This window comes from Helianthus annuus, chromosome 11 (genome assembly GCF_002127325.2).
Source record: "Helianthus annuus cultivar XRQ/B chromosome 11, HanXRQr2.0-SUNRISE, whole genome shotgun sequence".
Taxonomy (NCBI): domain Eukaryota; kingdom Viridiplantae; phylum Streptophyta; class Magnoliopsida; order Asterales; family Asteraceae; genus Helianthus; species Helianthus annuus.
Genome location: NC_035443.2, coordinates 4,368,651 through 4,440,739, shown reverse-complemented (window position 1 = coordinate 4,440,739; position 72,089 = coordinate 4,368,651). Strand labels below are relative to the sequence as shown.

At 36.1% G+C, this 72,089-nt stretch overlaps 2 protein-coding genes and 1 long non-coding RNA gene across 3 annotated transcripts; 2 read left to right on the top strand and 1 right to left on the bottom strand.

The window, feature by feature from the left end:
• The first annotated feature begins 17,160 nt into the window (after nt 1–17,160).
• On the top strand, nt 17,161–21,552 carry LOC110889227. The gene is made up of 2 exons (XM_022136732.2): nt 17,161–17,501; nt 19,851–21,552. Exons 1-2 carry the CDS (start codon nt 17,390–17,392, stop codon nt 21,392–21,394), a joined length of 1,656 nt encoding a protein of 551 aa, XP_021992424.1. The 5' UTR covers nt 17,161–17,389; the 3' UTR covers nt 21,395–21,552.
• Nucleotides 21,553–38,811: 17,259 nt separating this feature from the next.
• LOC110887565 lies at nt 38,812–39,295 on the top strand. The gene is made up of 2 exons (XM_022135144.1): nt 38,812–39,127; nt 39,189–39,295. The coding sequence occupies exons 1-2, from the start codon at nt 38,812–38,814 to the stop codon at nt 39,293–39,295; spliced, it is 423 nt and encodes a 140-aa protein (XP_021990836.1).
• Nucleotides 39,296–43,660: 4,365 nt separating this feature from the next.
• LOC110891635 lies at nt 43,661–44,854 on the bottom strand. Its single transcript, XR_002565437.2, has 2 exons — nt 44,807–44,854; nt 43,661–43,872 (listed from the first exon to the last, which is right to left on the bottom strand). It is a non-coding gene; the product is annotated as an uncharacterized LOC110891635 (long non-coding RNA).
• Between the last annotated feature and the right edge of the window lie 27,235 nt (nt 44,855–72,089).

Sequence of the window (72,089 nt, the reverse complement as noted above, 5' to 3'; positions counted from 1 at the left end):
GCCAATTTTTGGTCATCATATCTTTAAAATTTGACCAAAAATAAATGCTATATTGCAGGTTTGCAGCTGCTTTAAAAGACATCATCATTTATGGTGATGAACATTGTGGATAAGATTATCTTTTAGTAATGAGGGCATCGGGCTAGCTAATGAGATCGGCTTCCCTCTAATAATTAAGGTAAGCTTTAGTATAATATTATATAGATCATTAAGGCAAGCTGTAGTATAATATCATATTGATCACAGCATATCTTTTTTTAGAATGTCCTGCTAAATAATTATTTTTATTTCAAAGTTTCCAAGTTATCTACATACACACAGCGAAATATGGTCGTGGAATTTAGAGTCGTCCGGCCAATTTACTGTTAAAAGTTTAAGGTGACTGATGGAAAAAAGAAATTTTGCAGAGTTGCGCATAGACTTCGATTGGAACGGATGGGTACCACTAAAAGTTAAATTTTTGGCTTGAAGTTTTGTACAGAACCGGCTGCCAACGTCAACTGAACTGGTACGTCGGCATGTTTTTATCCCGGATGTTCGGTGTAAGATATGTTTGGGAGAGGATGAGTCGGCTGCTCATTTGTTCGTTGGCTGCATGTTTGCACAGAGGGTGTGAGATTATGTGGTAGGTTGGTGCAAAATAAAACCGTTGTATATCCTTGAATTAAAAGATCTGTTACAAGTGCCTAAAGTGATTCATGGGTTTCCAAAATGGAAAAGTTGCTTCTGTCAATTGTCCAGTATCCATTTGGGTTTTGTGGAAGACGCGTAATGAAGTCGTTTTAAGCAAACACAAGCAAATTTCAACATGACAGTAGAAGAAATTAAGGCGCATAGCTACCTTTGGATAAAAAATAGAGCGAAGTGTTTGGCTATTACGTGGGAGGATTCGTGTAATTTCAACGTAGCGTCTTTTGGCGTTTAGTTTTGTTTTCTTTGTATTGGCGGATTAATCATGTGGGTTTAACGGGAATGTAACGAGTAAAACAACAAATGTAGTCTACAAGGAAGTTTTTTCTGGCATTTGAATAGTTTTCTGTTTTTTTCTTCCAATGTATGTATTTGTACACAACATTTCATTTCAAAGTAAATAATATGGTTTTGGTAGAAGCCCGCGTATTACGCGGGCATTAACCTAGCATAAAGATAAATACATCTATACAAATCATTTTCATCAACACAAACTCGAGAAAAATAAATAGATCAAATGATTGTTCTTCTCATTCTTCCGGCCATATTTAAAAATAATAAATATTAACAAAATAAAATAAAATAAAAGATTACTGTTTTTTGTACAATACATCAATACACTCATTAAATAATCATATATACTATACAAAAAAAGATCATGAGTCATAGAAACAGTATATATTACCTTAATAAAATATTCGATGCCAAATTTAGTTCATTAATAATACTATATAAATACGCATACATCTATACAAACCCTTTTCATCAACACAAACTCAAGAAAAAATAAATAAATCAAATGAAGTTCTTCACCATTCTTCTCATTCTTACGGCAATTTTTGCATTTGCAACTAAAGGTATAAATTAGGATTGGAATTTCATAAATGTCCATCTTATTGATATCTTTGAATTTTCAGTTTGATCCATTATACGTACTAACAAAATAAATTTTTTTTCTTGTATTAATCGTTTCGGTTGTTTTTTTTTTCTTGTACTAATAAATATTGTATTAATCGGTTCGTTATTTTCTTTTATTTTATAATTTTTCCGGTCAAAGCTGAAAACCGAACCGGATCAGGAAGTTCAAAAGCGAACCAATGTGAATTCAAATCTGTTTTGTTTTTGACCAAGTAAACTGAATAATTTCTTTTATTATTTTCAATATTTTAAATGTTTTTACTTTTTACCATTATTACACTGGGTTGGGTTAAATAAAATTAGGCTAAAATTGTAATTGTATTGGGCTAGATAACCAATTTATAAAATCAGCCATGCTACAGTAGTTCTTCAAGGAAGATGTTAGATTTGTAATTATGAATAGATATGTAATACGGATATGTTAATATTGTTGGTCGTAGTCCATTTTTAGATGTTTCAAACCTTAAAAAATGTATAGTGATTTGTTATTTAATAAAATTTGGTATGTAAAATTTTCTAAAGATCACCCGTGTTTTTACATAGGTTTTACATTTAGTTAATATTATTAATTTGATATTCAGTTTATTTGCCTTATTTTGTTCGAACCGAATTTAGGTATTTGAAACCAAAAATCAAATTTATAATCCGGATTGATTTTAAAGAGTCTCGTGTCCGTTTCTTTTAATCGGTTTGAAACTGAATAATAAACACCCATATTTAGCAAAGATATTGTGTTTCAAATATTGTCCACGGCAACTTTTCGACCCCTCAGGGGCGAGACTTTGTTTTTAGTAGATTAGGGTTTTCTATTCAGAAGTGGATGGCGGCGCAGTTTGTCGCTCGTCTACCTGCTATCCTTATGTAATTTGCCCTGTTAATTAGAATGAATATGTTGCAAAAAAAAATTGTTAAATAGATGTTAATGAATAATGAAAGTTGGCATGCAGGTTTGGAGGGTAGTTGGGATGGGAGAAAATATTGCACAGAAGTGGTATGCAAAATAGGTCAAGATCAGAATGGGATTTGTAAAGATGCATGCAGGCCTCGTGGTTGGAGCGATGGTCAGTGTATTCAACTTCCACGTCAAACCGCTGATGATGGCTACTGTTGTTGTTGGACTCCATGAACCCCTAAAAGTCTCTGGTTTAGGTCTTGGAACTATACATGAGTGATTGAGTGAGAGTTCTTTGTTTTTGAATGATTAAATGAAGGCCAATTAGTTTTTCTTAAATAATTGTTTTCTTATAACTTGATTCTCATTTGACAATTTTATATGCTTAAATATTCACATATGAGGTAAAGTGATTTCGACACACGAAACAACATGTGCCACATCGCACGTGATACACAACTTATACAAATACAAAATAGTATTTAACGTATATATACTCACGCAAGATAACGTGTTGTTTTATACATCACTAGCCTAAGACCCCGCGAGCTTCGCAGGTGGCTAAACACATAAAAAATTTAAACGTAGAAGCGTTAAAGTGTGATTTATTAAGCCTAATATTTTGAGACAGTTGAGCACGTCCCAATAGCACATCTACATAATGTGCGTTACAAATTAAGTTTTTGTCAACTAAACCTTCATGATGTTTTCATGATGTCTTCTTTAACTCCACTATCGCATTCATCCTCTGACATTATCAATTCCAATCAGGACGACTTAGAATTTAAAGCACTATTGCTAGATTATTAAAAAGAATTAATTACTGTTTTCGTCCCTGTGGTTTGTCAAAAATCACTATTTCAGTCCATTAGTTTAAAAATTGCGATTTCAGTCCTTGTGGTTTCACTTTCGTAACCATTTCAGTCCACCTCGTAACCATTTCAGTCCCTGTACTTACAGAATAAATGGATTGAAATGGTTACGAAAGTGAAACCACAGGGACTGAAAATGGTCACGAAAGTGAAACCACACGGACTGAAATCGCAATTTTTAAACTAATGGACTAAAATAGTGATTTTTAACATACCACAGGACGAAACAATAATTAACTCAAAAGAGTTAATTACTGTTTTATATACATGAACTTAATTTGAAAAAAACAGATTCTTACTTAAGTGTAAGAACAACTCAAACGGGTTCTTAGAGATATCAACTGGTTGGCTACCCTCCAACACTTGATTTGCTATAAATCCCTTTTACTGTTATAGAAAAAAAATAAGGTTATAACCCGGAAATTTTCTTGGTAGGAAAACTTAATTTAAAACAAATAAAAGTATACAAATTACACTTTAACATCTAAAGTATCATCTTTTCCTTTTCTCCATGATAAATTTTTAATTGGTTTCTTAAACTTTTTCTTGTTGTTAAGAGCCATAAAAACATACAAAAGCAAGAATGTAAAGTAAACGTCTATATTTAGAGCATTTACATTGGAACCTCTATTCTATATTATATAGAGAAAATAATAGAGGAAACAACAAAAATACCATCACATTGGAATTTCTATAATTGAAAAAAATTAAATTAAACTACACCTCTATATTTATAGGGTCACATACATTCAACCCTCAATATTATTATTCTGAGTGTGTAATATCTAATATAATTTTGAAAAGCTTCATTTATACCACAGCCTCACCAATTTTGAAAAGACCCATTTAAAAAAAAAAAGACTCATTTCATCACAACCTGTTGTAATCGAGTTAATCACAGGTTATCCTCTAAATATCTTTTGACATCTATACATAAAATAAATACAAACAAACTAATCATAAGTTCGTCTTTAAACAATTTTTCAAAGTTTACCTACTTGAGCAATTAGAGATAAATATAAAGCAAATCACCCGTTAGGTAAAAACGGTTGAAATTGCGGGTTTTTTTTTCAGTAAACCAAACTTTATTAATCACCAAAAGAGGCATACAAACAACAATTAAGCTTCCAAAAAAACACACTAAGATATATCCAAAATATTCTTACCCCATTACACATCCAATCACTTTAAAAAAATTATCTATACACATACACTAACCAAAGTCTAAACCAGAGAAAGTGGACCAGATTGAGAGATTGACGCCTATCGATCTGTTAATCATCCACCAGAGAGTAGCCTCCTTAATGTCTTGCACTATTTTAGTTTCAAAAGCATCGACCCCTTTGAAGATCTTATCATTTATCCTTAACCATAGCCTTCATACTGTCATGAGAAATACAATATAAATCGGCATTTTTTTTTCGTGGGCGTATCCAGACTAATTCTACATACACAAACCTTCCAACATATTGATTTAGCGAAGATACGTGAAGCGAACAAAAGACAGGAAGAGCAACTTTTATATTTTTTTATCATACCTTTAATCATTTTATAAATAATGCTATACAAAATTACAAGAAGAGAAACTGTTATAGTTTTTTTTTTTATAATATCAATCATAATGTTATATACACCTTGTCGTAGCTTAAACACATTTATTCAGATTATGGCCCAATTTGATCAGATTCTAAAAAACGAAGAAAGATTATCATGAGATACTGTAAAACTGGAGTTTAGGATCTAAACCATAAAAATAACAAATAAATTTAGATGATTAGCCTTGCAGAAAACCCAAATCGGGAAAGTTTACCTGAATCGTTAACGAAAAAAATCAGACTCAGATTGGGTTACTCAAGCGGATATTAATCACTGGAATAAGATCGGGTATCAAACATAAGAGCACACATGAGTTGATTAATAGAACAAAATGGTGAGGATAAGAATATACATCAGTGAATCGAATAGAGATCAATTTCCCATAGGATCCCATTTAAGATATATAGATATATAGATATAGATAAACAACGGTGCAAGATATACCTTTCCTTCAACTTCTCATAGGATCCCATTCAAGAGTTCCTTGTAGGGGAAGGAGTCTGAAAGAAGCTCATCACCTAAAATTACAAAACACAATTTGAATTAGATATTCAACTCGAGTACAAAAACAATAGTCGAAGAAGACTCGAAGCATCCCTAAAATTACAAATAATATAGTCAAAGCATCGTATAAAAAAACATCAAGATTTCAAAGCGTTCAAAATTTAAAGTCAAACACAATAATGGTTTACTTCAAAATTTAAATTTAAAATAATGATTGACTTCAAAATTTAAAATTTTAATCTGAAAATCAAATCACTAATATCCAATCCCGTAAATCAAACAAACTTATTAGGAAAGTCTAACTTTTCAAATTTAAATTCAATTTACAGATTCGAAATTTAAAATCAAACACATTAATGACAAACTTTCAAATTTAAATTTAAAACAATAATTGACTTCGAAATTGAAAATTTAAAATCAAACACAATAATGGTTTACTTCAAAATTTAAATTTAAAATAATAATTGACTTCAAAATTTAAAATTTAAAATCTGAAAATCAAATCACTAATATCCAATCCCGTAATCAAGCAAACTTATTAGGAAAGTCTAACATTGCCAAGCAAAACCAACCGACATAGAAACAAACTCATAAGAGAGGGAAAAAATATAAAACAAACAAAAGGAGGGGTTTCAAAAAACATAAATGAATTTATATATAGAAACACTACAAATTTTCCGGAAATTAATACAATACCAAATTTATTAGTAACTAAAAATTACAGCCAAAATTAAATGAGCATAAAGTATGAAACCAAACATTATACCGGATAAAAAATAGGAAAAAAAACAATAAACCTAAAATTTTTGATTAACATGTCCGACGAAGTTTAATAGTCCGGCAATGACATAAAATTTAGGGTTAACCATGAAAAAATAAAAAAACAAAACAAAAGAATCATTAATACATATTAATACAATACAAAATTTATTAGTAAAAAAACAAAGATTTTCAAATTTCAAAAAATATCATAGTTTGATTTGCCAAATAAAAAAATTAACTTAAAAATTATAGAGATTAGCATAAATGATGAAAACTATTATTATACCGGATCAAAAAACACCAAAAAACGATAACATTAAACTTACCTCTTGTGTTCGAAGAAGATTCAGACTCGTGCAATTGCATAAAAATTAGGGTTTATCATGAAAAAACAAAAAATAAAATAAAAAAAATCAGTAAGAGCATCACTATTTCAAAGACATCAAGAATAGATCCATTAATAAGATTAGATTCAAAAAAATTTAAATCATCATCAGCAACACAAAAATACAGAAAAATGATTAAAAAAAAGTGTGATTAAGCATTTAAAATACATAACAATCTAATCTAGTTTACATACCTGCAGAATAAGTGTAATGATCTACAAAAAAAAAAAAAGAATAACAAATTCTGAGAAACTTGAAAATTAATGTGATTGTCTAAAATTATGGAAACTAACACAAAATTTGGAAGCAATTAAAACTTTAATATAGGTTATCTTGATAAATTTGGAAATACGTTACAATTTAGACAACTTTGATAAGTATCCATGATTGATATAAATTTCAAAAATTCAAATTTTGAAATAATCAGTCAAAACAATTTACCTAAATAGTTAAATATTATTCAAACTTAAATTCAAAACCAATGAGGTTAATATATTCATAATATAATCAATATCTAAATGATTGTGAAAAAAAAATCAATCACAAAAATACAGAAAAATGATTAAAAAAGTGCGATTAAGCATTTAAAATACATAACAATCTAATCTAGTTTACATACCTGCAGAATAAGTGGAATGATCTACAAAAAAAGAAGAAGAACAAATTCTGAGAAACTTGAAAATTAATGTGATTGTCGAAAATTATGGAAACTAACACAAAATTTGAAAGCAATTAAAATTTTAATATAAGTTATCTTGATAAATTTGGAAATACGTTACAATTTAGACAACTTTGATAAGTATCCATAATTGATATAAATTTCAAAAATTCAAATTTTGAAATAATCAGTCAAAACAATTTACCTAAATAGTTAAATATTATTCAAACTTAAATTCAAAACCAATAAGGTTAATATATTCATAATATAATCAATATCTAAATGATTGTGAAAAAAAATCAATCACAAAAAATACAGAAAAATGATTAAAAAAAGTGCGATTAAGCATTTAAAATACATAACAATCTAATCTAGTTTACATACCTGCAGAATAAGTGGAATGATCTACAAAAAAAAAGAAAAAGAACAAATTCTGAGAAATTTGAAAATTAATGTGATTGTCGAAAATTATGGAAACTAACACAAAATTTGGAAGCAATTAAAACTTTAATATAATTTATCTTGATAAATTTGGAAATACGTTTCAATTTAGACAACTTTGATAAGTATCCATAATTGATATAAATTTCAAAAATTCAAATTTTGAAATAATCAGTCAAAACAATTTACCTAAAGAACGATAAAGAAGACTCAAAATAACACCAAATCTATGGAAAATGAACCTGCTTGCAATCGATTGGAAGAATGATCAGCTCTCTAAAGGACCTGTTGTCAACAAAGACATCACAATTTTAAGGATTTAAATAGAGAATGATGGATGAAACATTGCTTAAGCTTAAACAATAATCTGTAGTATAACCTTCCTGGTATGCCAAATCATCACTCCCAATTGTTGAACTGTAATAGTGTCAGCAAACAACGTCACCTCTGACAATTGCTCAAAATCTACTTCAATACGTGAATTTAATCGGAAAACTTAAAGATGAACATATGATAGAGAACATCAAACAGGAAGCGACATTATCAAACATGAATCGATATTTGAAGAATTGTTACCTATTTGTTGAATCGTTTGGAGAAGACAGTGATGGATCCTATCTTTCAAAAAGCACCAAATCTTGAAAAATATCACAGAAGCACACAAGAAATGAATATAGGTATTGATGAATGCATAAGTTAGAAATCACTGAAACCCTAAGAAGAGGCGGCGGCTAGGTCTTCTAGACACCAACAACGCTGCAAAAAGAAAATTGAAAACATGGATACATACCTTATACGCTGCATAATAAGGACTGGTTGCTTCCACTCGCGATTGAAGATGAAGAAATCTAGGGTTCGGGAGATTGCAAATAACATATTAAAGATCGATAGATGATATCTAGGGTGTAAGGAAGAAATAGATAGTGTTTAACAATGACAAAGAAAAATCAAAGAGGGAAAAGAAAAATAACATACCTATGTTTTTCGAAGATCAATCGATGAAGAAGGAAGAACCGGATGCATGAGATGGGTATTAGGGTTTTGGAGTGAAGTGAAGCGTATTAAAGAAGCTAAGGATGATGGTTTTGGCGGAAAAAGCAAAAAAAAGTGGTCTAAGCAAATGCCACGTGACAAGTAATGGCTTAAGCTAATGCCATATGGCTTAAGCTTGTTTTGCTTTATTAGAAGTAGTAGATAACATAGTAACGCTTTAACATAACATATGTACATAATCGCGCAACCTTATGCATCTATCATGTAATATTGTGCGCACAACACAACCAGTGGCAAACCCATAAATTATTTGCTAGAGGTGCGGATGAGTGGTTCAAGCATCTTTTCAAGCAATACGGTCGAGTTTTTTTTTTTTTTTTTTTTTTGCCTAAAATACACTAAATTGTTTTTTTCAAGGACACAGTCCCTAAACACGACACCACAATAAGAATAAAATGACTGATTTGATTTGTGTATATATAACAAGTTGACGCAAACCCGCGCGTTGCGGCGGGAGGTTGATTATAAATGTCTTTAGTATTAACATATGAGATGCAATTATTAGTTTAATTCAAAACATATTTTTCTTTTTGCTTTATCCATGGTTACAACATCAAACTAAGACATTTATTTTATAAATTTCTGAAAACAGAAATTAAAAAATCGCATTATAATAAATTTAAATTTAATGTTATTAGAATTTAAATCCAACCATTAGTTTGGTGATAGTATAACAGGGCTATATGAAAAGTTGAAATGAGATTGAAGAAAATCAGTTTTTGTTTCCTCTCTTTCTCTGACGATTTGAAACGTAACCAATCATGCAACCCAACAATTAAATGGATCAAGGATTAACAAAAGCCTAACATTAAAATGGACCTGAGAAAGATTCTTCCCATCGTTAACCTTTCCATCTAATATTATCATCCCCCTTCTGTATTGCATCCCTGTATTACTTTTGATTCTTAATCAGTAGAAAACTTGCCGATTGTATCTTAAATTTGATTAACTCAACAATATGTAATATAATATATTTGAATAACTCAAGATGGTGTAATATCATATCACCTTAAACGCCCGACATTGATGCGAAACCATCAGATTGATGATTTTCTGGTCAATCTGATGTGTTTTGGATTAATGGTTATGGTATGTATTTATACTTTTAAAGGTTTTTCGTCCGTCCCTCTTCGAAAAGTGATGAAGATTCAAAAAGCAAAATTAATTAGACGTTCACATCGGTTCATCCTATTGTCTTACGTAATCTAAGTTAAAGACAATTGTTTATGATATAATAATGAATGCATATTAGAAATTCATTATTGAAAAATTGTGTGTTTTTATATTCTAGTTTAAATATGGTAAATCCAATTTAATTCGTGCTATTTCATGTCATGCATATTAGAATTCCACTGATTATTTCCAAAATTCCGTGTTATAAAATAGTTGTTATAATTATATTAGTTTAAAGATTTCTTGTAACCGGTTCAACGAATGTTTATATACGTAGAGTTGTGACTTTTTGTAAGGGTGTGAATGTGTGATATATTTAAAAGTAGTGTGAAGAGTTGTGACTTTTTAAAGGGGTGTGATATTTAAAAGTTGTGACTTTTTTATAAGGGGTGTGATATATTTAAAAGTAGTTTGAATGGTTATGACTTTTTTATGGGGTGTGACATATTTAAAAGTTGTGACTTTTTTTTTGTAAGGGGTATGTAAAATTTAAAAGTAATTTAAAGGGTTGTGACTCTTTGAAGGGGTGTGATCCAAACCATTGTGTCTTAAGTTACTTTTTATATAAAAGGTGTGAGTAAAATGAAATAAAGGGTACGACTTTTAAACAATTGAGACATAACCCAAGTTGCTAATTGTATAAGGGTATAATAGTTAATTAGTGGTCACTTTCTGTCTTCATCATTAGCAAACGAAGGAATCGATCTATTAAAAAAAAATATGTTTTACCTCAAAAAAGTGAAAACAAAAACTTCCAAACAAATGCACCTATAATCATTTTAACATTTACACCAAAATTCAAACCCTTCAAATCATCTCAGCACTATCATGACGTGGCGTATCAAAGAGCGGCAAAGCCTTGAAACACCTTAGGAGAGGGAGGTCTTGGGTTCAAGTCCCATAGACGATACAAATAAAAGAAATTTGCCGTTCAAAAAAAGACAATAAGGTATATCTCTTCATCTTATCAGTTAATTTAAGGTACTTGCTTATCCATATTACTTTGATGTATCTCCGTTATTGAAGGGGTATGCTCCAAAATGGTGTGCATAGCCATACGCGTACAAGACCATACCCACACTTAATTAATAAACACTCAGCTTACTCCAAGCTTCTTGCGTGGACCCAATACGGATGCGCAACCATGACACCTCACATGATGTACAACAGGTACAAATTCTCTAACTACAATTATGCATGCAAAACAATTACTACATGATGATACATTAACGTTACAATTGTGCGTCCAACGTATATAAAACCGTATTATTATGATGATTGATCCAAATTCCAAACCATTACAACGTGCTTAAATGGCAACCTAATATCACCACGACAAAGGCGTGTCCCTCTTAAATTCTTTATAGGGTTGACACATAAAAATCACTTAGTTTTAATCAATAAAAATATCAAGAGTGGAAAAGGTCAACACTTAAAGTTGAGGTGAGTCCACATGAAGTGACTTGAACATTTGTAGCGTGAATGAGCATATCCGGGAGAGCTTATCCTGTAGACAATAATTGCCCCATTGTGGGGGTTCATAGTAGGACCTTTTCTTTAATTTTTGTTTTCTTTTACACTAAAAGGTATACAATTCCAATACTTCATCATGAAAAATCTAGTAAGAAGTTAGATTCACCAAGAAAGCAAACAAAAGAACAAAGAAAAAAAAACTCGAAGAATCTACATCAAGCAAAGCTAAGAACACCACCACACTAAAATTATACAAGAGAAACCTCTAAAGCCTAACGGAGGATACGTAGAAGGAAACATAAACATCGATAAACATCGACCTTAGACTATTTGTGGTCATTACCCCTCGTAACCTCTTTTACTAAGATAATCTCTCATAACCCCCTTTAATTATGTGTGTGAGAGAAACCAAAACAATAACCTCACCATCACCATCATGCCCAACCCATAACCCCAGCATAACCCCCTATAACGCCCAGGGGGTCGGTGTACTTGGCGCTATGGGGCTTTATGGGGCCCCTTCACCTCTCCAGCATGGCCTTAGGAACCAGAGCATATAGTAGGACTTAAATTTTTTTCTTCAAGTAAGTTGATGTGTTTTAAAAAGATCTAAGATACTTTTTTCAAGGAACTTGAGACTTGACAAGCATTTTCTTTAAAATATAAAATATTTAAATCAAGCAGACAAGATTTTTGAGAATCTGATTTTTCTAAAGTACCAAAATATTCCTATATTAACAAAAACAAGTGCGGCAATAGTAACTTGGTCTTATTGGTGAAAATGGGCGGCCGGTGGGCCACCACTAAAATAAATTTATTTTTTTTTATTATTTAGGAATAGTGTCAGCTAGCTATCTGACACTTCTCAATTGGTCCAAACAATTTATGATTTTATTCCTAACGTAAAATTACGCTTTCTCCCTCAGTTTAAAATTATGCTTTTACCCTCAGTTGAAAATAAAATTATGTTTTTACCCTCAGTTAAAAATAAATTTATGTTTTTGTCCCCAGCTAAAAATTACGATTTTGTCCTCGAGATTCAAAAATACAATTTGGGGAATTGACCTGTAATAATCTCACCTAGACCTTATTGGCCATTAATAATCCCATCTGAGAATATTCCCCCCACCAGTCCCACCTTTCACCTATTTTTCCTACAATGGTCCCTCGTTAAAAAAACTTAACGGAGTTAAGCTTTTTTCCAAATTACAAACGATTTTTTAGGGCTTTTGATCAGAACGATGATACGAGTCCATTGATGTAAAACTTACTTCGAAATGGTGCTCCAAGTGACCTGATTTTGGTTAATTGGAAATTTAAACACCCAAATTGAAGCGCTGTTTTCATCATTTGGAGCACTGTTTCGAAACAGGTTTTACATTAATGGACTCGTATCGTCGTTCTAATCAAAAGCCCTAAAAAATATGTTTGTAATTTGGGAAAAAACTTAACTCTGTTAAGTTTTTTTAACGGGGGACCATTGTAGGAAAAATAGGTGAAAGGTGGGACTGTTGGGGGGAATATTCTGAGGTGGGATTATTAATGGCCAATAAGGTCTATGTGGGATTATTACAGGCCAATTTCCCATACAATTTTATCCCCAGTTAAAATTACAAATTTGCTCCTAATTCAACATAAAATTATATTTTTCCCCCTAGCTAAAAATTACTATTTTGCCCTCGGCTCACAATTTTAATTTTGCCCCCAATTTAAAATAAAAATATGGTTTTGCCCCTAGCTTAAAATTACAAATTTACCCTTAGTTAAAAATATGTTCGTGCCCCCGTTTCATATATTATGATTTCACCCTCATTTCAAAATTACGTTTTTGCCCATGTTCAAAATTACGTTTTTGCCCATGTTCAAAATTACGATTTGCCCTCAGTTCAAAATTTTGGTTTTGTCCCAGTTTAAAATTATGAATTACGGTTTTTGCCCCCGCATAAATGCACGATTTTACCCTTAGTTCAAATTTATATTACGATTTTACCCCAACCTCAAAAATACGACTTTGCCCCTGCGCAAACTTACGAATTTGCCCTTGCTTCAAATTTACAATATTCCATCACTTTAGCTTTAGCCAAATTACGATTTTGCCCCAGTCAAAAAATACAACTTTGCACTCAGTTCAAAATTACAGTATTGTCATCGTTTTAGTTTTTTTAGCAAAACTATAAAAGTGTTTTGTTTTAATTGGTTGACTCCAGAGTTTTTTTTTTTCGGCAAGGAGCTGCCTAACCCTCAATCATTAGTCCTGACAAATTACCGTTTTGCCCTGAGTTCAAATTTACGGTTTTGTCATCGTCTTAGTTTTTCTTTTTCAAGCAAAACTATAATACTGTTTCTTTAATTGGTAAAGAATTATTTGGCGAAGCATCAACTAGTTTATCAACATAATTTAGATTCAAAATGTTCTAAAGTACCAAAATATTTATCAACATAATTTTAGATTCAAAATGTTAGTTAAATGCCAAAGAAGAAAATAATAATGCTTTTTTTTTACTAAAAACGTGAAATACAATTAAAAAATTATAATGTTATCTACAAAGGAGTAGGATTTATTGGGATCCAATATCCATTAACAAACCGGTTAAATCTAGAAATCTGAAATTCCAATCGATGAACATCCATTAATAGGGATGAGCTTGGTATCAGTATCGGTACTGAAGCTGATACCAGTACCAAGTACCATATTATGCTCTATCCGTTAATCAATCAAATATCAAGAGAGGAAAAGGTCAACACCTCAAATTAAGACTATGGGGTATGGGGCTTGGGTTGGGGCGTGGGTTGGCTGAAAACGCCCAAGCCACCACCCCGGGGGCTTGGGTTGGGGCGTGGCCCAAGGGGCGGGAGTTTGAAGCCGGGCGTGGGGCGGGTTAGTGATCCTATGTGGCGGGCTCCTATTCGCTATGTCCTATTCGCTTTTTTTTAATAAACTGCCAAGTCACGCCCCAACCCAAGCCCCGCCATACCTCACGGACACGTCACTCACCGGTGGAGGGGCTCGAACTCCACGTGTCAACTCATACTCCCAACCCAAGCCCCACCATACCCATGTTCTAAGGTGAGTCGACATCAAGTGACTTTTGAAGCGTGAATCGTATCTAGGGTGGCATTTCCTGGACTCATGCCGACAATAATAGGACTTCTAAGATATTTTTGTTCCAAGTAACTTGAGATATTTTTAAAAAGAGTAGCTTAAAGGTTGTGACTTGTGAGGCGTTTCTGTATTCTAGTTTTTAAATAAATAAACTCTTTTGAAAATTATAATTTTCCATTTTTAATAAATATTTGCATTTATAATGGTCAGTAAATATAAAGTAATACGGAATATTTATTTTAGACAAAATTGCATTTCACGTCCTTTACATTTACAGCTTACAAGTTTCATTGCACATTCTTTACATTTATTTTTTGTTGTAGTGTACGTGCTTTACGACAAACCAAGTTAGTTTTTTTAGTTAACTAGCACATGATGAGAAAATAATCATTTTAATCTCCTAACTTGTATAATGACTCTTTCAAAACCCATATGCTTGATCAACCATCTATATCAACGTCTATAAGCATGTTTTCTCAATTAATATATGTATGTTTGTTGTAATTAATACAAAATGCATGTTCTCGCAAAATAATATATATGTATGTTGTAAGAAAATGCATATGAAACAAATTGGTTATGGAATACATGATGAAAATGCAAACATGTCGATATCATAATCATCATCTTTGTTCGTATATGAAATCGATCTTTAGTTGTCATCATTGATTTTGGGTGAAAGGTCTAAGAAGCTTAAGACGTAATTTGGGTAGGAAACGATCGCGTGAGGGAAAAGAAAGAGTCGGTATACAAAATGTATACAAGTTAGCAGATTAAAATGACCATGTTTACCATCATGTGATGAAGTTAACTAAGAAAATTAGCTGAGTTTGTGGTAAAGGACGTGCACTTCAACAAAAATTAAACGTATGGACGTGCCTAAAAATTTTAAACATAAAGATTCAATTTTATGTAAATGCAAATTACCAATGCAATTTTGTCTAATTCTAAATGTTGGATATGTGCCATAGAAAAAAAATAATATGATTTTGTTGAAATATAATTTTGAAAGTACAAAATAATTGATTAAAAGAGTGGTGGGGTTTAGGGGGTGTTGGGTGTTGCGTTTTCAAAATAGATTATGCGTTTTCAAAATAGATTTTGCGTTTTCAAAACTATGTTTTGAAAAAGCATGTAGGTACATGCTTCTCTAAAACTGCGTTTTGGAGACAGATAATCACTTTTTCATCCAAACACTTTTTTAGATTATTTATGTTTTACAAACGAAATAATCAAATAATCACTTTAAAACGTAATCTCAAACACCCTCTTAGTGATGTGCAAATCACGACTTGATTTGGTTTATACCCTTTAACATAACTACTAGCTTTATTAATGGGATTTTCTTAACCACAATTATAACCGAACGTTTATGATTAATCAATTTTAAAGCTTGGTTATGATCGATTTGGTTTATACCCTTTAACATAACTACTAGCTTTATTAATGGGATTTTCTTAACCACAATTATAACCGAACTTTTATGATTAATCAATTTTAAAGTTTGGTTATGATTCGATTTTAGTTAATTTTATTTTATTAACCAAGCCAGTGGTCCAATACAATACCATTTTAAAAAGATAGAAAACAACATTACAAAGTAGAAGCCAAACATCAATAATGATAACCGATTAATCATAATCTCATCTAGTTTGTTGAAAATACTCTTTAAATTTCAGTTTGGTTCGGTTAACATTCGATCATAGGACCTCCTTAATTATAATCATAACCGATTAATCAGTTAATCAGATGACCTTAATCATAACCGTTGGTTAATCTCGGTTATTGGTTAGCTCAATTCAATGACAGCCAGGATTTCCGCTTATCATTTAATTTCGGCTAATGGAAGCTTTACTCACCTCTAGTGATCATTATACGTATAGAAACCAATTAATCCGTGAAAATTGACTTTCGAGGCGATGTACACCAGTATTATTAAAGTTCCGGTTTTTCAATTCAAATTTCGAAGCTAAAAGGAATTTAACTTGGGTGTTTGGTTTGATCTTGAGCATTCTGAATTCAGTTTAGTTTCGACAAAAACTAATTACAACCGAGGAAAACTGAACTCGCAAGGTCATTCAATGAACACCAATCTTGTGAACATTCTATTTTTCCAGTCTGGAACTAAATCAAATACAAATTCAATCTAAATTCAGTTTTTCATTCTTTTGAATTCGGTTTAGTTTCTAACCTAAACCAAGGAAATTGGTCAGGTAACTAGTGGCGGACACATAATCTATTTTCTGAGACGACCATCGGAGGTTCAACCAAACTTTTAAAGGCGAGAATCAAGATTTTTGCCTAAAAAAATACATTATTTTTTTTAGAGGCGGCCGCACCCTCAACCCTTATAATAAGTCCGACCCTGCAGATTAGGGATGAACACGGTACCCGTTCCATACCAAACCAAAAGTACCGGTACCAAAAAACAAGGAAAATTGATACCCCGAATATACTGGTACAGTACCGATATATACCAGTGTTTTATCCGTAAATATTAATATTTACCAATGTTTTACCCGTAAATACCAGTATCGAAAAACAGAAAAAAATGAATACCCGTATAGATACCGAATATGCCGGTAGTAAGATACACCCATCTTAAAAAAGTCGTCACGGTGAGTTGGTGACAGTGACCAAACTTCCAAACCGATAAAATTGGGTCACAGACGCTATTATTATTCTTATTAATTTTATAATTTTTCCTCTTTTTCGTTGCTGTTATGTCACTCAATCCACTTTGATCATCATCATTCTCTTCAAGAAACAGAGGAGTTCCTTAATTTGCCCCAAAATTCAACCCACCCATCACCCAATCTCACTTAATCTGCAAATCAATTAGCAAATCCAAGTTATTAGGAACCAAACATGTTCGGATTTGACTTCTGTTGCAGCGATAAAGACGGTGAATTGAACTATTTATTGGTTGAAGAACCAAAACCATTTTTTCTTCCTTCACCTCTGCCTCAATGGCCGCAAGGTACCTTCTCTGATTTTGTAATTTTTCGTTGATTTTGGGTGGAATTGTTGGTGGGTTTTTTGTTGTTGTTGTTGAAGTTAGTTTCTTGGTTTTGACTTTTGAGTAAATTTTGTGGTTTGACTTGATTGGATTGTGTGATTTGTTTGTGTTAGTATAAACCCTAATTGATGATCTTAATCTATCTGGATATTTGTGGGTTTTTTTTTTGTTGATTGTCTTGAAGATGATGAGTTTAATAGTTTATTATATTTGACTTTGATTTGATTTTTTTTTTTTTTTTTTTGGTACCAATTTGTAGTTTAACAGCAGATTTATTTCAAAAAGTTTTTAGAATTCATGTGGATTTTGAAGTTCTTTGACCCCAAAATCAATATAAAAAAGTTGTCATTTTGTCAAATGCAATGTTTTAAATACCGGTATGAACCGGATACCTGACACGGGTTTGGTACGGTAAAGGCTGGTAAAATCCGAATACGGTATGTCTTAGGTATCGGTGGTTAATCTGGTTTTACCGGTTCAAACCGTTGAACTGGTTTGCATTATCTTAAAATTTGATTTTTTTTAATTTTATGAAAATACGATATTAAGGTAATAAGTGAGTGACCTTCCATATATCCGGTAATTAACCTAGTGCCTTCCATTCCATTATTCCATCATTGTAATTGTTCATAAGTTATAAAAATGCTCTTAAAATGCTTGATATTTATTTTACAAGTAACAAGGGCGTAGCTTTGTGGAGGCGGTCGACCCCCCGAACTTTTTGCTCATTAGTGGAGAGTATGTAGTTTTCGTATAGAAATTTTTGGGTATACACGTTTTTGACCCCCCGGTTTTATAGAATTTTTTGGTATGTACGTTTTCGACCCCCCGGTCGGAAATCTCAAGCTTCGCCACTAACAAGAAAATAGTTGTTTTTAGATAAAACCATGACCAGTTACATAAATCCTAATTGAGATTTGATTATGTTTTGAGATGAATTTGTATTTTATGAATTTATAGGGTTAATTAGTAAACCGGTGAACCATTTCAGAGCCCAGCCCGATATAATTTAAAAACCGATTTTTAAAACATTGGTTAAATGAATGAACATGTTCCTTTATGTTTGTTCAATAAGGTGTGTTTACTTTTGTTCTTTCACATGTTCATTAAAAGAATTTGAGTCCAGCACGTTTTAAAACCATCATGATGGTTTTTTTTTTTTTTTGTGTTTACGTTTAAAACGTTGAATATTGTTTGAATCATTTTTTATGCTATCAATAGACTTTAAGAATTTGTTTTTTTTTTAGTTTTAACCGGTATTTTGATGTTCACTTATGTTTATCCCATCATCTGTGTTCGTTTATGTTCGTTTGTTTCATTTATTTTCATGGCAAATTGGATTTAAATAATCTCAGCTTTCTCAATTTGGCCTATAATAATCCCAACTCAGTTATTGGCCGATAATAATCTGAACTGGTCCACTTTTGGCCAATAATAATCTGCATTAAATTGAGCTTAACGAGGTTAAGTTTTTTTCCGAATTACAAACTGATGTTTTAGGGCTTTTGATTAGAACGAGGATACGAGTTGATTGATGTAAAATTTACCTCGAAATACTGCCCCAAACGACGAAAACGGTGCTTCAATTCGGGTGTTTAAACTTCTAACTAACAAAAATCAAGCCGTTTGAACTTTGAAGCATCATTTCGAGGTAAGTTTTACATAAATCGACTCGTATCCTCGTTCTGATCAAAATCCATAAAATGTCAGTTTGTAATTCGGAAAAAAGCTTAACTCCGTTAAGCTATTTTTAACGGCGGACTATTTTCGACCAAAAGTGGACCAGCTCGGACTATTATCGGCCAATAACTGAGCTGGGATTATTATCGGCCAAATTGAGAAAGCTGGGATTATTTAAATCCAATTTGCCTATTTTTATTTAGAATATTAACGAACAAACACAAAGATGTTGATTAAGATAACGAGCAAATACAAACAAGATATTTTCGTTTGTTCAAGTCCGTGTTCTTTTTTAAGGATTAACAAACGAACACGAACAAGCCTCCATTCGTGTTCGTTCGGTTTGTTTGCAGGACGGTTCCTGGTATTAACGCTCATGAACTTGATCGAATTTGGCAAACTGGGAAGTCTTTAACTGGAACTGAAGTTTCTTGCAGTAGTCATCAAACTTTGACTTTCCATGGTCAACTAAGCTTGATTTTTTATTTCAAAATTAGGAATTTCTTTTAATAATATAGAAAATTCACTTGATTATATGGGTCAAGATGTGAGACTGTATCCAAGTTACAAAATTTTGGAGCTCAAAAAACAAAACAGGTCAAGGTTTGACTTTCCATGTTGACTTTGCAGGTCAAGGTTTTGCTACAGGAAGAATAAACATCGGCGAATTAGAACTCGCCATGATTAAAGATTTCGAAATTATATCGAGTTACACCCCAAAAAAATCAAAAACCGGCGGTGTAACATTTTACAAACCTGTCTCAATACCCGACGGGTTTTTCACCTTCGGTCACTACAGTCAGCAAACCGATCAACCGCTTCGAGGCTACGTCCTCGTTGCCCGAACTGCCCAAAACACCGAAACCACGTATCCTCCGCTAAAAACGCCTCTGCGTTACGACCTAATCTGGTTTTCGGAGACTGTTTACGTATGGCAACCGATTCCACCAGAGGGTTATCGATGTTTGGGATTCGCAGTCACCGTTGATGAAACGGAGCCTGATGTCGAAGAAGTTAGATGTGTTCGAGACGATCTTACTGAAAACTGCGAAGTGGATGATGTGATTCTCGAGATCTCGAAGAGTCTTAAGCTTTGGAACACGAAAGCCTGCAAAACCGGGATTTTCTGTCGAGGGGTGACCGTCGGGACTTTTTTTTGCAGTACGGATACGAATTTCGACGACGAACTGGATATTTGTTGCCTGAGGAATGTGAACTTTAATCATGAAGCGATGCCGAATTTGGAGCAAGTAGAGGCGTTGATCGATCATTACGGGCCCACGGTTTACTTCCATCCCGACGAGGTTTACTTACCGTCGTCGGTGCAGTGGTTTTTCGACAACGGTACGCTTCTTTTCAAGAAAGGGAAAGAGAATGGGATACCCGTTGAATCCGGCGGGTCAAACTTGCCGCAAGGCGGGAAAAACGACGGCGAATATTGGTTGGACTTGCCGGAGGATACCAACGACGAAACGTTGGTAAAAAACGGTAATCTCGAAAGCGCGGAGCTTTACGTGCATGTTAAACCGGCGTTAGGCGGTACGTTTACCGACATTGCGATGTGGATTTTCTGCCCGTTTAACGGGCCGGTTACGTTCACCGTCGAGTTTTTAAACATAAACATCGAGATGAACCGGGTGGGCGAACACGTCGGGGATTGGGAGCATTTTACGCTGCGGATAAGCAACTTTAACGGCGAGCTATGGAGCGTGTATTTCTCGGAGCATAGCGGAGGCGAGTGGGTGGACGCGAGTAACTTAGAGTTCATCGACGGGAACAAACCGACCGTTTACTCTTCGAAATGCGGGCACGCTAGCTTCCCGAACGCGGGGACATACATCCAAGGGTCTACTAAACTCGGTATCGGGATTAAAAACGACGTCGATAAAAGCGACAAGTTTATCGACGCGAGCAAACGGTATAAGATCATAGCCGCGGAGTATCTAAGGGGCGTTGTGGAGGAGCCCGACTGGCTGCAGTATATGCGGGAGTGGGGGCCGACGGTGTTGTATGACGGGCGGTCAGAGCTCGAAAAGATCCTTAAACACCTGCCGATTTTCATCCGGCTGGCGGTCGAGACGGTGGTCGATTTTTTTCCGATGGAACTCTATGGTGAGGCAGGCCCAACAGGGCCTAAAGAGAAGGATAATTGGTATGGTGATGAAAGATGTTAAAATGTGTATGGTGTTTGTTTAGTAATAGTAATGTTCATATGGGTAGGGCTAGATAGAAAACCCTATCTATATAAAAAACCCTAGAAAACCCAACCTCCCGACATTTTTTTTTTTTTGAAAAAAATAACACATGTAATATACATGTTTTTAAGAGTTTTGGGCCAAAAAAATCAAAAAAGCGCCGAAGGGATAATTTAAAAAAAAAAAAAAATTCAGCAACTTTCAGCATTTTTGTCTAACACGTGTTAGGCGCTGAATTTTGTTTATTTTTTTTTTTAAAATCCCTTCGGCGCTTTTTTGTTTTTTTGGCCCAAAACACTCTAAAACATGTATATTACATGTGTAATTTTTTTCAAAAAAAAAAAATGTCGGGAGGTTGGGTAAAAATGGGGGGAGATTTGGGTTTCCAGAGTTTTCTAAAAATTTTAGGGTTTTTTGTCTAGCATTACCCATGTTCATATATTGTTGTAAAATAGAAACAAAAAAAATATAAATGTCTTGTACTTTTTATAACTAAAGTTATATATTTAGACGATAATTATTTATATAAAAACAACCGTGTTGGTTAATCCAATTATCATTATCATTATCATTACTATACAAAGCCAAGCTTGAGTTACGCAGTCGGAGTGGCTAGCGGTTAACTTCATCGCCTACGATGATAGTAGCCATTCTACAATACCCGGTTCCGGGTTTTGATTTGTAGAGAAAAAACCGGGTATTGGAAGAACCGGGTATGGTTCCCGTTCCGCTTCTTTGTCAAAAAAAAAAAGCATACTGTGTGTACCCAGTTCCGGCTCGGGTTTGGAACCTGTTCTTCAGGAACCGGGTATAAAAAACCCGTCCGGAAGCAACTATTTTTAGTGTTTTAACTCTATTTTTTTTTTTTTTTTTGCGTAAAAATCATAAAATCAATATGTAACATATAACAAATAGCATAAAAGTGCATGTGTATTAGAAACTTAAAATATTACAAAGATATAAAATTTAAAAACATAAAAACATATAGAGAAAAGCCGGGAAAAAACCCATAACCGGTTCCCAGGTATTGAATAAACCTTGTTGGAGTACTAAAAAAACCTGGTTCCAAGTATTGAACTAGACGGTTCCTAGGTATAATTGGGTACGCTTCGGGTCCGATTCCCAGGTATAGTTTTTGTCACTGAAATGCATACCTTATACGTACCCGGTGGATACGGTCCGGTTCCTAAATACCCAGCTCTAAAAATACATGGTTTCGGGTTTTTTTAACCAGGTACAGGTCCGGTTCCCGGTTTTTTTTCTTTTTCACCTTTATTTATAATCCGGTTTGCATCATTATTTGGGTCACGGCCCATACGTGACTTATGGCTCAAAGCTGTTGGGTTGACTTGTGGGTCAGGCAGTAAATAGTAAATATATCTAAACGCATGTGCCACTGGGCTGAGGCCCACTGGATTCGTATGGCCCTGTATTCCAATGTCTATATTTTTTAGTTGTATTACTTGAAGAATTATTTGTATTACTTTATATGACTTTCAATTAAAAATTCAGTTGTAAGTATCGAAAATAAAAAATAACTAGGCTAGAAACGAAGTTCATCTTATATACAGGTTGAATAATGAAATTGATATAATTATTAAATATCTAATTACTTCTTAATGATTGAAAATACATATAATAATGAAAACTAAAAGGTAACTGGAACACTAAATTTTATTAGTGACCTAATTAGAACACTCCTAAAACTTCATTACTATTTTGTGGCATATTCCCTAGTTATAACTCATAAATCTACATATATATATATTTTTAATATAACTCTTAATTAACTTTTTTTTATTATCATGACACTTATAATTCATAAATATCGAAATACTTCTTTATGAATTGTACCTATAAGTGTGGCCTTTTTTTGTATCATTATATATAACAAGTAATACATTTAAACACACAATTAAATTAATACATGCCTAAAATTAAAATTAATAATTAAATAGTTAAACATTTAAACAAACAACTAGCAATAAGACCCGCGCGCATTGCGGCGCGGGTACATCGCATACATCGAATGGATTAGTCCAAACATTATGTGATGTGTTAACCATATGAAAACGTGCATTCCAACACATCATAGAAAACATAACAGGTATAACAGAAAACTAACATGTTTAATCGAAAGAGATTAATTAGAACTTTTGGAAATAAAGGGAAAAAAAGAAACCACAATTTGACTCCACTCGGTTCGAAATAAAATTTGCGAAACATTCATATAATAAGCAAGGAAGCATATTATATTTGACCTCACTCATTTTCCAAAAAAATTTACGTTGAAACATACACCAACTCGAATCTATATCAAAACATACATATAAGTATGGACGTAAAAAAGTTTTTTCTAAACAAAAACATATTATATTTGATCTGACTTATTTCCAGAAAAAAGTTTATGTCGAATAGAGAAAATCGAATTCATACCGATACGTACATAAAAATATGCATATAAAAATAGTTTTTTTAACACGTGTGTAAAATCATGCCAAGTAGCCCAATGCCACACCACCAACAACAGAAGAGCTCGTAAAACAAAATAAATAAAAAGAGTAAAAATAACTCTGAACGAAAAACAGACGTAAATTCATTGAATCATGCACACCCGTTGCGGTATGTTAATGCGAAGAAATTAGACCGAAACGTAAAACGTAGAAAGAAAAAACTAAGTCAATTTAGGACCCACGCATTAGAACGAACTTGTCAAACGAAGAACAATAGACGCGTTGCGACGGGCCTATCAAATAGGAAAAGCAGACAAAAAACATTGAACCATACACATACGTTGCAGCGTGTTGACTCGCCAAATTTTGAATGGAACGTAGTTAAAATGAAAAGATAAAAACTTTAGATGAAAAACGAAAATGAAAAATGAAAAATGAAAAAAGAAAAAAGAAATTTTTTGAAAGTCACCCCATGCACATGGTACAACTAATAATGCAAGAAAATGTTTCTTATTTATAGTATAAAAATACGTAATTTCATTGTTTAAGTATATTTAGAGATTTATAAATTATGTCATTTTGATTATTCAACCCGTGTCATTTTGGTTCTTACCATTTTTACCCCCTCAACTTTTGTTAGTTTTCTTTTAAAAATACCTTACATTCCTACCCCTTAAATTTTAACTAATTTATTAAGTACCCCCTCAACTTTTGTTAGTTTTTTTAAACAACTTACATTCCTACCCCTTAAATTTTAGCTAATTTATTAAGTGTCCCCTCAACTTTTGTTAGTTTTTTTTATACAACTTACATTCCTACCTCTTGAATTTTAATTAAATTTATTAAGTGTCCCCTGAACATTAATAAAGTGATTATTACCCCTTTTACATATAGTGCTACAATATTTTTTTAAGTTTCAAATTAATCTCTTACACTTTAAATAATGTAGGCCTTTAACGCAATAGTTTTATTTTCGTCTTCTAACTTCCGTACAACTTAATTCGCGATAAAATATTTTTAGAAAACATAACAATCCGGTACCCGCCGGAAAAATTTATATACTTACTTTTACGTTATTTAGAATTGATGTTTTGAATGGTCATTATTAATTAGAACAAGTTGGTTTTGAATATATATTGTAATGTAATATAACTACTTTAAAAATTGATTTTTACCGTTTGATTTGTACATGGATTTTTCGTCGCAACGTACGGTGGAGGAATCCTAGTTTAGTTTGCATTCCAATCTGTTGGAATTCTTGATTGTAGATTTTAGAATTTTTTGTTTAAATTATTGTGTTTTTTTTATTCGTCACTATGTTTTTTTTATTTCTGTCATTGTGTCTTTTTTACGACTCATTATGTTATTTTTTTCCAATATTGTGTTATATTTCTCGGCATTGTATTATATTTTGCAATCTCATTGTGTCTTTTTTCCTCGACATTGTGTTATATGTCTTGACAATGTATTCTATTTTATGATCTCATGTGTTATATTTTACAATCCATTGTATCTTTACACCCTTCTACATTTACAAGACAACTTAACCCTTTATTTAAGTAAATGCTTTTTTCTATTCACTACCGAAGGTTTGATCTAACACTATGATCTTTAAAGTAGTCTGTTAGGTGATCAATATTTTTAAGCATATTATCTAAATAAGTGTATTCTGTAAATCATTAATAGAAAAATATAGGATATTTGGGAAACATTGAATATTCATCTTGGCTTTTCTTAGAAAATATAGAATAAAGACAGCGTCTGCAAGGTGCAAACCGCTGCCATTGAATTAGTAGTGAGGTTTTGAGGTGTAAAGAAAATCCCCAAAGATTTGCATAGGGTCTTAATCATCTTTATTATTATTATCTATACTTTAAAAACAAACTACAAAGAATAGTAAACTTTCATCGATTTAAATTACCCCACAAACGATTTTGTATTTCAATAGAATGACAACGGTAAGTTAAAAATTGTGGGTTTTGTCTACAAGGTGGGGTTTAATTATTTTTTTACTTTTCGGTTCCTCTCACTTTGTTGTATTGTGAAGATTACTTAGGGTCTTTCAAATATTAAGAAGGAGGCATATGAACCTCATGCTTTCTAGAATCAACCTTAACTCAAATCCGTCAACATGAAGATTAGTTGGGAACTCGGTTTGGTACATAATATCCCAAGAAAACAAAGTAGAAAAGAATAAGTATGAAAGTTTTAACAAAACTTAGAAAAATAATCCTAACTTTGGATATCAAAATGGTGATGTACCAACTTTCTTTACCTTGATAACATGTGTGAACACTCCTAGAGGTTGTTCAAGTATGAGGAAAACAAGAAACAAGAAAAAAAAAAGATGAAGACACTAACTCAAACTCACTTTTTGGACTTAGAATTTTTTGCCCAAAAGTGGAAGATTTTTCTTGATGATTTGAGAGAGTTTGGGAGTGAGTAAAGAGTGTGGAAAGTGTTTAGGAGGTGGTGGAGGTTTGTATTTATAAGTGGGGATAAGAGTTTGAGAGTTAATAAAGGTAGTTGGGAGTTAGAACATTAAAGAAAGTGGTTTGGGAGATGAAAATTTTCATTCTTAGTCCTTGCACTTGTATTGTTGGTTATTTTATGCTATAAAGGTGTATGCAAGTATGTTATAAGTATGAAAAACGTATGAATGTGATTCTGAGAAAAATTTAATCTCGATGTATGTCTCGGGTTTTAATTAAAACGTGTATTTCACGATTGATTACGTATTATGCATGTATGATTAAACAAGGCTGATATAAAATACGATTTCCATCATGATCAAACTCTCGAGATTAAAAGGATTGAAATGAAATAAGAATACAAGCTTTCTAAAAATAGAAGTACGAAAATACGGAACGTTACATGATGAGCTTCACACCACGAAGTTATCAAGTACACTCACATAATCAAAGACCAATATAGAAGAAAAAAGTCCCATTTACAAAGAAAAATGGTAGAAATAATTATCAAAGACACAAATACACCATATGCATGAAAAACATGTATAATTGACAACACATCAATATCTGATTACTAAAACATAGAAGAAAACTAGGTTTTCGATTTTTTTAAGTATAACAATATTGTACTTATATTAAAAATAAAAAAATCTTAATTTTTTGGTATATACGTTTTTAGAAAAAAAAAATGAGGTATTAAAATGTCACGAATGTGTAAAAAAGATGACAGAACCTACATGTGCTTGTTCGCTAACATTTGAGTTGCATATGAATATTTGTTCCTTTTGTTTTGGTACATTTCCTAACCCCAAACCTAATTAAACAAATAATGTCCTATACCCAGCTCAAAACCCATTAATTTATTGAATATACTCATTGTGTATAGCGACTAAAAACCTATCAAGTATCTATTGGGCAACTATTAATTAAATGGTTCCTAAAGGTAAATGGTTTAGTGGTATAAATTATTTAGAAATAACTATTATACAATATTTAAAGTGTTTAAAACCAAATATTTAAACAAATGTTTCAAGTATTGGGTATGATGTGGGGAATGGAATGGTGAGAATTGTCGTATGAGAAAACTAATTAAAAAAAAAAAAAAAAAAAAAAAGAAAATCATGTTATTAGGTATATATGCAGGCAGGTATAGGGTATATGTTATTGGGTAATCGCTTAAATGGGTATAACATCAAATTTGATATCCGTGGAAAAATTCAAAAGTAATCTCAAACTCGGTTTCATACGTGATCACCCAATCCTATACCTGTCCCAAATGTTTTGGGTGTTCCTATCAGGTACGAGTTACATTGCCATCCCTAATTTCTGCAACCTCTAGCCTATCGACCTATATCTATATATAGGGAGTGGCTAAAATGAGAACTCACCTAGGATTCGAGAACTGTGAGAACTCCATGAAAAATAGTATTTTTTAAAAAAAAAATCAATTTTGCCATTTTTTTAGAATTATGTAACTTTTGCAGAAAAAAAATATATCATACACGAAAATTTACATAAGAAGTAAGCGATAAAAAACCTAGCGTAAATGAACTCTAGGATTTCTATTTAGATTTTTTTAGATTTTTTATTTAGATATTTATCTATATTTGTGGAAAAAATTGTTAAAAAATCGCAAGTGAAGTGTGTGAGTTCCAACAGAGTTTTCAAGTTCTTGCAATTCGGAACGCCCGTGCGATGCGACGAGAAACACAACACATTTACACAGACACTGGAAAAGCACTTGAAAATTTAACTGGTAATTATCATATAGATTTAACGTTTAATAAAAGTTGATAAAAATAAAAGAGTAAATTACGAGTTTTGTCCTTTATGTTTGTCTCAAATTTCAGGCGCGGTCCTTTACCTTTAAAATTGATGAGTTTTGTCTTTTATGTTTGGAAATGTTGCATGTTATGTCCTTTATGGCAAACCCAGTTATATTTTTCAGTTAAATGAAGTCATGTGCAGGGCACATGAGGGTAGATATGTAATTTTACATGCCACTTGTCTTTCCCCTTTATTTAAAACCCAGTTACACTTTTTGCAAATTAGGGTTCATATCACTTTGCAAATTAGGGCTACTATGTATACAACTGATCAAAAGTTTTGAGAGAGAGGAGAGAGGGGGAGAGACTTTCCCCATGACCACCGACATAGCTCCGCCACGAGCCACTGTCATCGTCGACAAGTTCCGATTGTCACCCTCACAGCTCCGCCACAGCTCCCCACCACCACCACCACAGCTCCACCTCCACTTCCACTTCCACCGCCATCATCACCGTCGACAAGTTCTAATCGTCACCGTCATAGCTCCGCCACAGCTCCCTACCACCACCGCCACAACTCCACCTCCACTTCCACTTCCACCGCCATCGTCACCGTCGACAAGTTCCGATCTCCGATCAGATCTCCTCTTTCCGGTACCGTCAATGTCGCGCCGTTGGCCAAATCTCGTTCGATAGATACATGGAGTATAAGTATGTATTATTCAATTTTGTTGCTAATTGTGTGATTTAGTTCAGTTTTGATAAGTTTTTGTGAATTGTTGACTAGTTTTGACTTTTGAGATGTTTGATTATGATCTAATTTGATTACTAATTGTCTATTCAGATGATTGGGTATTTTTTGTTCCATTACTTTTGAGATTTTGGGTATTTTATTTTTGTTCGGATGATTTCGTAGAGGTGGATAGTTTGGAGATTTGGGGATAGTTTGTAGCTCTGTATTTTTTGTTTGTTCAGGCAATGGTGGAGATAGTGGGTGGTCGGCGGCAGGTGAGGGTGGGAGGTGTTGGTGGTCGGCAGCAGGTGAGGGTGGGAGGTGGTGGCGGCAGGTGGTTGGAAAGAGATAGAGTGTGTGGGTGTGTGTTGAGAAATTGCAGTAGGATGTTTTATTTGCTTTTTAAAAATCATTTATAAATTAGGATGTGAAAAGACAATGCTACCCTCATGTGCCCTGCACATGACTTCATTTAACTGAAAAATATAACTGGGTTTGCCATAAAGGACATAACGTGCAACATTTCCAAACATAAAGGACAAAACTCATCAATTTTAAAGGTAAAGGACAGCGCCTGAAATTTGGGACAAACATAAAGGACAAAACTTGTAATTTACTCAAAATAAAATAAATATGAAATCATATTTTTTTAATGGTGAGAATCTTTAACTTGTTGTGAGAGAGATCTCACACCCTCCTAAACAGAGGGGCCTAACCCTACTCTGGGCAGATTATGTTGTTTTAACCGGTTCCACGCTGGCATCAGAATTTGGCTTACGTCACCACAAGAGAGAATCATACAAAACAAAAATGATTTTGAAAATTTGGTTATACAGGTAATTAACTATTTACATAATTAGATTGTTAATCACACGCCATTTCTTCCACAATATTTAAGCGCCCATAATTTTTTATACGTGATTATTTATTTAAAGAAATTACACCATAAAATCCAGTGTTTTCTTATCTTTCCAATGAGTATACTATTGATATAGTTTTCGAAAAAAAATGAACTGAGTTTTTATGGCGTTTTCAACTTTGTGTTTTTATGGCGTTTTCAACTGGGTTTTTATGGTGTTTTTCTGAACCGTGTGTTTTTATGGAGTTTTCAACTAGGTTTTTTATGGCGTTTTTCTGAACTAGGTGTTTTTATGGCTTTTTCAACTGAGTTTTTCATGGTATTTTTCTGAAATTGGTGTTTTATGGCCTTTTCAACTGGGTATTCTCCTGGCATTTTTCTGAACTGTGTGTTTTTATGGCGTTACTATTTGAACACCCAGTTCATGTCATTTTTATTTCAAAAGTATAGCAATAGTATATTCGTTGGAAAGATAATAAAAAAGTTACGGGAGTTTAAAAAAGATGGTGAAATATGTATGTGACTTGCATGTGCATGGTCTTTGACATGTGAGTGACATGTGCATGGGCTTTTTGACAATATTACCCTTAGTGTAAGTTAGCACCAACGCCACTTGTCAACACGAAAATCGTTCTCACCGTTTTCACACTTTTAGGCGTTTTCTCCATATCTTGCCCCTATATATGTGTGTTTGTGTGTGTGTACATATAATATTCAATCCAAAACCAAACCATGATATCAACCAATCCATGGTTGAATGCCATGCATTGTGGTGGAAATCTATCTAAGTCTTGAACCTCTTATCTTGGGCTTCCAATAAGTGTCTTACTCATGAAAAACACTAACTAAAATGTTGTCCAAGTATTCAAGTAAGATAGACTTTTGTGTATTTTCATACTATTAGATTTCCAAATTCCTTCCAACTCTAAATTCGTCATATTCATACACCTTGTTTATCCATTTTATGATAATCTTTGTGCTCCATCCTTCCAACGCATCCAAGCTCACCTTTGTGGAAAGCATTCGCAAACTGTGAGTATACTTTGGGTCATTGTTAAGTATTCAATCTTTACGGTCTTATCATGCGGTGATAAGATTATGCTAGTAGACACTTTGGTTTGATTTATAGTTCATGCAAGCTAGTATGATTCATATAACTTAGTATACAATCGCCATGTGGATTTGAGATATTTTCTATACTTATGCTATGTAAACAAACTTGTATGCTCACTGACCATTTTGTGTTGACATATACATTAATACATGTTGCAGGAAATTGATGACGATACGACAAGAAATTTATTTAGGGTGGACTAGAAACTCACACGAAACTTTATTTATGAATTTTGTACTCGTTATGTTTCAATTTGCAATGTGTTGTACTTTCATTTTCACGACAATGTAATCTTTAGCAATGGAATGAAAATCGTTATATAAATTATTGACATCTTTAGTTCGTTGTGATGATTTGTTAAGATCATAATTAGTATTTGTGTGTAAAAGATAATCGTTATTTCAATCTCGTTCGTCTCACTCCGATGTTTCCGCCATAGGTTGGAGTGTGACACATCAATATACTTATGGTATGTGAGAACTTTTATATTGGTGAGGGGATCTCATTTTGGTAGTGGTTAATACATTTGTGGGTGTAAAACCCCATATCTTGAGACTAGCCCTCGATTATCAAGACTTCATTGGAGCGTATATGATATATACTAAGCTTCAATGTTAAGCCAAAACTTGTTCGACAGGCTCACCTCACAATCTTTATTCTAGGTTTTTGTACGGACCAAGAGTTGGTGAAATCACGTTAAAATGTATACGTCTTTATATACATATTACCTCTATTAGCAAGAACAGTTATCCCAACTAGGTAGTGCAACCCTACCAAGGTGACTGCATCGTCATATCAGCAACATTGTCGCCAAGTACTTATGCCTCTGATAGAACCGTAAAGGGATCACAACTAGAGAGGCGTGCGAGGTAGTAATGTTGTAGAAGAAAAAGAGTAGTTCGATGTCTTTAATCAAGACCTTGCGGTAACTTAATCAATAATCTTTCCAATAGATTGACGGTTCCGGTAACCTTAACATAAGCCCTTCCATTTTAAGCTCAAAAACATATTGTGTAAACTTAATAAAAACTCGTTGGTATCCTTCGAGTATTTTAATGTGTTCACTACACAACAATGCAAATAGCTTAACATTAATTGATCATCCTAAGTGGATTCCATCTCAAAGCAATACTTCGTGTGATCTGATATTCTCCACTCATTCACGATTACTTGCATCTATTTTATGTTTTATATTTTATTGTCTGCAAACCAAACAAAGACAACTAATTAAAGGAGTTGGTAACAAAAGAAAAGTTGATTAGTAGAAGTCCTATTCTTTGGGTCGATACTTGGTTCTTACATAAATTTTTACTATAAAGGATAGGTATGCTTGCTGGTATGAATAATAAGTGTTTGAAATTATATGTATATATACAACGTTCATCCTGGACGACTGATAGATGTCTTTGTGTGTGTGTGTGTATCGTTCCAGATTCCCCAATTTTCTCCGAATGTCACATAAACACCATCTTTCTTTTTATTTTGGGTTATTGGATTTTATCACCCCAACTTTGACGCCCACCACCCTCAACTTAATACTTAGTGTTCTGTCACCACGTCGTTCACTGGTTACTAACCTAGTTATGTTTTTGTCCTACGTGGCACTCCTTTTCCTATGTGGCATTTATGACGTGGTATAAGATCCCTTTAAAACCTTGATACATTTTAAACCCCACTTTTCGTCCGTTGATCACTCACTTCTTTTCAATCCCCACCATCCACCATCATAACAAACCCTTACACCATTATCAAACACCCCTCACCCTACTCTCCCTTTAAACCCCCCGGTAAAATGTCCACCGCCACAGATGCCACCTCCACCACCATTCTCCCAAAACCGCCGGTCACATTTCACTCCTTCAATCCACTAAAGCTCTCATTCTCCAACACACTAATATTCCACCAGATCTAGCCGCTTCGGCCGTTACACCGTAAACTACACCACAACTCTAGCAGATGTCGCAAACTCAAACGGAACCCTAGACGCAACCGCAACCGACATCGAAACATCAATAAACTCTTCTCCAATGAATACGCTCTAAAGTTCTTCATCATACCGATCGTAAGCCTCGAGAACAAACGCGAACATTGCGTCATCAGGAATCCTGCAACCACACATCTGCAGCTTCCTCAAAATCTTGATTGAAAGAAAACGGATCAATTTGATTAAGGAGATTGTGAAAGAGTTTGATATTGTGTTCAATAGATTGATGGAGACTGAGATAGTGATTGTAACGTCAGTTATAAAGTTGGAGAAGCAACATTTGGTGTAGATCGCGAAGCATGTGTAGAAGCTCACCGGAGTGAGAAACATTAGGATTAGAACGGTGATTGATGAGTCGTTGGTGGATGGATTCACGATTAGATTATGTCGAACAGAAGATATCCGAGGGTCTTAAGGGGAGCTTGTGCCACATAGGACAAAAACATAACTGGGGTAGTGATCAGTTAATGACTTGGTGACGGGATACACTAAGGTGCAAGTTGTTTTCTAAAAGGTGAAATGTCTGCAGTCTGCGGACCACATCTGCAGACATCTTAGAATAAGAAGTGGACCAAACCTCTGCAGACTGTAAGAAGAAGGTTGTTTGTTTTTTAACATATGTAGACTTCTAAAATAAGCTGGTGGTGGTGGTGGGTGGTGGTGATGGGTGGTGGATGGTGGTGATGCACGGTGGTGGTTGGTGGTGGTGGACTGTGGTGGTGGGTGATGGTGTTTAACACTCTGCAGACCTTAGAAGATCTTAGTAGTGGTTGGGCTAAGCCTGCACCAAGAATGGCTCGCGCAGACTTTTTTTTTTATGAAATGTCTTCGGAAGAACAAACAGTCTGCAGATGGCAATGTCTGCGTGTGGTTTGCGCGGCGCAGACAGAAGAGCCTGCGCATATTTTTTTTAAAAAAACAAACACCACTAAGTGTTAACTTGGGGGTGGTAGACATCAAATGTGATAGTTGAGGATCGCAGCGTCAATAACCAATAATTATGCGTGAGAAAATCTAATTACCTTTTTATTTTTCTCATTTTCCTCATATAAGCCATCCAATCCAACTTATTCACATTAGAATCACCCCTGTAAAGGCATGGATAATGGAATCTGAGGTGTGTATTTGTGGTTTTGACGTTTTTTTTTTTTTTTTTTTTTTGGTTCTTGTTTGAACCCACAAGGATTTCATCTTTTTTGTTTTGAATCAGAAAAATATTCATGAAAAAAGGTTGCAGCTTTTTTGAAAAAGCTATTGAATCTAAAATTTAATGGAATTGTTAGGTTGTTCTTTACGAATTAAAAAACAGTATACGTCATCGAGTATCAACATATTAACTTAGTAATTACACAAGAATAATACAACATATGAAAGTTGGATGTATTTTTCTTAACGGATAAAGAATCATCTAAATAGACTACTGGCGAAATTCATTATATTGAGATACACTCGCTTTCGTACCGGGAAAAACCATCACCTAGGCTGAATCTCGTGAACACTCGTCCGAAGGCACGACTGTGCGCTGAGGTAAACCCTGCTCAATTCAAGGATTGAATTAGCGATCGCCGCCTACTAGCCTAGTCTCCAATCATCACCAGGTGCTGCCGAAACTAAATGATAGGGACATAAATTGAACCCGTGTCACTTGAATCACCAGGAAAAAAAAAACAATTTTACTCGCTTTCTAGCCAAGGATATATTATAATCGATACGTCTAAGCATGCGAAAAACTTATATTGAAATATTAAAAAGAAAAAAAAAGATCAGAATTGTGTATTTGAATTTATCTAAAGTTCCATATATTAAAATTTTGTAAATGAAAAACAAAATTACTTTTTTTAAACGACAACTCATACAATCATTAATTCTATCACTAAACCACATTTTTATTCACCATAAGAATTAAATTCTCACCACTTAAAAATAAAATCTTATCTAACAACACCTTAACATCACTAGACAAAATTTCATCTAGTAATTAGACTTAGTACCCATGGCATTATAGCCTAGTGGTATCTTGGTGGTGGGATAAGGCTTATGACCATTAGGTCATGGGTTCGATTCTCACAAAGGGGGTTTTTTCCCAGATTTATTGGGTTTCCTCCTGAATTGGTGTATAGGCATTATTGTTTAATGGAGATGGATATGATCGGGTGGTTCTGCTCGTGTCACGATGATACTCCAGTGGTCTGTCAGTAATCCAAATTTGCCGTTCAAAAAAAAGTAATTAGACTTAGTAAAATGTGAGATTAGTAATTTGAGGGTGTAAATTGATTAACCTAAAAAACATGTTTCTACAAATACACGTCTCTTTCCAAATGGACCCTACAAATATGTGTCTTATTGTATTATTATATAATTATATTATATCAACCTTTCCTTAGTTGAATCCGCTCTTGTACCAAATATGAATTAACAAGAATCCACCACATCCAACTCATTATATACAACCCACCATCTTATCATTTCTTCATTCCACCATTTCATTCTGCATAAACAAAGATTTATCCAGCCGATCATGGCGGCAACGATGGCAGAGATGGCGGGTGGACGACCAAGATCCTGTGGTTGGTTATATCGGTATACATGGAACGTGAGAATCGCTGCCTCTCAAGAATGTCTTCGGAGATATAGTTGATTTCATGTCTATGTGATCACTTAGGCAAGTCTGAAGCTTGGCTTTTACTTAACACCTTTTCCTGATTTTCATTTTGTTTGTTATCAAGGAAAGAAATTGGAAGGGAAATACAATAAAAGGTTTGGGAATTTTAAGTTTAAGTTCTTAATATATTTGTGTTGGTTTTCTATATATAATTGATATACATTTTACTTAATATGTGTTTGATTATAAATTTCATATTTTGGTAAGATGATAGATAACTTAGAAAGGAAAAGAAAAAACTATGTTTAAAATGGCAAAATTGAATAAAATGTTTTATTTACTTAATATTATAGTCAAGCAAAATTTTATTATATATTTATTGTTCATCGTACAATATGTCAATTAGTAGGAGACATCATATACATTTGTATACAAGCTAAGAAACCAAGAGAATATATACATATACATATATATGTGTGTATATATACAAGACGTGTAAAATAATGAAGTTAACTCTTATAAATACAATGTACCAATCACTATCATGCATTTTTTAAAATAATCATCATATATTAAAAAAATTAGACAAGAAAAACGAATTTGACAAAGTTAGAATAAAAGTATAATATGTACCTAAAAATATATAAATATATAACTTGGTATATTTTAATGTCAACATATTCTATTTACAGATAAAAGGCAAATTGGAAAATAATAATCTCATCTTTCTGAAATTGGCTGATAATCTCAAGTCAGTTATTAGCCAATAATAATCCGACCTCGTCCAATTTTTTTGTAAAATAGTCTGCTGTTAAAATAGCTTGACGGAGTTAAGTACTTTTCCGAATTACGAACCTATGTTTTAGGGCTTTTGATCAGAATGAGGATACGAGTCGATTGATGTAAAACTTATCTCGAAATACTGCCCCAACCCACGAAAACGGTGCTTCAATTCAGGTGTTTAACTTCCAATTAACAAAATTCAAGTCATTTCGAACACAATTTCGAGGTAAGTTTTACATCAATCGACTCGTATCCTCGTTCTGATCAAAAGCCCTAAAACATGGGTTTGTAATTCGGAAAAACACTTAACTCCATTAAGCTTATTTTAACGGCAGACAATTTTACAAATAAATTGGACGAGGTCGGATTATTATTGGCTAATAACTGACTTGGGATTATTATCGGCTAATTTCAGAAAGATGGGGTTATTATTTTCCAATTTGCCTAGATAAAAAAACCCAATGGTAAATAACTTATTAAACTTTTTCTTTTTCTATTTTTAAATTTATTTTTAATTTATTATTAGAATTAATTTTAGGCATATTTTATTTTTCTCATATAACTTTTAACATACGATATTTTAAAAACATCGGAGCATGTCATTGCGACGTACCTGTTTTTATCTATGTCTCGATATAATTTTTTTCAGAAATTAGTGGTGAGTAGCGTTGTACACGTAATCAAAGTACAAACATACATGTTATCAAAGCTTACCCCGGGAGCGGGCGGCTGCGGGCATCACGCTCAGAGCGGGTGGTATCGGTGTTTATTAAGTTAGCAGCGGAATTTATACATCAAGACCGTAGTTAGGAAATATTTTTATCAGAGTTAAACACCAACCTTTTATAATAATAAATGGGATAAAACCCAAGTTTCATTTGCAATACATTCATAAGGATAAATCCCAAATATTGAAAACATAGACTCCAGGTAACTTTTATAACTACTTTTCTAAGCCTTCAGTGCTCTACAGCTGACTTCTATTAGCTTCACATTAAGTTACCTGAAACGCGTTTTAAAAATATTTATCAGCAAGAAATACTGGCGAGTACATTCCAATTTGTAAAACATCAGTTGTTACATATTACAGTATTAAGGACGATTACAATGTTTATATCTACCCACTTACTCGTTTAGTACGTGTCACTCGACGGATCTATGACTATGGTCATATAACACATTGGATACCCGTGCCCTATTGTGAAGGTTATCAAGTACTGTATACAAACCCCATAATACTGGCAGCAATCGTAGAATTCCAAAGACTTAATCACTGTTATTGTAATTGAAAACATTTGAGGTTTTGGTAAAACAATTTGGTAGGAAAAGAGAATGACTCACATTGTTGACTTAGATAAAACTACAGCTTCCTGTGATTCTCCTAGTTCTTATCTATTAAAATTAAACAATGCACACGTGTTAGTAAGATAACCCAAATCACATTAACCGTACAACTCGAGATAGAACTCTAATGACTGAGTCAGGCAGATCCTTGACATGCATTACGGAGTCCTAGATCAATCGGGTGTAACACGAGATAGAACTCCAACGACTGAGTCAGGCAGAGCCTTGACATGCGTTACGGAGCCCTAGATCGATCGGGTAGGGTAACAGATACGTGATCAGGGGTTATAATACTTACAACGAGGCAGAGCTTCGCTTTTTAGGGGTATAATACCCGAGAGTTTAGACTATCAGAGAGTTTAAGAGAGAGAAAAGAAAATGAACGTTGGTACAATGGAAATACGAACAAAGATGACGATCAAGAAATGAAGAAAAAGTTCGTTACAGATTTGTTTTTGTTTACAGTTTTCCTGGCTATATTTGTTTAAAGATCTTAATTTGTATCAAATTTTTAGGTTCATTTTAATAAGAAATTACAGTAAGTTCATTTAAATTGTTGTTGAATATTGATGATTTTTTCTTGTTTTTAAATAAAATGTATGTATGCGATATTAGAACGTCAGGCTTTATGTTTACTTACATGTAAATTGTTTTACATACTCGTAACTACCTAGTTAAATCACAGAAAGTAAAACAGGATAGAGTTTGTAAAAAAGTGATTTCATTGTCTCTCCATTTTGAAGAAAGAGAAAATGCATGGATAGTCCCTTTAGTTTACCTATTTTTCACCTTTAGTTCCTAACTTTCTAAAATTACAGTTATAGTCCCCAATTTTTACAATTTTGTTCCTGGATAGTCCCTGGCGCGGATGAGGGTTAGTTTTTGGTGTTAAGTGGATGTGAAATGACCAAAATACCCTTGTTATTAAAAAATATATTTAAATCAAGTGGGCCCACCATTTTCTTCACCATCAGCGTCAACGATAACCCTCATTTGAGCAAATTGATACCTTCAAAATCCACCAAAACGAAGCACCCTTCCATTTTGGCTCAAGAAACTCTCGCCGGAAAATCATCCGTTGCCAGAGACTGTTACAACGGCATCGGAAAACAACATCAACAAAAACGAACGAACCTTAGCATTCATTAAAGAAATAACAGACAATTCAACTTCCTGTTGTTCATCTTCATCATCCACCGAGTTAATCGCCTCCAGCGAAGATCTTCTCACTGAAATCTTCCTCCAGTTATCGGTAATCTCACTCATCCGACGACGGCGATTGCTCTGATGCTGACATCATGGCTTCACGGCCATCGATTACGGTACTTACTTCAAGCTCTATGTTTGCCGTTACTCATTCCGATTGTGTTTGTGAGTATTCCGGTCGTTTGTGTTATGGAAATTTGTTTCCGTTTATGCCGCCGTCGGTTGAAATCAGAACCGCCGCAGGATTTGGAGGGAGGAGGCGGAGAGGCCATGGATTTGGATTTGTTGGAGAGGTATCTTGATGATCAGATAAGGTTTGTTCTTGAGGTTTCATGTGAATGTGAATATGAATATGATAGTGGTGGTGATGAAAGTGGTGACTGTTTTGGTGATCGGAGTAATCTATTATGTTGAAATGGTATAAGTGTCAAGACGGTGGTTGTCTGCTTTTGTTGCAGGCTTTGATAGATGGGGAAGGGTTTTGATGATGGCTGCTAGGGTGTGGTGGGTACTGGGTGGGTGTCAAGAGATGAAGAAGGTGGCCCTACCGTACTTATCTTTTTAAGTGTTTAATTAATTTATTAATTAATGTTTTCTTTTTAATAAAGGGTATTTTGGTCATTTCACATCCACTTAACACCAAAAACTAACCCTCATCCGCGCCAGAGACTATCCGGGAACGAAATTGCAAAAGTTAGGGACTATAACTGTAATTTTAGAAAGTTAAGGACTAAAGTTGAAAATTGGGTAAACCACAGGGACTATTGAAACATTTTTCTCTTGCAGAAAAGAAAAGGCATGGGGTTGTAAAATGACCTTGTTGCCCTCTTTTGTACTTTCATATATATTTTAATAAAAAGTTTTTTTATACACATGTTAAAATCTCAAATCAAATCTCAAGCAAGATCACTAGTAATCAAAGGCTCATAATGGTTCATTTGGTTCTTTTAAATCACATTACTTCTCATTTTACCCAATCTCAATCTCTCTCTCTCCCTCTCTCTCTCTTATATATATATATATGTTTGTATATATATAGGGGTAGGTTCTATGCAGAACACAAAATATGGCGAGAACACGCAGAACACAATGAATCACCTATTTTTTCAATCCTAAAAAGTAAATGAAAATGTTGTAAATGTAAGATTTATTGTTTCTTACACTAAAATTCAAAATAAAATATGGAAAATTTTCACTTTTTCTATAACCTACACATATGTAGGTTATGTGTAGGTTAAATTACCAACATGTATGTAAGCTACGTGTAGGTAAAAAAATATGGTTTTTTATGTATATATAATACACATATGAATGTAAGAAAGCATAAAATTAAAAAAAAAACATGAAACTTAAATCCCAAAATTTAGCGTTTTAGAGTTGTTCTTTTTGTTCTCGCAATAGTAGTGTTCTGTAATGATCCTCATCCTATATATATATATATATATATATATATATATATAGGGCATGGATGTATAGAAAACTTATTTGTACTAAGAAAACCTAGGAAACCCAATCTATGACCATTGATCAAGATCATCCAATGTCTCATAAAATTTGAAACCTTTTTGAATTAAATTAAATACATGATAAAGTCAATAAAGTTAGTTCAAGGGCATATGGGTAAAATTACATATGATATGATTACATTTGTCCAAAAGAAGTCAAAGTAAGTACAAACCATATATTAAAATATCTCTTTCTCTTTCTTCTTTAATTGTCACCATCACCATCAAACCATCATCATTCTCTCTTTTTCTTCTTTCTTCTTTTTGAGAATTCAAAATATCTCATTCTCTCTCTTCATTCTTCTTCTTCTGTAAATTCACCATCATCATCATCATCATCCATTCTCTCTCTCTCTCTCCATGTTTCAAAATAAACACCAAGAACACATACAAGTGTGTGTGTGAGAGTTCAGGAGGTAGAGAGAGAGATTTAAGAGAGAAGTCTCGCCGAGAAGAAGAAGTCTCGCCGGAGAAGAAGAAGTCACCACCATCATCATCATCATCGTCATCCATTCGCCGGAGAAGAAGAAGTCTCGCCGGAGAAGAAGAAAAAGGTGCTACGGTGAATCGCGAAACAAGATAAAAACAAGGTGCGACGGTGAATCGAAATCCCTAGATATGAGAGCAACATTTCAGTTGTTATCATCCGGTAAAAGTCACCGGAAAATGGAAGAAAACAAGAAGGAAGTGCAGAAGCAGATTTGAAGATGAACATGAGAGAGAAGCAGATTTGAAGATGAACATGAGAGAGAAGCAGATTTAGAGAGAGGAACAACAATCTTCATCGTGTTCATCTCGAACACCAAGAACACACGCACAAGTATGTGAGAGAGAAGCATGTTTGAACCTAATTTACCTTGATTTTAGATAGAGAGACAACAATCTTCATCGTGTTCTCGAACACCAAGAACACACACACAAGTGTGTGAGAGAGAAGCAGGTTTGAACTAATTTACCTTGATTTTTTTTTGTTAAGGTTGTTGTTAATATGTTTTTGTGTGCTCAAAGTGGTCTAGTAATGGTAAATGTTTAGTAGTTACAGGTTTTTGTTTTTTGTATTAAAATCATGTTTATGTAGTAATGATCTCGTTCATTTTATATATAAAAAGTAGTTCTTTTTGCAGCTACATATGTTGTAACAATGTTACACATGTTACTTATGTTAAAATCAGCCCTTTCTTGGACACAAAAGGAGCTACACATATGTAACACATGTTTGTAACGTGTGTTACACTAGAGGTTTTACTTAGTAACCTTTTTTTGTTAAGGCTGTTGTTAATATGTTTTTGTGTGCACAAAATGGTCTACTAATGGGTAAATGTTTATGTAGTTTACAGGTTTTTATTTTTGTATTAAAATCATTTTTATTTTTTTTATATTATCAGTTGTTCTTAGCTTACAAGTTGAAATGTTGAAATGTAATTTTAAATGGGTTGAAATTTATTTTAAATGGGTTGTTAGTTGAAATGTCTTGCTAGCATAATTAGCTACATATGTTGTAATAATGTTACACGTGTTACCTATGTTAAAACCAGCCCTTTCTTGGACACAAAAAGGGGCTACACATATGTAACACATGTTTGTAACGTGTGTTACACTTAAGGGTAACACATCTAAAACAATTGTTGTGGGGAGTACAACTGTCCAGTCTAGAAAACAAAAACAAAAGCTATACGACGTCAAACAAATACGAAAGGTTGTGCTAACATATGTTACATGTTTGTTTAGTGCTTGCAGCGAGGGAGTTGGTTCTACCGGATAGTAGTTGTTTGAAGTGTATGGTAACTGTTTACATATGTAACCTTTTTTTGGGTGGTTTTGCTTAGTTTTTTTTATGTGTGAAATGATGCAGATAAAAACTCAAAATTTGGGGAGTCTTCAAGTTCAGGGCATAATTGGGTAGAAGGTAACTAGTGTTAGTGATGTTACTACTATTGTTTTTTAATTAGTAAATTAAAAATACTGGACTGTAACTTGTGTTATTATGACTTGACCATAGCAGTTGCAGCCAAACGAGAAGGGATCCTGGCAGGAAGATGGAGAAACCGATGAAGAAGGGGAACAAGAAGTCGATGAAGGGCAGGTGGTGGGTACATTTGACGTTGTACAGAAGTTACCCTCTAGTGTAACACATGTTACAAACATGTGTTACATATGTTCAACCCCTTTGTTACCAAAAATCGGGGCTGCACATATGTAAGACATGTTTGTAACTTATGTTACACTAGAGGGTAGCACATGTATGATCATTTTTTGATCATTTGTATATATTTAAGTCTGTATAAACCTACAACATCGAAACCCCCAAAAAGGTTGCACATGTTATGACAGAAGGGGAAATGTGTAGCAGCGTTCAATAATGTTGTTTCACTCTATAGTGTGTAACATGTGTGACATGGCGTTTGTCAGCAAAACATATAACTTGTAAGGTGATACGGTTGTATCTTTAAAACATGTTTACCTATAAATACTTACATGTTACAGGTTGTATCTTTAAAAAATGTTTAAACTGGAAACTGGAAACACTTACAAAATATAAAGCAGAGTTACACAAGACGTAACATGTGTAAACTGGAAACACTTGTGTAACATTTCGGTGTAACACATGTTACATGTTGTATCTTAAAAAACATGTTTACCTATAAGTACTTAAAAAATATAAAGCATAGTAGGAACACAACTTTTAAGGATGTTACAAACGTTGTAGATAAGATGTTACATGTGCACACACAATTAACATGTGTAACATGGCGACAAGTGTCACGTGTGATCTTTTTTTTGTTACCCTAGGGTGCTAAACGTATTACAACGTTCATAACGCACGTAAACTTATACTAACATCCATCCCTATGTCCACAGATGATCTAGAACATACTCCACATTACCATCTTTACGAGTCTTCTAATGGCACTAAATTGTGGACACCGAATGTCAACGAGCAATATCATCCTATTAATGTTAAATCATATGTCACACTGAAAGAACTTCTTGCCATGTATAAGACTTATGACCAATAAGCTGGGTTCAATGTAAAAAATATATGTTAATGCAGTTTTTTTATCTACTAATAACATTGTTAATAACAACTCTAGGTACATATGTAACATGAAGTGTATCGTTTGTCCCTTTAATTCGTTACGCTAGTCTCATATACTTATAGTTACATATATTACTTGTTTGTTCATTGATATGGCATTTTGGATGACGTAATGTTGTTACATATGTAATTTTACTAAGTTTAAATTGACACCAAAGGGACTGACATATGTAACATATGTTACACTATGGGGCAACAAATGTAACACATGTATAGCCATCTTACACATGTTACATATAGGTGTTACATGTGTTACAACGTCAAGGTTACACATGTTACATATAGTTGTTGCATCCCAAAAAAAATTGCCGTCACATCAACATCCGTATTCATCCAAAAATGGGCATACTAACAATGAAAATGAAAATAAAAATGAATTTTATATCAATAGTTGTAATGCTTCTAAAAAATGGTCTTCACAACAACATCCATCTTCACAACACATAGCAGCCAACCAAAAAACACACCATCGTCACCACGAAAACCTGATGATGCGTTGTAATCCTTCGGCGGGCTTCGCTTCTTGATAACCATCTTCATCTTGAACACAAAACATTTTTTCACCTGTGAACAAAATAAGTACATCAATATTAGTTTCTATAGTTAAAACTTATTAATCTCCTATGTAACATGTGTAACGTGGCTAAACATGTGTTACCTCTCTAGTGTAACACATGTTACAAACATGTGTTACATATGTGCAACCCCCCTTTGTGTCCAAAAAAGGGTTGGGGTAACTACAAGTAACTTGGGTAACGTTTACTGCATATGTAGCTAATTATCCCACCAAAAAAACACGACTTTTTATTTGTAAAATAAACGAGATATTCCGAATAAATTATGAAGTTTATACATTTTAACATTTAACAACCAATCTTAAAAAAACGTTTTAACATTTAAACTTACTATTACACTAAGTAAAAACCTTTTGTAACACGAAAAAAACCTAACACGTGTTGCATTGGATGTATCTTCAAGCTGAAGATGGGATTATAAAAGGAAAATGCACAACACTAAAAAAGTTGTAACACGTGTTACAACGGTTGTTTTAAGAACTTTCAAATAAACAAGTGTTGCAAAGTGGATGTTTTTAAATAACTGTTTAAATCAACGTAATAGAGATGTGTAAGTAGGTAATTTTCTTTTGTAACACGTGTTACATTGGATGTATCTTTATGTTGAGGATGGGATTATAAAAAGGAAAATGCACAGCTGAGTAAAAAGATGTAACACGTGTTACAACGGTTGTTTTAAGAACTTTCAAATAAACAAGTGTTACACCGTGGATGTTTTAAAAAAACTGTTTTCATCCATTTGTAATAGAGACGTGCAAGTAGGTAAAAACCTGTTGTAACACGTGTTACATATGTGCAGCCCCGATTTTTTGTAACAAAGAGGTTGAACATATGTAACACATGTTTGTAACATGTGTTACACTGGAGGGTAACTTCTGTACAACATCAAAGGTACCCACCACTTGCCCTTCATCGACTTCTTGTTCCCATTCTTCATCGGTTTCTCCATCTACTGTGACAACTCGAAACTTAGAACCTTTCTTGTGCCTTGATGTAACATGCTTGAACGCTATGTGACTAGTTAACTTGTTAACTTAATAATAAATGTGAAGTTTTATGTGACTATGTGTTGTATTTGCATGTATATACGTGAGCCGAGAACCCAACTCGAGACGACAAAGACCCGACTCGAGACCATGTGGTCTCGAGTGAATAGTAATCGGTTGGGCCATTTGGGCCGTGACACCCCTTAACCGATTTATAAACCCATTAGGGTGCACCTTGGGGGAACTAGTATTTATACCACACCTCTAGCCAACCTTGCCATTCTTTGGGCAACCATACACACTCACTCTCACACACTCTCCTACTTCCCTCTCACTAAAACCCTAGAGACACAAGCACACTCACTTTCAGATTGGACTCTTGGAACCGGCTCACACACAATCGGTTGGAAGCTCACACACATCATTGAAATCCATCAACCGGTTAGTGTTTTCTTGATGAATATTAGTGATTCATGTTGAGTTTTTGGTGTTTGGATGGATGGTTATGACATTATGTTGCTTGCTAAGTTTTCACATGAGAAATGATTTGCTACTTGTTGTCAAATGATGATATTGCATGTACAATGTTGATAATCGGTTAACATGTCTTCATTTCGGATATATGGCATGTAGAGTTATGATATTGTGTCCAAATGAAGCTTAAACCATTAAGATGTAAATGTTCATGAAATCGGACTAGCTTATGTTAATGACAAATCTTAGTTAAGAATGTTTTGCTAGCAAGATGAGTATTGATATCTAGTTTGGTGTTATAACCCTTGTCCGAAAATGCATAATATGGGTGTATGAGAATTGTTTATGTCATGAATATTTGAAGAACTTGATGAATGTGCTTTGAATATGTGAAGAACAACTTGAATATGCAATGAAGGGGTGTTGAATATTTCAAATCTGCATTGTTTGATCCATTTTGAGTAAATTTTAGACAACAAAACATGTTTAGTGGCTGGTACATATTTCTGCATGAATTCTATTGGATAGTACGATCTGCGCAGAATCAGCAACTGTTGGGGAGTCGAGACCCCTGGTTGCGACTCGAAACCTCCACGTTGCGACACCAGTTGCGAGTCGAGAACACCGGGTTACGACTCGCAACCACAGCATGATGAACCGAGACCACAGGTTGCGACACAGGTTACGAGTCCCGTTGCGACTCGAGACTAAAACATGACGAGCCGAAACCATGGTTGCGACACCGGTTGCGACTCGCAACCATTTATGATCAGCACAAACAGCATGACTCGAAACCATGCTTGCGAGTCCGGTTGCGACTCGAGACCACACTTATGGGCCTAAGTTAGTGGGCCGGACTTATGGACTTCTGTGCTACTGTTGGTGTGTTGTTTGGGCCTGTTACTACGAGCCCAATTGTTCGGGCTTTATACTTAGACTTTGGGTTGTGTTTGAATGATAACTATGAACTGTTACTGTTAAACTTGTTGCCATGATTATTACCGGTGAACAATACGTGTTGAACATTCATGCACTGCTTGGCTTGAATCTGATACGAATAATATATGTGATAGGACCTAACTGACTACCTGCAAACTTGATTAACTTTTCTGTGTTACTACCGAGCAAACCAAGGTGAGTTCACACCCTCTACAAAGCATGGGATTCCCTGGGTTGGGAACGGGGTTAAGGAACGTGGATTCCTCGTCCTCCTTGGGTAGGACGGCTATGGTTCAGGAATGTGATTCCTCGTCCGGATGGACGGATAACTCGTACTAGACTAAAACTCTATCACGAAGTCCCTCCTTTTTGTATCGACTAATCGTCGGGCCAATGGCGAGCGGGTCATTAGTTAGATAGCGCTATTTAGGTCTGACAAACCTCACACCGTGCCGCAGAGGACGGGCGTGAACTAATGGATCTGGGGCACGTCAATGATGATAGACATTGATGTTTTCAGGGCACATAAACATGACTACAGTCAGCAGTCGATATGGTAACGAGTCTAGTGTACGCATGGGGTAGCCCCCACGGCCGAAATGCCTGATAACTAACATGGGGTAGCCCCCACGGCTGGAGTGCCGGAGTAACTGGGAATGAACAAGTCACGTTTTTAAACTATGGGGTAACCCCCACGGCAGGATGCCAGATAAAGGAAACTGTTTTCGAAACAACTAAAACGAACACCCACTGTGAACTCACTCAACTAGTTGTTGACTCGTTACTACATGCTTTGCAGGACCATAGGTACTCAGCAGGAGCTTGCATGGAGGAGAGTCGTTGTGGGACACGGATTGCTGCGTGTCACGTTTTATTTGAAAACATTGAACTTATGTTATAACTTTAAACTTATGCTTCCGCTTGCAACTTAAATTGTTTGTTTTGAAACACCAATCGTATTGGTTAAGCTTTTATAACTGTTTATATGCTTGTTCAGTATGATTGGTGGCTGGATCCTGGTCAGTCACGCCTCCAAGCGGTAGTACTCCGCAGGTGGGATTTTGGGGGTGTGACAGATTGGTATCAGAGCCATTGGTTATAGTGAACTTGGTTTTAATAAAGGAGAAACGTTTTTGTTAAAACCAGACTATAACCGGTATAGTGCTCAACGGTCCACAACGACGCTCCACTCCACATGCAAGGCTCGACATACTAGGTAATATGATATGTGTATATTGCCTACTTGTTAGATACATAGTACATTGCTCATGGTATGCTTGATTAGTATAACTACTGTTGTTTGAACACGTGTGTGCTTACTCTGTCCTACCATCGTACCTTCGCGAACCACTCTCACTCGTATTACTCTTGTTATGAAGAATCATGTCTGGACGCGTTAACATGACACAAGCCCAGTTGACGGCTTTGATCAACGAACGAGTTGCCGCAGCACTCGCAGCTGCACACGCAGGAGGTATATCCTGCAGTCCGAATTTGTCCTAGGATCATTTGGATCCTACTCTCGTGAACCAACCTTTGTGTTAAACTCTGTCTTTCTTTCACCTACCTTAGGTCAATATGCTCAGGCACCGGTGTGCACTTTTAAGACCTTTATGGACTGTCGACCCACTACTTTTAGCGGAACTGAAGGAGCAGTAGGTCTCCTACATTGGTTTGAGAAGCTGGAATCTGTGTTCGAAATGTGTGAATGCCCTGAAGCGCGCAGGGTAAAGTATGCTACTGGTACTCTCGAGGGTTTGGCCCTCACGTGGTGGAATGCTCAAGTGCAAATGATGGGGTTGGTTGCTGCCAACGCCACCCCATGGGAAACTTTCAAGGAAATGGTTAAGGAGGAATACTGCAGTCGCGATGACATCCATAAGCTGGAGGATGAGTTCTACAACCTCAAGATGACGGGGTCAGAGATTGAGGCGTATACTAAGAGATCGCATGAGCTTGCCTTGTTGTGTCCTACTATGGTGGACCCTCCCTATAAGCGAATTGAACTCTATCTCAAGGGCTTGGTGCCAGAGATCCAAAGCCATGTGACTTCAGCAAACTTGACTACTATCCAGCAGGTTGTTCAATTGGCTCACCGTCTTACTGATCAGGCGGTGGAGCAGAACAAGTTACCCAAGCGCATAGGTGCAGCGACTACTTCTGGTACTTCTAGTGGGGACAAACGGAAATGGGATGGAACTTCAAGCAAGGGTTCAACTTCTGTACAATCTCAGTCTCAGCAGAGAAAGACGGACGACCACAAGAGCCCCAGTCAGCAATCGTCTGGTGGTCAAAGTCATGGTGGGTACAAGGGGAACCACCCCAAATGCAATCGTTGCAACTTACACCACAGTGGGCCATGCACCAGGGGCAACTGTCATCGGTGCAACAAGCCTGGTCATGTTGCCAAGGATTGCAGGAGCGCATATCCCGCCAATCAGAATCGTCAGCAACCTCAACAGAACCAGCGGCAGCAACAGGGTAACAACAAAGGATGCTTTCAGTGTGGAGCTGAAGGCCACTTCAAGAAAGATTGTCCCCAACTGAACCAGAACAACAACAACAACAATCAGGGGAATGGTAACAATGGGAACAACAACAACAACAATGGTGCCAGGGGACGAGTGTTCGTGATTGGTCAAGGTGAAGCAAGGAATGATCCCAACGTGGTGACGGGTAAGTTCCTTCTCGACGACTTTTATGTTACAGTCTTATTTGATTCGGGTGCCGATACTAGCTATGTGTCACTAGAAGTTAGTAAAATGCTTAAGCGTATTCCAACACCCCTGAGCGACAAGCACACCGTAGAGCTAGCAAATGGTAAGAGTTTGGAGGCCTCGCACGTAGTCAAAGGTTGCCAACTTATTCTCGCTAACCAGACCTTCTCTATTGACCTTATCCCTATCGTCTTGGGTAGTTTCGACGTTGTCATTGGGATGGATTGGTTATCCCAACACCGAGCAGAGATTCTTTGCAACGAGAAGATCGTTCGTATTCCTGGTTTAGGTAGTGAACCTCTCATGATTCGTGGCGACAAGAGAAGTGCTGTTGAGAACATCATCTCTCTTCTTAAGGCCCAGAAGTGCTTACGGAAGGGCCACACTGCGATTTTGGCTCTAGTTACTGATACCACAAAGAAAGAGAAGAAGCTAGAAGATTTTCCAGTTGTACGTGACTATCCTGAGGTATTCCCTGAGGAATTACCTGGTCTTCCGCCCCATCGCCAAGTCGAGTTTCAGATTGAACTAACTCCTGGAGCTGCGCCTGTAGCACGTGCACCTTATCGTTTAGCCCCATCAGAGTTGGAAGAACTCTCTATGCAACTACAAGAACTCTTGGATAAGGGTTTCATTCGTCCTAGCTCATCGCCTTGGGGAGCCCCAGTGCTTTTCGTGAAAAAGAAGGACGGTACCTTCAGAATGTGTATCGACTATCGTGAACTCAACAAGGTGACGGTGAAGAACCGTTATCCTCTACCGCGCATTGACGACTTGTTCGACCAGTTGCAGGGGTCGAGCTACTACTCAAAGATCGATCTGAGATCAGGATATCATCAGCTGAGAGTTCGAGAAGAGGATGTCTCTAAGACAGCCTTTAGAACCCGTTATGGGCACTATGAATTTTTGGTCATGCCGTTTGGGCTGACAAACGCACCCGCAGTTTTCATGGATTTGATGAATCGAGTGTGCAAGCCTTATCTGGACAAGTTTGTTATAGTCTTCATCGACGACATCCTGATCTATTCTAAGAGTAAAGAGGAGCACGAACAGCATCTACGGCTTATTTTGGAACTCCTTCGAACAGAACAGCTTTATGCAAAGTTCTCGAAATGCGACTTCTGGCTTCGTGAAGTCCATTTCCTAGGCCACGTGGTGAACAAGGATGGGATTCACGTTGATCCATCCAAAGTAGACTCTATTAAGAACTGGCCAGCACCTCGTACACCAAAGGAAATTCGCCAATTCTTGGGATTGGCAGGTTATTACAGAAGGTTCATTAAGGATTTCTCTAAGATCGCGCAGCCACTCACTTCGCTAACACAGAAAGGCGTTGCTTATCATTGGGGGAATGCATAAGAATCAGCCTTTCAACATCTAAAGGATAGACTTTGTAGTGCACCTATCCTCTCATTGCCAGAGGGCACAGAAGATTTTGTGGTTTATTGTGATGCATCAATTCAAGGTCTTGGTTGTGTATTGATGCAACGAGATAAAGTCATAGCTTACGCTTCACGACAACTCAAAGTTCACGAGAAGAACTACACTACGCATGATTTAGAGCTGGGAGCTGTTGTTTTCGCACTTAAGTTATGGCGGCATTACCTGTACGGAACCAAGTGCGCCATCTACACCGACCACAGGAGCCTAGAGCACATATTCAAGCAGAAGGAACTGAATATGCGGCAACGACGATGGGTCGAGCTGCTAAATGATTACGAGTGCTCTATCAGGTATCACCCGGGCAAGGCCAATGTTGTGGCAGACGCCCTAAGTCGAAAGGACACCGCGCCTAAGCGCGTAAGAGCTTTACAACTCACGATCCATTCTAGTCTACCTTCGCAAATACGAGCTGCTCAGATAGAAGCACTGAAACCAGAAAACGTTAGAGCTGAAGCCCTACGCGGGTCAAGACAACGTTTAGAACAGAAGGAAGACGGTGCTTATTATGTAACAGGACGCATTTGGGTCCCACTCTATGGCGACTTACGAGAACTTGTGATGGATGAAGCACACAAATCTCGCTACTCGGTACACCCTGGTTCGGACAAGATGTACCACGATATTAAAACTACGTATTGGTGGCCTAGCATGAAGGCCCACATAGCAACTTACGTCAGCAAGTGTTTGACTTGTGCGCGAGTCAAGACGGAATATCAGAAACCCTCGGGTCTACTCCAACAACCAGAGATACCACAATGGAAATGGGAGCAAATTTCCATGGATTTCGTTACAGGCTTACCTAGATCACAGCGCGGAAACGATACTATCTGGGTGATCGTGGATCGACTCACAAAATCCGCACACTTTTTGGCAATTAAGGAGACGGATAAATTCTCCACTTTAGCAGAAATATACCTCAAGGAAGTTGTTTCGAGGCACGGGGTGCCCACTTCTATTATCTCGGATCGAGACGCGCGTTTTACCTCGGAGCTGTGGCAAGCAATGCACAAATCTTTTGGCTCACGTCTAGATATGAGCACAGCGTATCACCCACAGACGGACGGGCAGTCCGAGCGCACTATTCAAACCTTAGAAGACATGCTTCGCGCTTGTGTAATCGACTTTGGCAACAGCTGGGAAAGGCATCTGCCACTCGTGGAATTCTCGTATAATAACAGCTACCACACCAGCATTAAAGCTACTCCGTTTGAGGCATTGTACGGACGTAAATGCCGGTCACCTCTCTGTTGGGCAGAGGTGGGGGATAGTCAAATCACTGGTCCAGAACATGTGGTAGACACTACTGAGCGGATTGCTCAAATACGACAGCGCATGGCAGCCGCTCGAGACCGTCAGAAGGCCTACGCCGATAAGGGCAGGAAACCACTTGAGCTCCAGGTTGGGGAGCGGGTATTACTCAAAGTTTCACCCTGGAAGGGTGTGGTTCGTTTTGGTAAACGAGGCAAACTCAACCCACGATACGTTGGACCTTTTGAAATCATTGAGAAAATAGGCAAGGTGGCCTACAGACTGAACTTACCAGCGGAACTCGGTGCAGTTCACAACGTTTTCCATGTGTCGAATCTGAAGAAGTGTCTGTCAGATGAGACGCACGTAGTTCCTCTGAAGGAACTCACGATCGACGAACAGTTGAAATTCGTCGAAGAACCAGTCGAAATCACGGACCGGGATGTTAAGATCCTCAAAAGCACTAGAATACCTCTCGTTCGAGTTCGTTGGAACTCACGTCGCGGCCCAGAGTTCACCTGGGAGCGCGAAGATCGGATGAAACAAAAGTATCCCCAACTGTTTGAGAACAGTACAACCGCTACTGAGGCTGAAGCTACGGAATTTCGGGACGAAATTCCAGATCAACGGGGGGTGGATGTGACACCCCAGGATAACCGGGAAAACCATGCAACTTAACTAGCTTCCTCAGTGAGTGCCATCAAATTTCGGGACGAAATTTCTTTCAACTTGGGGATGATGTGACAACTCGAAACTTAGAACCTTTCTTGTGCCTTGATGTAACATGCTTGAACGCTATGTGACTAGTTAACTTGTTAACTTAATAATAAATGTGAAGTTTTATGTGACTATGTGTTGTATTTGCATGTATATACGTGAGCCGAGAACCCAACTCGAGACGACAAAGACCCGACTCGAGACCATGTGGTCTCGAGTGAATAGTAATCGGTTGGGCCATTTGGGCCGTGACACCCCTTAACCGATTTATAAACCCATTAGGGTGCACCTTGGGGGAACTAGTATTTATACCACACCTCTAGCCAACCTTGCCATTCTTTGGGCAACCATACACACTCACTCTCACACACTCTCCTACTTCCCTCTCACTAAAACCCTAGAGACACAAGCACACTCACTTTCGGATTGGACTCTTGGAACCGGCTCACACACAATCGGTTGGAAGCTCACACACATCATTGAAATCCATCAACCGGTTAGTGTTTTCTTGATGAATATTAGTGATTCATGTTGAGTTTTTGGTGTTTGGATGGATGGTTATGACATTATGTTGCTTGCTAAGTTTTCACATGAGAAATGATTTGCTACTTGTTGTCAAATGATGATATTGCATGTACAATGTTGATAATCGGTTAACATGTCTTCATTTCGGATATATGGCATGTAGAGTTATGATATTGTGTCCAAATGAAGCTTAAACCATTAAGATGTAAATGTTCATGAAATCGGACTAGCTTATGTTAATGACAAATCTTAGTTAAGAATGTTTTGCTAGCAAGATGAGTATTGATATCTAGTTTGGTGTTATAACCCTTGTCCGAAAATGCATAATATGGGTGTATGAGAATTGTTTATGTCATGAATATTTGAAGAACTTGATGAATGTGCTTTGAATATGTGAAGAACAACTTGAATATGCAATGAAGGGGTGTTGAATATTTCAAATCTGCATTGTTTGATCCATTTTGAGTAAATTTTAGACAACAAAACATGTTTAGTGGCTGGTACATATTTCTGCATGAATTCTATTGGATAGTACGATCTGCGCAGAATCAGCAACTGTTGGGGAGTCGAGACCCCTGGTTGCGACTCGAAACCTCCACGTTGCGACACCAGTTGCGAGTCGAGAACACCTGGTTACGACTCGCAACCACAGCATGATGAACCGAGACCACAGGTTGCGACACAGGTTACGAGTCCCGTTGCGACTCGAGACCAAAACATGACGAGCCGAAACCATGGTTGCGACACCGGTTGCGACTCGCAACCATTTATGATCAGCACAAACAGCATGACTCGAAACCATGCTTGCGAGTCCGGTTGCGACTCGAGACCACACTTATGGGCCTAATTTAGTGGGCCGGACTTATGGACTTCTGTGCTACTGTTGGTGTGTTGTTTGGGCCTGTTACTACGAGCCCAATTGTTCGGGCTTTATACTTAGACTTTGGGTTGTGTTTGAATGATAACTATGAACTGTTACTGTTAAACTTGTTGCCATGATTATTACCGGTGAACAATACGTGTTGAACATTCATGCACTGCTTGGCTTGAATCTGATACGAATAATATCTGTGATAGGACCTAACTGACTACCTGCAAACTTGATTAACTTTTCTGTGTTACTACCGAGCAAACCAAGGTGAGTTCACACCCTCTACAAAACATGGGATTCCCTGGGTTGGGAACGGGGTTAAGGAACGTGGATTCCTCGTCCTCCTTGGGTAGGACGGCTATGGTTCAGGAATGTGATTCCTCGTCCGGATGGACGGATAACTCGTACTAGACTAAAACTCTATCACGAAGTCCCTCCTTTTTGTATCGACTAATCGCCGGGCCAATGGTGAGCGGGTCATTAGTTAGATAGCGCTATTTAGGTCTGACAAACCTCACACCGTGCCGCAGAGGACGGGCGTGAACTAATGGATCTGGGGCACGTCAATGATGATAGACATTGATGTTTTCAGGGCACATAAACATGACTACAGTCAGCAGTCGATATGGTAACGAGTCTAGTGTACGCATGGGGTAGCCCCCACGGCCGAAATGCCTGATAACTAACATGGGGTAGCCCCCACGGCTGGAGTGCCGGAGTAACTGGGAATGAACAAGTCACGTTTTTAAACTATGGGGTAACCCCCACGGCAGGATGCCAGATAAAGGAAACTGTTTTCGAAACAACTAAAACGAACACCCACTGTGAACTCACTCAACTAGTTGTTGACTCGTTACTACATGCTTTGCAGGACCATAGGTACTCAGCAGGAGCTTGCATGGAGGAGAGTCGTTGTGGGACACGGATTGCTGCGTGTCACGTTTTATTTGAAAACATTGAACTTATGTTATAACTTTAAACTTATGCTTCCGCTTGCAACTTAAATTGTTTGTTTTGAAACACCAATCGTATTGGTTAAGCTTTTATAACTGTTTATATGCTTGTTCAGTATGATTGGTGGCTGGATCCTGGTCAGTCACGCCTCCAAGCGGTAGTACTCCGCAGGTGGGATTTTGGGGGTGTGACATCTACCTTCTTTCGTTATCGTTCTGTTTCTTTATCGTTCTGCTTTCGCTTATTAGCCAGCCTACCCGTCACGGACCTGGTCATTCTCCTCACTCTTGCAAATACAATAGCCATAGTAAATACATAACAACACAAGTAATATTTTCGGAGTTATTTAACACAACAAACAGGTACGAGATAGGTAACACATGTTACCTGAAACTGTATTCTGCACCGAAACTACACAATCGTCAACAACTATCTTCTTTTCGTCAAGCAACGCCCTCACTACAAAGTGTTACCTGAAACTGTATTCTGCACCGAAACTACACAATCACACTCTCTGATGCACTCAGGACGTTGCATTTTTTCTGCACACACCTTTCCACCCTACGCCTTCACATTTTAACAAAAAAATGCCCACATTCAGCTAATCCGACACTAAAAACACAATCTCAATACTAAATCTAACAACATTGCCAAACCAAACCGCTTAAACAGAGAAAAAATAACATTTGAACAGTCCTAAACAAACAATAATCACAAATTAAAAAAGACTGAAAAAAAACCAAAGAATCCAAACCAAATGACACCTAACCGAGTATAAAACCAGAGAATCCAAACCAAAATAAAACAAGAGAATCCAAAAAGACTGAACCATACTTGGACTGGATCACTAACCGGAAACCTGAACCGAGTCCCGATCTGCGGCTGACTCGAATCTGAACTGAGCTAAAATCAGAATCCCCACTCCGGTTGCCTGTAACACCGTCGTCGGCACCGACGGTTCGTCGGAGAACCTCCATCGCTGTAGACGAAGGCTTGTAATCAGAATCCCCACTCCGGTTGCCTGTAACACCATCGTCGGCACCGACGGTTCGTCGGAGAACCTCCACCGCTGTAGACGACGGCTTGTCCGTCGTCCATCGTCGACTTCTTCTCTCTCTTAAATCTCTCTCTCTACCTCCTGAACTCTCTCACACACACTTGTGTGTGTTCTTGGTGTTTATTTTGAAACATGGAGAGAGAGATAGAATGAATGATGATGATGATGGTGAATTTACAGAAGAAGAAGAAGAAGAAGAAAGAGATAGAATAATATATTTTGAATTCTAAAAGAAGAAGAAAGAAGAAAGAGGGAGAATGAAATGATGGGTAATAAATGACTTGATGGGATGGGGGAGAGAGTGAAATGATGGCTTGAACAAATGACTAATTTGCCCTTTAAACATGTGTTTAAAGATATGATGTGGATCAATCTTGACCACACAATTCAGGTTTCCTAAGTTTTCTAGATTAAATGGGTTTTCCATAGATACTTACACTATATATATATATATATATATATATATATATATATATATTGACAGGGTTCTAGAATGAACACTATTGTACTTGTAAACTGAGTGAACAAATCATGGCCATTGATTTATATCATCGAATCGTAAAATACAATAATGTATTTTCATCATCAAATCCTAGCCATTGATTTACATTTGTGTATACACTTATATATTGATAATCAAAGACTAGGATTAGTTCACTAGTGTTCATAATCAAGGAGATTGTTTATAATAAACCTAACCTTATATATAAAGGTAATTTTATAATGTTTTGAAAACAAAATCACCAAATACAAGGTAGCTTTTTGAAATGGATATATTAAGATCCAATAGCCACCCCTTTATTATTTTATCATTTAATGGAATCCAATATTGCTTTTCATCGGAATAAGTTAATAAAACACACATATACACACACTCTATTATATATAATATATGATGAGACAAAATTTTATCCTTACATTATTTTTAAAAGTTTAAAGGGGAAAATAGTCTTTTATGAATTTGTCTATTTTAATTATCTTTTACACGTATGTGTCAATTACTTAGTTAGCTAACAGCTTTAGTTTTGTAGTTATTACATTTAGTAATAAAATTCCTTTATAAATCGAATTATGTAAACAATCAATTCTTAAAATTATATAACTATTATATTATATAACTATTAATTTGTAACATAGGTAGGCTTAATGTGATTGTACTTGATGCTTGAATGATGTTTGTACAATTTAGACAAAAATATAACTATTAATTTTAACATAAGTAGGCTTAATGTGATTGTACTTCATGCTTTAATGGTGTTTTGTATACTTTAGACAAAAAGGCAAAGTGAAAAATTATAAATTTATTATATAACTATTAATTTGTAACATAGGTAGGCTTAATGTGATTGTACTTGATGCTTGAATGATGTTTGTACAATTTAGACAAAAATATAACTATTAATTTTAACATAAGTAGGCTTAATGTGATTGTACTTCATGCTTTAATGGTGTTTTGTATACTTTAGACAAAAAGGCAAAGTGAAAAATTATAAATTTATATATACGTCGAAACGTAGAAAAACTTGAATTTATACCAAAACGTACATAAAAATATGCACGTAAAAATGATTTTTTTAAACGAAAACGTATTCTATTTGACCTGACTCGTCTATAAATAAAGTTTACGTCGGAATGTAGAACAAATCATATTTATACCTACCCGTACATAAAATATGCATGTAAAAAATAATCTTTAAGTAAAAGAAGTATAGGGTTAAACCGAAACAAAATATTAGTAAAAAAATTAATAGGTTAAAAACATTCGTAAAACCCGTGTCAAGTTTTACGCCTCCGCCGCAACGCGGGGTACTTAATACTAGTTGTTTTTATTTTATATGATTTTGTTTTTCCTTTATTTTTAAACTTTTGTTAAAACTTTTGAATATGTACGATACTTCACCAATTAAATATTCAAGTGCTTTACGTATCTGTGTTAGTGTGTCGTGTTTCTCATCGTATGGAGCAGACACCCCTCGTGTGTGTGTGTATATATGTACATATATATATGAGAGTTACTGTATAAAGTATACGAAGGCATCAGAAAGCGGCACTTGTCACTAGGCAAAGGATATCTTCGTCCGCACCAAATTACGCATAAATATTAGATAGTTATGCAACCTATACTGATAATTATGCAACGTATTTAATAATTACGCACGTTAGACACACAGTTTATCGACTTTTTTAAAAAGTCGATTTAAAAAGGCATAGCAAGACTATACTCAAATTAAAAAGGATAAAATGCTCGATTTTATGATGCAAGTTTTTTTTTTAATAATATCATATAAAAAAGTTATGTATGTTAAAAATAAATAACAAAACTAGAAAAAAAATCAACAATGGTTGAGGACCCTTTTATGTGTGTGTGGTGGGGGGTCTTGAAAACTCATGTATTTCATGATAACTACAAGAACTTTTTCGAAAACCAATCAAAATAAAAAGAGTAGAGTAAAGTGTATTTTTTTCCTTGTGGTTTGGTGGCCGGATCACTAGTCAGTAGTCACCCCTCAAACTTGATTTTCGTCGTCTGAGTCTCTTTGGTTTACAAACTTGTTTCTTTGCATCCATCTCGTCATCTCCCTGTTAGCTGATCTTTAAAAAGCAGGTGAAATTACATTTTTACCCATAGGTACACAAATTGCGTTTTACTTAACATTCTCTCTTGTCTCCCATGTTCGCTCTCATCTCTCCCCTCTCTCTTTTCTTCATTCTCTCTTTCTAAAATACCACCACTTAGACTATCTCCAATGCTAAAGGCGTCCTTAGGCGCCCTTAGCTGTCACGTCATATGCCACATAATATCCTTACAAATCCTTAAAAACCCCTATTTCATCTCCAACCATACAAATATCGTTACCTTCTTTAATTTCCACCTCATCAACTAACCATTACACACAATATTTCAATAAAACTTTTCTTTTTTTACTTTGGACCCTGCTCATCACATAAACCAAGACAAACACATGCCCTTGTGCAAGGGCATCTCACTAAAGGGCCTCTAAGAATAGATGAGCTCCAATGGTAAGGGCATCCAAGGGCCTCCAAGAGCATGGTCTCCAAGGGCCCATTGGAGATAGTCTTACCACCATTGTCATCATTACCTACCTCCAGTCCCAACACCTATAACCTCGCATCTATGCCACCCTTCGAACCAAATCTATCACCTTAGATGACCTGCTACAACAAACCATCACCACCATACACCACCAGCCACCTCCGTATCTCACCACCGTCACACCTGCAACCATCTTCGTGTCGTCGCCAACTTCCAACCATCACGCCTACAACCACCTCTGTATCGTCGCCACCAGCCGCAACAAACACCTTAACTCCCATAGCACCGATATCACGACCTACAAATAAACACCCACCTTCACGTAAACACCATTGGAAAAACCACCACCTCTACCATCACTCACTTCCACAGCCATGGTCCACCCTTTACCATCATTCCTAATCATCTTGAACCACCGAGGACCCACCTTCACACCTCCAGCCACCACCTTCATACCACTACCATATTCACCACCGAAACCTGCAAACCCATGTACCCTCACCACCTGCAGCACATCTTTCATCACATTGATGAAATTTTGTGTTTTTATTTGGGTGATTTGTTAGGGTGTCGCTCTTCAATTGTTGATTTAGGGGTTTTAAGGTGTAAATCTATTGATTTGTTTGAAATCATTAATTAATGTTGTTGAGAGTTGATGATGGTGGTGGTGGGTGATAACAGGATGGTTATGGCGTGGTGGTAGGTGATGATGATGGTGGTGGTGGTAGTTTTCTAGAGAGAGAATAGAGAAGTGGCGTAAAAATGTAATTTCACCTGCTTTTTAACGGTCAACTAACAGGGAGATGATGGGAGGGATGCAAAGAAACAAGTTCGTAAACCGCGGGGACTCAAACCGTGAAAATTAAGTTTGAGGGGTGAGCAATAATCCGCCACTAAACCACTGGGACATAAATTGCACTTTACTCTAAAAAATAAAAAGTAAAAGTCACACTACCATTATCCTATATACTAAAAAACAAAGTCGGTGGTGAATGCACCTCCCTACTTTGGCCCGTCCATTTTTTGTTTTGACAGATTTGATCTTTCTAGCTAACAGTCTAAATCTTAAAGCATGAGGTGCAAACAATTAAAGCATGTTTTTGAAAGTCACGCATCGTACGCTCTAAAACGTTTCAAGATAAACCCTTCACTTTCTCGTATGTTTTTTCTTTAATTTCTTTTACGAACCACACATTGACATGTGACACACTCATAATTATCTTTCTCTTCTTTGGTTGTTTATTTATTATATCTTTTAAAATATAATGTTTTATAAAATTCTGAATATACTATTGAGACGTGCTTATTATATCTACGTTTAATATATGTGCCGTCCGAAACTGAGTTTTGCGTGATCATGTACTACTTAGCAAAGCACAGATGTACAAGTAGTTAAAACGGATTTTTTTAAATGCTATTTTTTCTTTCTTTTTTTTCAACTTACACTTTTAATTTTTATGGGTGTTTTTTTTCTTATTATTTGCCGATAGTAAACAGAACGTTGTGGTTGGGTTGTCATAAGTAACGTGCGGATTTACGTATATAAGACGATACTATGGACCTAAAAAACCTTTACATTCTAATCACTTCTTTAGATTACATAATAAATGCATTAATACACCGGCATAACGTGCAACGAGAAAATTCATAGTTAATTACTGTAATATACCATTAAAAAGCCATTTACTCTCCAATTGATTCATTTGTCCTCTCCAAAAGTACTCTTATCAAATTTTTAACACATGTGTATATGGAAACCTATACATGTGTAATTATTTTTCGAAAATTTAAACACGTAAAATTATTTAAATTTGTATTTTAGTAAATAACGCTAGTGTAAATTATTTTTTATTTCATTCGATTGGTTTTTCTGACCGAGTTCTTATGAAATATTAGTTCTGATTTCAACCTCACCCTATATATGGGTGTGTGCGCGCTTTGGACCGTGTATCCTTACAAAGTTAACATTCAAAAATATAGAATAAAAAAACATGAATTAGTACATCCTTTAAAAACTAATCAGTTTTACCGGTTAGACCAGAAACAACAGGTGATGTTGGTGCTAGTATTAGTTGACGGACTAGAAACAAATAATTAAACGCGCATTTTGTTACTAAAGCTAGCAAAACGAGTGGAAAACCATCAATCATGTCTTCTCCCTAATATATGAGATTTCATCTTATTGCATTCTTTAATATATCTAAGTTACTAAAAAATTTTAAAAACTCATTATTCAAAGTTTTATACATGAGTACAAAATTCCATGTTTCAAAGTAACTTTGAGACACAAAAAAAAAAAAAAAAACAAAAAAGAAAAAAAAAACCTTAGCTATATTCTGTTTCCAAATTACTGAAATAACATTGATAGTGTCCCAATAAAAAAATAGTGGAAAACAAATCAACTCTGATTTTATAAATTAAGCCACCTACCCACTAACACTAACAGAAATTAGTTTGCACAATCACCTTCATACTCTTTACATGTAGATAGAAATTAACCTTTTTCAGTGATGTTAAAAAATGTACAAATCCATCTTTTAAGAGCACTCATAACGATTCTTCTTACCCTTCCTCATATCCATTTTATTCATTTTCAATCTACATTAGACCAAGCGTAATGGGGCGTTTTTTTTTTTTTAAAAATTGCCCCAAAACGCCCTAAAACGCCCAACCCCCCACTACAGGGGGCGTTTTTCGGCGTGATTTTCGAAAAAAATCCCGTTCGGCGTTTAAATTATAACGCTGCCACCATCTTTCGACCCCCATCTTTCGACCGTTGCCATCTTTCGACCCCCCATCTTTCGACCGTTGACATCTTTCGACCCCCCATCTTTCGACCGTTGACATCTTTCGACCCCCCATCTTTCGACCGTTGCCATCTTTCGACCCCCCATCTTTCGACCCCCCATCTTTCGACCCCCCATCTTTCGAATGGGGCATTATGGGGCATTATACCCACTACACCACTTTTGCTATAATGCCCCCTTGCTGACTAGGACGCCACATGGCGCAAAACGCCCCATGGTGGGGGCATTATAGTGTTCTACCACTACACATGGTCTTAGAGTACTCATCAACATACCCCTAGTTACATAGGTAATTAAAGTAAACTTTAATATTTGATGGTTCATTATTCATTTCTTATCTTATATTTTAATGTTGTTGTGAGTGAAAAAAATATTATTTAATTAATTATAAATTATATTAGGAATCAGATATGAAGGGTTTTTAAAATAAACAAATGTTATAAATAAATGTGTATTTTAGTTAAATTACATGGATAAAAATAAAAATTTCAATATAATACTTTAAGAAGTACATCATTATAAAATTTGGGGGTTTTAAGAAATCGTTTGATTCAGACCCGGTCACTTTAGATACGACGATCTTATCAGACCCGACCACTTCAGATACAATCACCATCAAATTCGTCTGATTAGGGTTACCGGAGCCCAGTCAAAACCCTAGCCGCTGCCTTTTTCTCCTTCGTTGGAAGTTGGAACCCTAACCCGTTACTAACCTGCTCGATCACCCTAGATTGTCGCCATGGTTGTTCCTTCACCGCAAAGTGGTGGTGATGGTGCAATCTGGTGGTGATGGTGGGTGGTGGTGGAGGTCGTGTAGTGTGGAAAGAGAAAGGTAGAGAGAGGAAGAGTGGTGACGGAAGGAGGCTATGGTGGAAGGAGTTGGTGGTGGACTGGTTGTAGAGAGAGATCGATGGAGTAGAGAGAGAGAGAGAGAGTTGTTTGTTCATAGAAAGAAAGAGATGAGTGATATATAACATTTAATTTTATTTTATTTTTCTTATATAGGGTAAAAGACAATTATGCCAAGGCACATGATCAAATTTAACAGAAAATTTCAATTAGGTTAGGGCTAAAGGACAAAGTTTGTAGTATTTTGAAACATTAAGTACAAAACTCGTCAATTTTAAAGATAAATGACACCGCCTGCAATTGGGTATAAATAAAGGACACAAGTTGCAATTCACTCTAAAATAATACATTATGTCATACTAAGTATATTTTATATTTAATTATGTAAGTAGTAATATTTACATAGGGATGTTTATTTGAGAATAATCTTTTTGCAAGAAGAAAAATAAATTAATCTAGGCCATATATTTTTTTGATTAATGGTTGTGAATCAAGATATATTTTGTCTACTTTTAATTAATGCTTTACGTAATAAAAGTATGATAAACATTTTGATTTAGAATACTAATAAAATATTATAATAGGTTACTTAAGTCTTATTAATACCATAATTTCCTCCTTCACCACCATTAATATGTTGGTCCTACACCAATTTTATTATAAGTGTTGTGTCCTACACCTATTTTATTATAAGTCGCAAAATTATTTAACAGTGTTGGGGTCCAATACATTCTGTACCTTATGCCAAAACATTGTTTTTATTGTGTAGAAAACGTTGAATATGTAGGATCATGTGCATAATTGTTTTTATTGTGTAAGGTGCAAAATTATTTCATAGGATGACTTATTAAATGATTAGGGTTCATTAATTTGAATAGCAAAATTAATGGATAGACTCAATTAAATGATTTATTTAAATTAATTTTGTACCATTTATTATTTTTGTTCTTAACTTGTATTTTCTTTTTTCACATTTTAACTCTACACTGTTGACATATGCTTTTATTTAAACTATAGTGTTTGGTAGGTGGGACATTGATGATTCAGGACAAAACACCTTTTTAAATATAACCATTACTACTAGCTCTTATGCTAATATAATTTTAGTGGATTAAACTCACTAGAGTACAAGAAGCCAAATGAAAAGTCAAATAATTTTTGCAGTAGTTGTGCAAATTTTGTATTGGCTTATGACTCACCAGTAATCCGTAATCAATTCAGCTAACATGGTTTGTAGATCATTTAGTAGTAGTTGCCTGTTGGGATGTACATAGAATATCTTAGACAAATTGTACGTCTTTTGGTGGGATGATGTTAGGGTAAACTTTATCGATGACGATGAGTCCATGAGAAGGATGATATTAACAGATGGTGGGGTAATCTTTATCGATGACGATGAGTTCATAAGAAGGATGGTTGCAAGTAGTTGCCTGTTGGGGTGTACATAGAACATCTTAGACAAATCATACGTCTTTTAGTGGGGTGATGCTGGGGTAAACTTTATCGATGACGATGAGTCCATGAGAAGGATGATTGTAACAGATGGTGGGGTAACCTTTATCGATGACGATGAGTCCATAAGAAGGATGATTGCAACAATATAGTGAAGATTAACATGACCCATTGTAACACCTAGGTAAATCCTATATCAGTTGCGGCCATGAAAGACTATTGACTCATAAGACATGCCCCACCTTATATATCCCTAAAGCGTTTTAGGCGCATTGGCTATGGAGCAGACGAAGACCCTACAGTGTAACATCCTATTTTGTGAACCAATAAAATTATATTTAAAATTTATAATTTATATATTGTTGAACGACTAAGTAACGAGTAAAATGATTAGTTGAAATATTTAGTTGAAATATGAGACATTTGTACAAGCCCTGGCTATTATAAGAGACCGTTTAATATTAATAATTAAATATATTATTTTATTTACCTTACTCCGTTTTTAATGAAACTTAGGTTAAAACGTAGATAAAAATATGCTCGTTCTAATGACATATTCGTCGTTTTATAAAACATCATATTTTAAAAGTTATACAAGAAAAACGAGTGAAGCAGCTGAATTAATATAACTAAGCTAGCTAGCTAGCACGTTAAGCTAGCTAGCAAGCACGTCTCCTAGAAAGGAATTGAGGTGCCTGCTTGCTTCACATATATATGTAGGAGTTAAATTGTAGGATTTTAGATACACCAAAATTTTAACGGGAACGCTCTAGTATTGAGAATCCTGCGTATACGATACCCCGTTGGGTGTTGTTAGTAGTCGTTTTTGGAGCACGAGTAGGAGCAGGAGTAGGGAAACTCTACATCAACGTGCCGTAGATAGTCTTGAGGTATACTCTCGTTTAAGTTTATGTTTAGTTATTTATTATTTATTTTTAGTAGTTAATATTAGTTTTATTATTAGTAATAATATATTAGTAGTAGTAGTGTTAGTATTATTTTTAGGTACTAGGATTATTGTCAGGGGCGGGTATTGGGTAGCCTAGCCTTATTAGGCATGGATTGATCAACCTTGCTTAAACAAGGTAGGGTTAACCAATATCCAACCATGATAATGACTAGTTAGGTGTACCATTACCTAACTTAGGATTATGTAAATTGTGTCAGGACCTTGAGATAGTACCTGATCATACTAGCAATTGTATCAACGGTTAGCTACTAGCAAGAGATGAGTTTTATGAATGCTTTTCAAATGTGAACATGCTTGTCCTAAACTGTAATAATAATATGGCATGACTGTTGTACGCATGTATATAACCTGAGCATGACATACACATGATATTTGTGGTCCCTTATACGTGCCGCTACGGCGGGATTTGTCGGTACTACACCTGTGGTGTAGTGGGCATTAACTGTATGGTTATGTAAGTTACGTGGTAACGTTGGGTTATGATAACATGGGCGGGTACAAGTCATGATTAAATAATGTGAATTGTAAATTGTGTATATTCATAAACTCACCAGTGTAATATCTGACGTCTTTTAAGCATGTGTCACAGGAAATGATGGTTAGTCTTGGGCGGGTTGTTTATCTCGGATAGGCGTGACTAGTGAAATAAAGTATCTCAAACTTTCTTATCTGGTGGAAATTTTGCGTGATCAGCTAATAGTAGTTTGACCAAACTTTGTACCTTTAAGTTTCCAACTTTTGTACATTACCGTTTGTATCAATAACGTAAGTGTTTACTGGTAAGTTGGTATCAATTGTGTATGGTGCATCCTTATCTGGGTGTGGTGTCACAGTTGGTATCAGAGCCAAAGGTTTTAGCGAATTAGGTATTTGGTATGGATACCTAGGCTTCAACCTAAGAGAACATGCCAGCTTATGTAATTTTTAGGATGCTCTGGCTGACTTTGAAATATGAATAATAGATAAATCCGGGTATGAACTTACTAAGGATATAGAGTCATTAGAAAATACCCATAGTAATAATTAGAGTTAAATGCGAGGTTGGTCCCTGTGGTTTGCAAATATTGCAGACTTGGTCCCAGTGGTTTACTAATTACAGAGTTGGTCCCGGTGGTTGTAAATTTTGCACTCGGGTGATCCTTATCACTAACCCATGTTAATTTTTCAGTTAAAATGTATGTGAAATGACTAGATTGCCCCTAAACAATAAATAAATAAAAAATAAAGAAGACCCACCTTATCTTCTCCAATCACCATTGTCATCTCCCCACCCCACCCCAGCCCAGCCCCCACTTCTTCTTCAAATCACCAACCACCGCCCATCATCCTCCCCAACCCTTCTTCTCCTCCGACGACCTTTTCTATCTCCGGCCAACTCCCCCAACCTCAAGCCACCTATTTGTTATAATGTGTGGAATTATGTAACAAGTCTGTAAGTTTCTTCTCCTCCGGCGACCCTTTCTGCCTCCATCTGGAACCGCTTGATAGAAAGGAAACATGACGAAGTTTCTGGAATCCGATTGAATACGGGTTGTTCCTGAACGATGTTGTGGAATAGAGATACCTGAAAAATAAACACATATATGAATTGTTGTTAATATAAGACTTAATATAATATGAATTGATGTCAATATGGAGCATATTGGAAGATTTGAGGGGGATTGGTGTACCTAATAAAGGCACAAGGAGGTCATTCAGTCGGGATATGGGTTTAGAGAGGGTGTGTATGTGTGAAGTTCATAGAAGTGAAGCAGAATTAGGGTTTTCAAGTCAAAGATGGAAAAAACAGGGGAAGACTGTCACATATACCGGCGAAGCAGGAAGATAAAGTTTTTGGGTTTTGGTTTAATTCAGATTCTGGACCTCACTAGCAATAACAGTTACAGTAAAATGAATATGGCAAAAAAGGTGGTTGGGGGAGTTGGCCGGAGATAGAAAGGGTCGCCGGAGGAGAAGAAGGGTTGGGGAGGATGATGGGCGGTGGTTGGTGATTTGAAGAAGAAGTGGGGGCTGGGCTGGGGTGGGGAGATGACAATGGTGATTGGAGAAGATGAGGTGGGTCTTCTTTATTTTTTATTTTTTATTGTTTAGGGGCAATCTAGTCATTTCGCATACATTTAACTGAAAAAATTAACATGGGTTAGTGATAAGGATCACCCGAGTGCAAAATTTACAACCACTGGGACCAACTCTGTAATTAGTAAACCACCGGGACCAAGTGTGCAATATTTGCAAACCACAGGGACCAACCACGCATTTAACTCTAATAATTACAACTTATAAATCCTCATTTCGTTACCACTTTGTACACACTGCCCTTAACAATAATTACTCGTAAATCTTGTTTTCTTTACTCGTTAGGAGAAAATAATAGTAGTAATAATAATAATAATAATAATAATAATAATAATAATAATAATAATAATAATAAAATCTAAAAGATAAAATGTAATACGTATATGTTCTATACATGAAGTGCATATATATAATGATACTTGTGTATTATTTGAGTAAGTAATATTTCTTCTCAATCAAGTATCATAGAGTAAAAAAAAAATGAAGGCGGCCAATAGCGTAGTTCATTGTTAATATAAATAGATGCCAACCTCCTTCATACAAATCATACACAACCTTCTCTCGCACATAAAGCACATGAGCAGAGAAAATGTCGGCAGAACCTTCGGTTAACAACAATCGTCAACCTAACCCATCAGTTAATCCTGCTCGTCATAGCGAACCTGTAAACTTAGGAGATGACATGATCGATCGGATTGCCGTCCGAGTTGCGCAAATCCTTGCCAACGCACAGGGACGCGAACGTCAGAATACAGAACGATCAGGGCAATCTGAGGGAAGCACTGCACCTACACCTACACCAACTCCACGAGAAGAACCTCGCCCGGAAAAGAAGGTAGATGATATGAAAGTATCTAAAGCTATAGAAATAGAAATCTCTAAAGAATGTACTTACAAGACTTTCATTTCATGTAATCCTCCTTCATTCGACGGGAAGAAAGGTGCTATTGAGGCACATGAATGGCTAAGTGAGGTAGAAGCCATTCTAGACGTCAGTGATTGCCATGAAAGAAATAAAGTTAGGTTTGATGTTCATTTGTTTAAATCCGAAGCCTTATTTTGGTGGAGGATACAAAAGCAAACTAGAGGTGATGTGATACGTGGTTGGAAACCGGTGCTTGTAATTGTTTAACTTAACATTTTTACGTGAGTTTTAGTTTCGAATAGCCTACTTTTGATCAAGAATGTGTTTTGCAGGTTTGATGAAGTTTAAGGAGCTTTTCGGGAGCTTTACGGGTCATCGGATCGAAAACCAGAACACCGGGACGCGTTACGGATCAACCGGAAGTGCTAGGAGCAAAAAATGGAAAATGGGTTTTTGGGGAGCCGTCGGCGACGGGGTATAGGCCGTCGGCGACGCCCCCTGAATAACCCCGTAAGCTGAAATGGCCGTATCCAGGTGTATAAGCCGTCGGAACGAAATGAACAAACCAGGACCCGTCGCCGACGGGTTGAGGGCCGTCGGCGACGGCCTCTCAAATCTTGAAACGCGAATTTTGTGATTTGTGGGGTTTTATTCCGATTTCCATTGGTTGGTACTCATTCAATTCGGGAGTTACACTTCATTTTGAGTTTGAAAGACATTCTTGGAGCCAATTATCATCGATCCTTTATCACCACTTCATCTCCAATCAAGATTCCATCTTCTCAACAACCCGAATCATCATCCAATTCCAAACCCTAGCTCATCACCATTACAATCATTCAACCATTCGTCCATCCACCATAATCACTCACCTAAAACCCTAATCCTCATCCATCAATTCACCTTCAAGCTTCATGATGATCCAATTCACGCTTCCAACATCCGGTGATCAAGTTTCTTCGATCATGCTTGGCTAATTTCTTGGAGGTGTCACCCCGGTGTAGACTTTTGTAAGATTTAGGGTTTATTATGTTTTGTTGATTGTTTTGTGACAACTTGAATTGCGTTTGAATCTTAGACAATTGTCCTACGTTGGTATTGAATTTGCAAACTGTCGAGTGAATGATTAAATTTGACTTTGTGAAATGAATGCACGTATTTATGCTTTGTCTTTTGGTAGGATTTGTTAGTCCAAAGTAACGAAGTGTATCATGGTCCGTTGTTTACGACGTTGATAGCGATTGACACCTAAGCTTTGTGATTGCGACCCGTTAACGAACTATTTCAAGTAAAGCTAATTAAAATACATAGTAACCCTAAGTCTTGCAATTGTTGAAACCGGGTGTGAGCCTTGTTTTCTTATTATTGTTTAAACAATCATTTTCACTTCTTGCATTTAGTAGTTAATTTAGTTAATTGCTTTAGTAATTTCAATTCACATCTTTCAATCAAGCAAAAATATACAAAAACAATATAGCAAGCTTCATAAAAGTGACAACTATTCATAATTCAATCAAATCCGCACACAAACCACATACTCTTCGTGGTTCGACCCCTTGCTACCACTAGCTATTTGTTAAGGGTAATTAGGGTATATAAATATTATCTTTGACCGGAGCGCGACACTCCGATCAAATTTTGGCGCCGCTGCCGGGGAGTGCGTGCGCTTTGTGTTTGGATATTGTTTGAAGTTGTGTGATTAACTGTATAATTTGTTTTGCTCTCTTTTTGTATTGTCTTTTTCCTTGTTACGCGGGGTGTGTTACTTGTGCAGGTTACAGGTAGTGCATGCGTACACGAAATTCCGGGAGGACTTCACCTCTAGTCTACGAACCGGAAATTGAAAGACTCGTAAGAAGAAACTTAGCAAGCCGGTTAGAAGCAACTCTTGCTTCTAATCAAACCAACCGAACACCACCACTCACACCGACCATTGAAACCGATTCAATGGCGAACCACAATTCCAACCAAGAATTTAACCCAAACCAAAACCTCCACCCAAATCAATTCCAAACCCGAGGAACCTTTTTCCCCGCTCAAGAGCTACCGGGTGGTAACACCAATGCAAGACCACCCACTCCACCTTTCCGAAACCAAAACACCAACAACACCCAACGAACACCTCAGCAACAACCTCTTCACCGACAAGCATCGTTGCCTATTAACCTTGATGATCGGAATGTCAACTCCGATCGAAGAGGTAACCGTGATCACGACAATCCCGTGAACGAAGACCCATTCTTCAACATTGACGATTTAAGGAATGCAATTCCCGATGACGAACCGTATAGTGTTCCCGGTTATCAATCGCCGGAACACGTGAGCATTCATACGGAAAATTCGGACGATGGGGGTTATTATGATGAGCGAGCCAATGATGATGAAGATTGGGGTTACTTGAATAGGGGAAACGTATATAATGCTCGAAGGTATGATGATGAGGAGTTTGGGTCTCAAAACGCCAACTATGTTGGGGAAGAAGAATATGGCTACGGGGGTGGAAGAAACAATGGGTATGGGAACAACCGTCAACCACAAAACAACAACCAACGGAACCGGAATGAAGGGTTTTACAACAACAACAATAATAACAACAATGTAAACCCTAACCGGATTCCTCGTTTTGTGGGAGGTGGTAACCCGAGAGATAATCGAAGAGAGGAGAGACGGGATGAAAGACGGGATAATCGAAGACCGGTCGATCAAGAAGTTAATGGGCCACAACGTCGTCAACAACCTCCACGGGGAGTCAATGACCGTTTCCGACCGATAGTGACCGAAAACAATTCTCCAATAGTATGTGAAAGGAGGATGTTTGATTGTAAACCCCATTACATCAACATTCTTCCTCATTTCAATGGAAGGTCTAACGATGAGCCGTACAACCATTTAACGGAGTTCTCATCTATTTGTGATACTATTGGAGGACACAATTTCGCATTGGAGGAAGTGAAGCTTCGCCTATTTCAATTCTCATTGAAGGATAAAGCAAAGCAGTGGTTCTTTACACTTCCGCCCAATAGTATTCGAACTTGGGAACAAATGCAACAAGCATTTTTGGATGAATACTATTCCATGGCCAAGACCGATGATGCTAGGGATGAAATTCGATCATTTCGTCAACTTTCAAGTGAGCCGTTACATGAAGCATTCACCCGATTCAAAGAGCTAATGAGGAGATGCCCACATCACCAAATAGAAAAATGGGAGTTGGTGAAATGTTTCGTACGGGGCTTGGATGACGCGACGTGGAATCGGCTTGAGACGACAAGCAATGGTACCCTTTTGAGCAACCATGAGGATGACGATTGGGAATTTTTAGAAAGGATGAGCAAACGGTCCAAGCAAAAAGAATCGGCCGATAGAGCAAAAAGGCATCCGGTTTCCCGGTCACTTCCCGATCTCGATTCCAAGGATCGGATCTCCTCCTTAGAGCGGGAGATAGCTCAATTGAAAAAGAAGAAAGAGGTGAACGCGGTTCAATTCGAAGTATGTGAGGATTGTGGTGATATTGGACATAGCACCGAGCAATGTTCAATGGGTTCGAGTGGTTACACCGAAGAAGTCAATCAAGTGTATGGAGATAGGAAGCAATATGACATGAACTCCAACACTTACCATCCGGGTTTGAGAAATCACCCAAACTTTCGGTATGGTAATGCTTCAAACCAAATGAACCCGAATTTCCAACCGGGTAACCAAGGAGGAAGCGGGTCATCATACCAACACCGCCAAGGTGGTAACCAAGGAGGCTACCAACGGAGTTACAACCAATGGTACCAAGGTGGGTACCAAAAGAATTACAACAATCAAGGCGGTAACGGAGGTGGATCAAACAACCAAACCGGTGGTAATGACTTGAATACAAAGATGGATGTGATGCTCTCGATGATGCAAGAATCCAAGAAGGAGAATGAGATTCGAGACAAAGCACATGAGGCATTAGCAAAGCAAGTGGGCCAACTAGCGGAAGAAGTAGCCCAAATCAAGGGAGGCACGGGAAAGCTTCCGAGTGACACCACCGTAAACCCTAAGCATCAAGGGTCGAGTTCAAGGAACACACGTGAGGTACCAATTAATAAAGTTACTTTACGTAGTGGTAGAGTTGTTGATAATGGTGTCAAAACACCACCACCCCAATTTGTTGAAGGGGTGGTGGAAGATGCTAGTGATGATG

Coding starts and splice junctions, on each gene's coding strand:
- LOC110889227 (XM_022136732.2), top strand. CDS start 17,390: ATGTTCGGATTTGACTTCTGTTGCAGCGATAAAGACGGTGAATTGAAC. Junction 17,502..19,850: donor TCTGCCTCAATGGCCGCAAG/GTACCTTCTCTG, acceptor TTGACTTTGCAG/GTCAAGGTTTTGCTACAGGA.
- LOC110887565 (XM_022135144.1), top strand. CDS start 38,812: ATGCTGACATCATGGCTTCACGGCCATCGATTACGGTACTTACTTCAA. Junction 39,128..39,188: donor TGACTGTTTTGGTGATCGGA/GTAATCTATTAT, acceptor CTTTTGTTGCAG/GCTTTGATAGATGGGGAAGG.